We start from the raw sequence: 67,114 nt of genomic DNA, 5'->3' as shown, positions 1-67,114 counted from the left end.
AATGTTACAACAATGCCTGCCATTAGCGCATTTGTCATTCTAACTCACTGTCATGCATCTTACATTGCCGGCAGGGTAACATGATCAGGGCAAACCAACAGTCTTAGCTTCTTATATTTATCCCACTGCAAATGTAAGATGAACTCCTGTGACCATTTTACTCTCTAAAATAGTTGGAGAATAGCCAGGCTGCTGCAACACCCCCACCTTCTCCAGTAATCTTTTGCAGCTCAAAGTTTTGCTTCAGATATGGGTATCACATCTTCAAAAGCTCCCACTGGGCCTGATTTGCTATTGCCCTGCACCTTCTGTCACTTGCACCTGTGCCAAGTGGGTGTTGAATGTTACCAATCTGATTTGGTAACATTTTACACCTGCTTTATTCTAGTGTAAACAACCATGTGCAGGGGAGAGGAGAATCAGGCCTCTTATGTATCGGTTAAGCTTTTAATTCACCTTTCAAGTGTCAGATTGTCTGGCTAGAGTCTTAGCCTCCAAAGGGGTGCAAGTGGAGGGGGGGAGGGACTCTTATAATTATCAGATGATCACATAAAATCAAGAGATTTTTTTTAAGTTGCTCAAAGGGTTATTTTCTGAAGATCTGTGTTGCTACCTAGAATGCAGGCAGATTCTTAATACAATGTGCACCCTTTTATAATACAGCTCCTTCCAATGCTTGATGGCGTTTCTCCTTACAAGTACATTCATGCTTGGAACTAGAGCAAAAATGGCTTATGAATAATCCATAGAGCTCTCTTGCTACCTATTATCTTCCGAGGCTTCCCCCGTTTCCAAGTCTCCCTGTACTATGAAATTTTGGATATACAGCTTCATAATAGTAGGCTCAAAAAAAACACCCCACTCCCCCAGCTGTGTATGCTAAACTCAATTCACAAAAGAGATGGGCGGTGATTTTGTTCCCAAAACACAACAGCAGGTCAGGCTAACAAGCTTTAGTGACCCACTTCCCAGCTTAATTACTCGCCTGTATAAAAACATCACTTGCTGGGAAAATCAAACAGCTATTACATCTGATGGAAACTATGCGTGAGTTCAGTGTGCTACTACATCTGCAATCTTTGAATAAGAAATACTACTACTTCTTCACTATGCTGTGCATAGGATCTTTAATTAATCCAAAACCCTCAGCTCCCTTTACAAACAGGAATTAAATCTTACAACAAACACTCCTGTGAGCTGGGCATTATCTAACTCAGTGTTTCTCAAATGCAGCCACCAGGGGCTTTGCTTGCGACCACAGCCTGGGCGGTGACTGGGAGGAGGGGAAGTAGCACCACCAGCAAGGGTTGGGCCCTGCCCCACTCTGGAGAGACAAATGCTTGAGGATCAGGCAGCTACTGATATCACTTTTCACAGCAGACTTAGTAGCTAGCTGGGAGGCTCTGAAAAGTGATATTAACATACAAGTATCACTTTTCACAGCAGCAGGCTTACTAGCTAGCACATTTAAAAAAAAACAACAAGCAGAAAAGCAAAAGAAACAACAACAAAAAAGACAAGAATGTGCAAAGCATCTTATTTGTGGCTTTATTCTGTTTAGGTCCAGTAAAGAATAGAGACAATTGTACATTATTTTTATTATTGAGTCTGCAAAAAACAAACAAACAAAAAAACCCCTATATAAATAAATTACAATGACTTGGACATGTGTGTGTCAATATTTATTTGTTTTTTTTTCTAAAGTTAATTAAGTATTTTAGGAAAAATTGTCAGAGTGGCCACCAAAAAATTTCTTGTGAGAACCCCTGATCTTGCTCCATTTCATAGAGGGAGAAACCGAGGCAAGATAGAGGTTAAGGGCCTTTCAGTAGCAGAGCTGGGAAAAGAACTTGTGAGTCTGACCTGGATGGCAGCAACTAGATCTTTTTTAAAAGGAGATACACCACACATGGAACCAGTAGGTGAGCACACTGGTCAGTTCTTGCAGTTTGGCGGAAAGGGCTCTAATCTATCTGTATTATCTTGGCATTCCTATTGCACTCATTCCTGTGATGTCTAAGTGTCATAGGAGCTAATGTTTTCTGCTGCTTTGATCTGCTGTCTTCTGTGCTTGCTGGCCCATCTAATAACATCTCCCCTTAAATGTTATTTGCCCTAATAAATACAGCAGGTACCTGTCCAGCCAGCAAAAATCAGAGTAGACTTGTGTTTGGAACCAGCTGGCCCTAGAATCAGCAGAGGCAGAAAGAAGGTTTAGAGCATGAGTTTTGAGTATTTCAGGATTAAGCCCATTATGTATTATTCTATAACCTGTCTCGTTAACATTTGTAAAAAAGCATAGGGATGATAAAGTCTATTATATCATGAGCAGGCTTATGGACATCATGCATTACAATTTTGCCATAATGCTGTGACTATGACACTTACTTTGTAACCATAATGACCCAGGGATACAGCATTTTTGTGAAGCTGAGGACAGATTTTTGGCGCAGGGAAAAATGGCACAATGGCCAGATTACAAAATAGATGCAGACATCCTAAGAATGCTACTGAGTGGTTAATTAGGCTGCTGTACACATTATTCAATAGCTGCTGAACATCTGTATTTATGTACAACTCTAACCCTGTTGTATTTTGCATATGTAGGTTATGCCAATAAATTGCCCAATGTGCGTCATGAAATATTTTGATCCCTTTAGAATGGTTTGACCGTTCTAAATGTGGTTTGATTTAAAAAACAACATTAAAGGTCAAACATTAGACATTAAAGGTCACTACACTGGAATGTTGTCAGTAGCAAAACACCCCCCTCCATTGCACCTCAACAAATTATTTAGTGTCAGTGAAACACCCTAGGACCAAATTCTAGCCAAACGACACTTTTGCAGATAAGATCTGTCATCACATTACAAACCAAGCATGAGCCCTAGTTCATTGTAATAGAGAAACAATATTCAGTCTCAGAGCCAACGGGTCAGTTTTCTTTCATTATTCACAAAAAGTTTTTTAAATGTGCGCATTAAATATTTACCCTTAAAATTCATGCCCGTACTCCCACACCTCCTGAAATAGGAAGCTGTCACGAAGGCAGGCAATTAAGCTCCAAAAGCACTGGTGGGAAAGTTAGACAAAATAGATCAAACCTTCATGTGCAGTTAAATACTATTCCAGCAGATGGCGCTATAGGTCCGCATAGTCAATGTTTAAAACCCCTTAGCGGGAAAAGTTTCAGAGTAGCAGCCGTGTTAGTCTGTATTCGCAAAAAGAAAAGGAGTACTTGTGGCACCTTAGAGACTAACACATTTATCTGAGCATAAGCTTTCGTGAGCTACAGCTCACTTCATCGGATGCATTCCGATGAAGTGAGCTGTAGCTCACGAAAGCTTATGCTCTAATAAATTTGTTAGTCTCTAAGGTGCCACAAGTACTCCTTTTCTTTTAGCGGGAAAAGAAGTGGTGGATGAAAAACAAAGGAGGGGAACGAGGGGCAGAGAATTTGAAATCTGGTTTGGGGATGTAGCAATCACCTTGTTAAAACACTGCTGCCTCCTGCAAAAGCTTGTGCCAGATGTGTCAGAGAAAGGAGAAAAATGATGCAGCCAAAGAACGGTGCAGTCTGGTCCATATAGTCGCTATCTATATGTCTATACAGTAATTGTAGCCTATATAACCCAACTACAGTCATGCAGGGGAACAGGGACTGTGTCACTCTCACACCCTAGGACAGAGCAGGTTTGGACCTTTCTTGGCATGAAAGCTACTTAGTACAAGCACATGGTGTCATGGTGCAGTATACTGAAGGGGTTTATTTGTGTTGATGTATTAACTGAAGATTCAGGGGGTGAGAGATATTGGGTGGGGGATCAGCCCTCAGTCTCCTAGGTATCGTAGTGTTATTCCCAGGCAACACAGCCAGCTCTGGGAAATAGGAGCATTCCCCGTTTTCTGCCAGGTAATATATATGCAGGTGATCCCCATGGCTGTAGCTAGGCCCAGAGCTGCTGCTTGTGCAGGATTCATCCTAGTCAGTCCTCTGTTGGCAAACACCTTGAGGCTGATCTTCCACTTGCAACTTGCAGAGAGTCCTCTAATATTTTCATCCCAGGGTGCACTTCTGCCATCACCTGCTCGTTGGTTGAGTGGGTGACGCCGCTTGTTGAACAGATGCAGACCTCCTTGGTGCATGCATCCGATGAATTGGGCTGTAGCTCACGAAAGCTTACGCTCAAATAAATTTGTTAGTCTCTAAGGTGCCACAAGTACTCCTGTTCTTTTTTGCCAACCTCCGTGGGTATAAAGAAAAGGAGTACTTGTGGCACCTTAGAGACTAACAAATTTATTAGAGCATAAGCTTTCGTGAGCTACAGCTCACTTCATCGGATGCAAACTCCTTGGGTATGTGACACAAAGTATTGCGTGAAGGGAGATTAATCATACACAGAAAATGCTACTGAATAAAAGTTGCACTGATTGCAATAGGCAAATCTGGTGGAGCCTATATAAGCTTTCTGAAAAAGTTCTCAGCATGTGTACTAGTGCTAAACTCTGTATTTCTGTCCTATTGTGAACTGTGTTATCCCTTACAGGTTTGATGATAATTGGTGGATAGTATATTAGTTACTCCTTACATAGCCACCAGTAGCTAAATAATCAATAACGCCTAATGCAAGTGCAGTTGTTTGCTTGGGAGGTGATTTCCGATGTTTTTTTTTTAATTTGAAAAGCGAAGTTTTGTACTTAGCAAAACAACTGTTCACTTTCCAAGCAGCTATTCGTTGGGCTGAAGTTCTCAAACAAAGTCTCGGTCTTTACTTAATTACCCAAATGGGGGAAGGGGTGTCTATATAACAGAATATGTGTACTTTTTATAGGATGCCTTAAATAAGACTGAACAGATGCATGGATACAAACTTACATATTATTGAAAGCTGGATAGATTAAATTATATCATATACATATTCCCCTTAAATTATACTATTTGCAGGAGGAAGACGTCAGCCACTAAAAGTCAAGTAATAAGGTCTATCAATTTAAAAACTGCAAGCCAAAAAACAGTTATTTCAGTGCAAAGCTACATTATGTGTCAAAACTACACAGTCCAAATTCTCCCCTAAAAACAAGATCTAGAATGAAATCGCAACTGATTTGCTTCCTGAGGTCTGACCCAACATTAGCCACAAGACTAGAGATTTAGTGCATGTAACCCTGAAGGAGAAAAAAACCTACAGTGGTCGTTATTATTATTGTTATTTTATTTTATTATATAATGTATAATAATAGGATCAAACTACGAACATGAACTTTCAGGCTGTCAGGAAATACGTTTTGAGCTGGCATAGAGCTATGTTAGACTGCAGGATGTTCTCCCAAAGGACGTGAGGGAAACCCACTTTCTTGCGACATTTCAAGTTTAGACTAGACACTGCGCTCATAGTCCAAAGCGTGCGGCAGGGAACACTTTGCTGTATGTGCATTTAACACTCGTGAAAGGTCGCAGATTGGTAGCTGGGGAAACAGCCCGGCTTTTTAGCCCTCTTTGTGGTGTGGTTACTGCTGCTACGCCAACGTGTGCATCGCTATAGAGACAAAGTGAACGCTGCAGTAAGAAGTGCTCGGTGGCTTAGGGGATTGGCGGTGGCTTAGGATGCGTTGTACCTCTAGGTCGCTGGTTCAAATCTGGCCGACGTGAGGCATCGTTGCTCCGGTGCTCGGGTTTAAATGCAACCCGCGCAAAATGCGGCGATGGCTGGGTAAAGACCTGCGCTCCACTCCGCCTAAACGGGGAGAGAGATAGATGGGATATTCCGCAGCCACGACGGGGCTCTCTGTCTTCCCCTCCCGCCTTTTGCCCAGATGATGGGGCGGGGGGTTGGGTTCTCTGGCTCTACGGCCCGTTGCATGTCGGAAAGCTCGTTCTAGCATGAGGCCTATGGTGCATGGAGTCGTGGAAGTTTGTCTCTGGCTTGGCAACTGCTTATTTGGGAAGAGGGAGACGTGAACGTCTTACCTCTTGGTGAGGAAAGGTGCATCCATAACATGCCACCTTGAAATCCCCCCCCGCCCCCCGCATGGGGGTGATGGATGCATGGGAAGCTTGGTTTGCATGGCTGCAACCACTTCTCTTGGAAGGAGGGGGGGGCTACTTGCAGGGACGTGGAAACGGGGCCACTTTGCTGCAGGCGCTGCTCTTTTCTCCTTGGCGAGGGTTGCAAACGGGAGATAGGGAAAGGTGGGTTCGCCCTCTACACACATGCTCACAGGGAAGGATTTCATTTCCCTTGAAAGTCTGTTCACGGTCGCTTTGCAACGTTTTTCAGAGTCTGGGAGAGGCAAATTGAAGCACAGCAGGGAGAGTTGGTTTGCTGAATTCCAAGGTGCATTGAGGCCTGGACTGCTCCTCGCAGCTTTGTAGCTACTAGTGATGTTGGGGGTCCATTGGAAGGATTTTGAGGTGCATGGGATGCAGTCGCGGGAGGACCCGCGCAGTTTGCACGCGGGAGACCTGAACGTTCGTCTGTGGCTGCTTTCCAGCTGCTGGCTTTTGCTATAGTTATATTGGGGGGAAGGTGTAGGGGAGACGGGGCGGGGGACGCGGTGTAATGCGACCCTCCCTCACACACTGCACACATGAGTCCTGGAATATCTTCCTTGCCTGCCCTGGAGCTGCTGGCGCTTAGGGGAACTGCATGGAAAGAGCGGAGGGGTGCAGCATTGCATTACAACCCACCCCGCCCCTCCCCTCCCCTCCGGCAGGCTGTTTTACATGCATCAGGCCGGAAAGTTTATCCGTGGCTGCTTTGGAGCTGCGGGGGGTTGGCAGCTGGCGGGAGGGGGAGGGTGCGCTGTGCCCCGCGCGGGCAGCGGCGGTTAGACCGTTGGGCCAAGGGGATGGAACGCAGCCAGGGCACATAGAGCGTTGGGCCACGCGGATGGAACGCGGCCCGGGCAAACAGAACGTGGGCCCGGGCGGGTGGAACGCAGGCCCGGGATCGTTGGCGGCTGCCTTCCACTGGCTGCTTTCGCCTGCTGCTAGCCCGTCAGGCGCGGTGGCCAAGTGGTAAGGCGTCGGTCTCGTAAACCGAAGATCGCGGGTTCGAACCCCGTCCGTGCCTGAAAGGAAAACGTAATGCCCGGACTGCTTGGGAGGAAGGGGAGCCTGGCTCCGCCTCGTGCAGCCTCTTTTTATTTTTCAGCCTCTGCTCCGTTTATTGAGAGACACAAAGGGGGGCCCGGGCTGCGGCGCCGAGGGGACCGTGTAACCTCCCCCTGCTCCTCCCCGGGGAGGTGCTACTGCATGCAGCGGGCTCTTCTGGCGCCGCCGCACAACGGAGCGTGCACCGGTCCGCACGCGGGCCCTCCAGCCTGCGGGCCCTGGCCTCGGCTACCGAGACTGTACCGGGAGGACTGCAGGCGGGCAGCGTCTTTTCCGGCATTGCATTGCATTGCATTGCATTACAAAGGGGGGGGGGGAGAATTGCAGCGGAAGAGCCCGTTTTCCAGCGTTGCAAAGGGGGAGGGATTCGGGGGGGAGGGACGACCGTTTTCATGCATTGCTCGCGTGTGGTGTGCTTGAGAGAGTCCGCGAGAAAGAAAAGGGGACTGGCCGCTGGGGAGCCGGTTTTCCTGCATTGCACAGGTCTGTGTGTGACGGGGGTGGAAGGACAGTTGTCTTTGCACTGGGAAAGCAGCTGGGCTCCTTGATTTGTCATGCATTGTGCCGGGTTACAGCTGGGCAGACCCAGTTCCATTGCATTGGGAAATTGCAGACGGCCAGTTTTCTGCTTTGCTTTGGGGGTAGGGTTGCCAGTTTTGGTGGGATGTATTCCTGGAGGTTTCAGCGGATGACGTACTCTTTTAATTAAAAATTAATAATTAATTTCTGGAGAGTCCAGGACAATCCTGGAGGGTTGGCAACCCTAGTTTGGGGGAAGCGGGTTGGTGTTGAAACTGGAGAACCTATTGGCCTGGTCTCGGTCAGGATATTGATTAAGCCCTTAGAACACTTGTCTACTAAACAAATAATAGCTGTATGTATTTAAAACAGCTTCCTGTGCCCAGCCCAGTCTTGTTAGTTCATAATCTTTCTAATTGACCAAAAACATAGTTACATGCATGTGGTAGGATTGCCAGGTGTCCAGTGTTTAACTGGAACACCCAGTTGAAAAGGGATCCTGGCAGGTCCAGTCATCACTGCTGACCGAGCCGTTAAAAGTCCAGTTGGCACGAGGCTGGCAGCCTCTCTACCTGGCTCCACGTGGCTCCCCAGAAGCGATGACATGTCCCTGCGGCCTCTCGGCAGACGGATGGCCAGGGGGGCTCCGCGCACTGCCCCCACCCCAAGTGCCGGCTCTGCAGCTCCCATTGGCCGTGGAGCTGTTGGTGGATGCAGCACGCAGAGCCGCCTGGCCACGCCTCCGCCTGGAAGCTGAGGGACAAGCTGGCTGCTTCTGGAAGCCGCCTGAGGTAAGCGCTGCCCGCACCTCCTCCCCCACCCCAATCCCGTGCCCCAGTCTGGAACCCCCTCCCGCATCCTTGGCCCCAGTCCAGAGCCCCCTCCTGCACACCAAACCCCACATCCCCGGCCCCACCCCAGAGCCTGCATCCCCAGCCAGAGCCCTCATCCCATCCTGCACCCTGCTGCCCTCCCCGACCTGCCTGCTCCAGCCCTGAACCACACCCAAATTCCCTCCTGGAGCCTGCACCCCCTCCTATACCCCAAACCCCATATCCCCAGCTCCACCTCAGAGCCTGCACCCCCAGCCAGAGCCCTCACCTTCTCCTGCACCCCAACCTCCTGCCTGAGCCCCCTCCTGCACCCAAATTCCCTCCTGGAGCTTGCCCCCCCAGCACTCCAAACCCTTTGGCTCCAGCCTAGAGCCCCCTACTGCACCCCAAACCCCTCATGCCCGGTCCCACCCCAGAGCCCACACTCCCAGCCGGAGCCCTCACCTCCCCCCTCACCCCAGCCTAGAGCCCCCTCCTGCACCCTGAACCCCTTGTTTCTGGCCCCACCCTGGAGCCCACACCCCCAGCTGGAGTTCTCACTCCCTCACACCCCAACCCCCTGCTCCAGCCCTTTGAAAATGAGCAATTGGGTGAGGGTGGGGGGAAAGCAAATGACAGAGGGAGTGGGGGAAGGAGTGAGCGGGGGCAGGGCCTCGGGGAAGTGGTGGGGCAGGAGGTGGGGCAAGCGTGTTTAGTTTTGTGCGATTAGAAAGTTGGCAACCCTAGCATGCAGTTATTTAACACGGGGCATGTATAGACAGTCTGGGATTTTCACTGTAGCTTCGGGGAGTTAGGTGTCCAATTCTCAGGCTCCGTTGCTCTCAGCCCAAATTACCACTGAAGATGCAGCAGGAAAACAGTGACTCCTTTCTATTAAAGTGGGCGATCCCTTTGTGCCATCCAGGCCTGAGTGAGTTGCAGCTGGAGAGCCCCACATCACGCCCTTAACCGAGGACACCAATCCAGGATGAATAAAGAGATAAGAGACACTGATAGCACACTCCATATGGCTAATGAACAACTGTGACCCAAAAGCACCTCCCATGTCTTTATGTTAATAACATAAGCTGTAAAAGAACCTATGTAGAATAGAATAGAGCTGGTAGCTCACTCACTGGTGATTTTTCCACAGGATCTATGTGAGTGTGTTTGTCCTAATGTATGCTAGAGATCGGTCTGAATTAAAACTCTGGATCTAAGACACCCCCAATGCTGGAAGTTCAGTTCCTCATCCAAACTAAAGCTCAGGCCCCTCCCTGACACACAGCAATATGTTGTGATGGGCAGAATAGGGAAAGGAAACCTTGACACCACTTATTGCCATGATTTTTGTCTTACTATTTGAGAAGAGGACAGAGGCAGTGTGGTTTTGCTTAATAATTGTGAGTGTAAATATTTCAATAAAAGGAACATTTGGTGCTGCATGAAGGGTGGAGGATTGCTTGGTAAACATGAAGAGCTGAATTCCGCTTGCTTTTACCCATGTGTAAGGGCTTTGGTTTGTTGCAGCGCATAACACCTGTAAATGGTATTGGGAGGCCAACTTGTGGTGTAAATTTGGGGAAGCATAGAGTTCGCTGAGTTGCCCCTGCTTACACCAGTGCTGAATGTGGCCCCTGGACTCTTTGCATCTACATTTATGCAAGGGGAGTTATACCAGATCTGTGTAATGTACATATCTGCGACTCAGAATTCTGAAGTAGGGGGTCTGAGATGGATGAAGTTGAGAGTCACTGCTTTAAGGCATTGTTGCCCAGTGGTTAGAGTAGAGCAGTGTAGTTCAGTCCTCAAAAGTATTTAGGCTCCTAACTTCCATTTAAATCCACGGAAATTATGCAGCCTAAATACCTTTGTGGATCTGGGCCTGGGAGTCTCTGGTCCTGATTCTGCCACTGCCTTACTTGATTGCAAAGTCACAAATGGTTAGATATTTCAGAAGACTGAAGACCTGAGCCACCTCTTTTAAAGAGAAGGCCACTTATTCTGGTGCCTTGGTGAAAGCTGAGCTCTTGGAAAATCTGTCCCTAATTGTTTTGTGCTTCACATTTACTCGCAGGTTAAATGGATATGATGCCGTTTATCTACCCCACATATATGTGGGAAGAGTTCATGTGTTTAAAAAGCACTTTAGAATCTTAGGATAAAAGGTATTACGGAAGGACACCATATTATCAAACCAGAGAGTGTCATTTAGATCGCACTGTAAAAGGCAAAGGATGCAATTCCTGTATATTGGAGTACTTGTGGCACCTTAGAGACTAACAAATTTATTTGAGCATAAGCTTTCGTGAGCTACAGCTCACTTCATCGGCTGCATCGGATGCTGTAGCTCATGAAAGCTTATGCTCAAATAAATTTGTTAGTCTCTAAGATGACACAAGTACTCCTTTTCTTTTTGCGAATACAGACTAACATGGCTGCTACTCTGAAACTGTATATTGGATTAGTCAGCTCTTGCACAAAAGTGTGACGTGACCATAAAACTGAGAGCCAGGCATTTTCAGTACTAATTCCATCTCTGAGGCTGACTTTCTCTGTGGCCTTAACAAGCCAATTACTTGCTGCTTAATTTCACTAGCTGTAAAATGGGGATAATACATTCTAACTCACAGCTGCATAGGCAGGGAAAATATAATGGAATGTTTGCCCAGCATCTGGAAGATGAAAACACTCAGCACATACGCAGGGTTTATGATTATTGCATTAATTTGGTCCAGCTTCATCAGTGTTTGTTCAGATTCAGCTGGCCAGAGCCTGCCTGGCATTTACTGTTTTCTTTGTAGCTCGCCTGTAGGGTGAAAATCTTGGGCTCTGATCCGGCAAACAGACCCATACAGATGGACGCTTGGGCTGTATTCAATGCATTTCTAATATGGGAAGGGTAGAGAGAAATGCAGTCCTGCACCTGGGACTAGATACAATTTAAAACCTACAAATTTGGCTAAGAGATTAGAGAAACATACGTTTCTTCCAAGGATTATGTCACAAGGGCTTCCCTGTTAATGGAGGAGGGATGCTATATTTCTTGAGGGTATGTATTGGAAACTACACCAACTGGAGTCAGGTTTCAGAGTAGCAGCCGTGTTAGTCTGCAAGTTTTTAGCCCCTGTAGAACAAATGATTACTAATAATATTTGTGCTTATCTAGCAGCTAGCACAGTGAGGCTCTGACCTGATTAGTCTCTAAGCTCTACTACAATATGATGCAAATACACAATGCTCTTTGTACCACCTCCCCTGCTCTGATTAACCCCAGGCCAGTCCTCCAGGGTTCTTATCCCAGTCCTATCCCTACAGAACCGAAGTACGTTCCTGGCACCACCCTTTACACAGAGCTCTCTTGCCCCTTTCTTCTATGAAACCTGAACCAAAGCAATTGTGAGCTTCTTAGTGCAGGGACCATTGTGTAGTTATGTGTTTGTACAGCACCTCGCACAGTGGAGTGCTGATCCATGAGGGGGCCCTTTGACACTATTACCATACAAATAATAAACAATACCATTGCTTAGTAAGTCAGAAATCCTAAGCAGGTTTGGTGAAAGACAAACAAATGAGCAGCTGCACTGAATTATGATGCAAGAGACTTTTAAAAATGCCTGTTAAGGGCCTAATTCTGCCATCCTTAGTGCTTATGTATTCACCCATACTGAACACAGTGGGACTGTGCCTGGAAAAGTGCCACTCAGCATGAGTAAGGGGGGGCAGGATCCGGCCCTACGTGTTACACTGTTTTATTCTCCAAGAAAGCCACTCAGAAATGATTGATGGTGAATCTGATTTTTCTCCCCCACTGGGCAGTTAAGACAGACTGTGGAGAGCCTTTGTCCCTGGCATTTGCTACTGTTGGGACTGTCAGGGTATAAACAGGGTAGATGTGTTCATTATGCATTCTGCTGACCTTTGAACAGACAGACTCTGCAAAAGGAAATGCTTGTACTCTTCATAGCATTGGAGCTGCGCCAGGCCTGAGCCCTGGTACCGCACCTCTCGTGTTGGGAGATCAGATGCAATGAAAGAGCCCTGCTGTGTTGCATGTTACTATCAGATGGAATGAAAGTGCCCACCTCCCCGCTAGCTCCGGCATGTGATTTCCAGACCCACTCTATAGGGCAGCACGGTGTTCGTGGGGGTCGAATGTGGGAAGCTTCCTTATCAGCCGCTGTTGCAAACCTAAGGATAGGTGAACAACATGCCTGGTAATACTGGGAGTTTACAGCATGGTAGAATGGACACAAACGTGGTCTGTGTGGTGACTAGGGAGAGCGAGGAAGACTGAAAACCAGCCCTCCCAGTGTCATGCGCTGGGCAAAATGAAACCTCGAGCAAATTCTGAACAAAATCATTTTAATCCTATCAATGGATTAATCCCTGGGGGGCTCTGCTTTAAACATTGTGTAGGCAGGTTTCTGCAGCTGAGCACTCAGACTGAAAATCTGTTGCACCGGAAAGGATTTGATTGACACTATGCTCAAGCTTGTTATTGGGAATGAAGTGTTGTCTAATGGTTAACACAGGGGTTTTGGAATCAGGACTCTTGAAGTGAGATTCTGTGCTGGGCCTCCAAGGAGATGTATCACTGAGAGCCCCACCTGGGGGAAGGTGGAGGCAAAGATGAGTTTAAGATATTTGAACATACCCTTCCATCTGGAGTAGCAGGTGCTCAGCGCCTGGGAATCTGGCCCATACAACGTCACCATTATCCATCTGGGATACTGTGTCACCATTATCCATAGTGAATCTATTAGCAGAATTGTATAAACACGTGTATCCAAAATTATAGAGGTCTAGAGTAACAACAAGAGTTAAAAATCGTGGCCAGGTCCTCAACTGACATAAATTAATATCGTCCCATTTAAGTCAAGTGAGTTACATTGATTTACACCACTTGAGGGCCTGGCTCCACATTTAAAGAAAAAAGTAGTTTCTTTTACTAATAATATTTCAGATAAACATAGCTGAAGGACTTCCTTTTCATGATGGGTGCTGCTTCCTTACATTATACTCTATTATACTCCCTTTGGAGAATGATGCTACATAGATCACTTTCACTTTTGTTTGTAGTCAGTTTCATTTTCTGATTCTGGTGCACTAGCACCTTGTTTTGTGTTTGAATTCACAGCACTGCGGGGATATGTTCACATGCCCTTCTGTCTTCCCCCAATCTCACCTCTCCCACCATCTTTCGCCCTACCCCAAAAATTCATTGAATTGAAAAAAAAATGAAATTTCCATCTGTTAGATTTTAAAGTCTGAATTTTGTTTAGCAAACTAAATCTGAGGAATTAACTAATTTTTAATATCCCTTTAAATAATCAAGAGACTCATGCTTTGATCCTATCAGCTGGAAGGCTAGGGGTGCAAGATTTTCAAAAGTGATGATTTTGGGTGCTTCCTTTTTTGAGTGCCCAACCTGAGTTGCCTGAAAGGGACCTGACGTTCAGAAAGTGCTGAGCACCCTCCAAAAATATGGTCCCTTTATGGTGTCTTGGTTGAGCACCCAAAAATGGAGACACTCATAATCACTGGTCTCTTGAAATCTTGGCCATTTGTTAGTACAATGTTTCTCATCCCACACAGATTGGCGGCTTTTATTCAGAGTCAAAAATTTTCACAACCCCTTTACATTTGTTATAAAAGTAAGCGTAAAAAATGTATTGATGATTAAAAAAACACGTTTGTGTAACTAATTTGTGTAAGTGTCAGGTTTCAGAGTAGCAGCTGTGTTAGTCTGTATCCACAAAAAGAAAAGGAGGAGTTGTGGCACCTTAGAGACTAACAAATTTATTTGAGCATAAGCTTTCGTGAGCTACAGCTCACTTCATCGGATGCATTCAGTGTAAATGTGTTTCAAGAGGGTGGCAGAAAATACTTGACCTTGAAGGGCAAAGGTGTGCAGAGATTTGGGAAGCGAGGTTTCTTTTGCTTAGATTGTAAAAAAAATTCTCAGCGTCGCCATTACCTCTTTCATGACCCCGCCCCCCGGGGTTGCGACCCACCAGTTGAGAAGCACTGTGTTAGCATGGGAGTAGCTATGCCAGTCTGATTATGTAATATTCATGTGGAGTGACTCTACCAGAACCTATGTTAAGCTTTTGTGCCTGGTTAGTGAACATGATGTTTCCAAAAGCCTGATCAGAACTGCTGGTGCAGTTAATAAAAACTCTTTTTCCAGCCATTTTGTCTCCTGCCTACTCCCTGCACCGGTACTTAATTTGTCATGAAAGAGGTGTCAGGGCTTAAGCAATGTTTTTACTTTCATAACTGACCTGGCAAACCCAGAGGTGCCAGGGCTATAAACTGCCAAGCCTAGAGGTGCCGGAGCTCAACGCTGGCAAGCCCTGGCACAAAATTATGCACTGCCCTGCACATAACACCAGCTGTCTTTGTTAGAGAAAATCTTGAACTCATTAATTGAAGAAAAATGTAAATGCATAGGTCTGATCCTGCAAACACTTATGGATGCCAGTACTCCTGGCTTGCGCAGTCCTGCAGGAGCCAATAGGACTGCTCATATGAGTAAGAGCTAATGTGGGAGAAGGGGAGGGACTAAGGAGCATGGGGCTTCTGGGTCCAAACCTACCTTTATAAACAATAAATGGAAGGTCTTGGCTGACGTGACGTGCAGGTAGCACAGTATAAAAAAATTGTGATAATATTTCATGTAGCTTAAGCAATTCCATGAATGATTTATTCTATAAAGTAGAGAGGCTGGTTTATGAGAAAACCAGACCACTGCTGCAGCTCCCCATCCCCTAAAAAGCAGCTGTCCTAAATGAAGCTAGGGAACAGTATTTGCAGTGTTGTTGGAATCATAAATATACAGCCCAGCAAACTAACACAAGAATAAGTAAATGCCAAACTGTGAAGTCATCACATGGTTGCAACAATGTGATTCTCATTTCTTATGATTTAGAATTTAATAGACCAACTGAAGTTTGACCAAGAGGCATTTCTTGTGTCAAAATGAAAAATTACAGATCAAGAGGGTGACTTTGCAGACAAACATATCGATCTACAGCCTGGGTGACACAGACTTCCTGGAAGAGAGCCCAGAACTAAGCATGTCTGTGTTTTAAAGTCAAATGGTTGTAGCCTTTTACCACTGATGAATAAAAAATGTTTTTGTCTGCATGCTGAAGGCCTGGGCAGAAACAAAAATGACATGATTTGTTCTGCTGGAGGCACAAATATGTGTTTGGGAATAATATTCCTTAGAAGTTGGGGGTTTATTTCAAAAAAAAAATGTTTAAAGCTGATTGAAGAAGTCAGAATTCAGGTTAAAGACTTTTTGCCAAAAAAAAATATTCTGGGGGAAAATAGCTGCTTTTTCATTGAATGAATCTAAGAGACAGCCTTAGGAGAAACCCCCGGTGCTGCAGGAAGTAATGATGATAATTCAGCTCTTGGGGGACAATCTTTTTGTCTAGGGTGTATGAAGTACTTAGCAGAATGAGGCCCCAGTTCTTACTGGATTATCATTTTAATAGACATTAATAGATGGCACTCTTGCCTCTCAGTCAGCACTGAGCCAGTGGCCCAGCATTCTGTTAGGCACAGTGTGATGCTGAAGGCAGTTTTAGATAAGATGCAAAAATGAGGTCCCAATCACGTCTGTGAGGGAGGCACTGTGGCCTAACGGATAGAGCACTTCCTGGGGACTCAGGAGACCTGTGTTATGTTCCTGGCCCTGCCACTGCCGTGATGGATGACCTTGGGCAAGTCACTTCACCTTCCCATGTCTCAATTTCCCCTGTAAAATGAGGATGATGATAGTGATCTCCTTTGTAAAGCACTTTGAGAGCTACTAATGAAAAGTGCTAGTTCAGAGGTAGGTATTATCATGATTTTGTGTATTAAGGATCCCATAGTGTTTTTGCCAGCGTGTGGGTGTCTCCTAAACAAATTCCAGTTTCATGGAGTCACAGACTATAGAGACAGAAAAGCACAACTCAGCAATGTCCATACCAATGCAGGATTGTGATTTGGATAATTATGTTTTGCTCACCCAAATTCTCTCTGAAATACCAAAGGAATTCAGTTGGTAACCATCTGTGTAGTGTGGCTGTGTGCTGAGTTCTGGCCCAGAGGTGGCTGCATTTCATTAAATGAGATGATCTCTCCATAGCCAGTCATTTGTAATTTGTTTTGGGATACTTCTGGAGGTAAGGCATGATGTGATTATTAGATGTTGTGTTAATGAAGCACAAACAGAGGTTTGATATGACTGTTCTAATGCAGTATAAAGGTTTCCTATTGTACTAATGCAGTGGTGCACAGTCTGGTCTCTAAATAGAAAGAAGGATTTGGGGGACCTGTGCACAGTAATGCCTGGGGAGAGCCATCCAGCTCAGTGCTAGGCTGGGGCTGGACAATTCCCATCCCTTCTGCTACCTCTTCTCTGCAGTCCTCACCTGAGGTGGTGAATGCTCCTCTCTTCCTTACTCCGAGGCTCTGGACCATCAGCCGGAAATGCAGGTGTGGAACCTTCCAAAGGAGGACTGGGGAGAGCAGTTGGGGGATTCATTTTCTGGCCTTGCAGTCGGGGGGGACAGGGTTTAGGGACAGAGCTGCGGCTGGCAGATCAGAGGAGTGTGTAGGTGATAGACAGAAGGATGCCAGCTCCCTGTAAGAGGAAGGCCTGGTGTGCCGCTGCCACATAGATTGTAGAGCCGGCCCTGAGGACAAGCCAGGAAAACCGAAGAATGTGTTCTCCCTCTCGGCCAATGGCGGTGCAGACAGCTCCTGCAGGAGCTGCGTTGCCCGGAGTAAAGGAGCTATCCCTGCAGGGTAGATCTTATTTCAGCACAAAGTGGGGTTGGCGCCCTGCTCTCTGTACCCCCCCCCCCCGAAGATCTGTTGGCGTCGGTCTACCAAATCCTCAGCCCTCCAGACCCCTCCCACCATTGGGCATGGTTCTAGGATAACCTCTCTGAGGCTCACCTTGCTGAGTTTCCCTTCCTGAGGGTTTTTCTGCAGGAGGGAACTGCTCTGGTTCAGTGACGCAGCTGGAAAGAACGATGAAATGAATAACACTCTGTCTGCTAAGAAGCAGTATTGTTTTCCTGTTACCACAATGGCAACTGCTGGAGAGGCAAAATAAGCCTCCGATTCAGCAAGTAATCTTGCTGGCTTTTGCATCGCACGAGGCCATGGGAGACCCTGGAATTTGACCTCCCCAGCTTTGCATAGGCTTGGACATATTTTTTTTGTGCTGAATGGCAGCAGTTGCTGCGCTGCACTCCAGCGAGATGCCAGTTTAAGTTCCAATTGGTATGAGTGTAACAAAGCTTCAATTATGCCAAATGTTTTAGTTCCCCCTAAGGGGCTACTTATAATCTCATCTCCTCACCAGTACGTCTGACCTCTGCAGCAACAGGCCTGCACATTTTAGGGGCTCCACTCCACTCCGTTACCGAGGGTAGGACTCAATCAGCATTAGAATTACCACAGAGGATGTTACAGCTTCTGACTCCTCTTTGTGGCTATAGAATTAATGGAAAAAACCAGAGGTTCAGGGCCCAGTCCTGTAAACTTTGCACACTGGAGTAATTCTTAATCACAGGAGTAGTCCGGTCAACACCAGCAAGGGAGCACGGATTACTCCAGTGAGTAAGGATTTGCAAGATCAGGACCATAGTTTTTACTTTCATGAGGTGTACATTAGGGTATAACTCCTCAGAAGCCAGTGAAATTGTATGGCTGCAAAGACAATGTAAATGAGATCAGAGTCACGCCTGGGATGACTGACAGCTTCCAAATTATTAGTCCTCATGTCTGAATGGAGAACTATTTCCTTTGCATTCAGGAGAAAACAATACAACTCCCCTGAATCAACATGAAGATTATGAGGACAAAGCCAGGATTCAGAATTCCCCGTGATGCACCACATCAGCCGTATAAAAAGCACATAAACTACAAACTTTCTTGCCTTTCGAGTTTGTATTGATTTCCACCATCTAAAGGATACTGGACCAAATCTATCCCTGTACTAACAGTGATTTCAGTACAGGGACACCAGGAGCGACTTTGGCCCAATAGTACTAATATCTTGGTTGATTTGGGGCAATGGTATTAAATTGCTGCATTGAGTGTGTAGGATATTTCTTTTTAACAGATGGAGAGAAAAGGCTGGGAGGGTCTGAACACACAGTCTGTCTCCTTACTGCCTCTGAAATGTGTGTCATACATCTGCATGAGAAATATGATGGAGTAATATTTCCATTATCATTTAAGTTTAACATTTGCTCATGGCTACACCCAGATTTTTATTATTTTTTCTCACCAGCAATAAAGTTTGATGTGCCTTTGGACCCAATCCTGCAAATTGTTTCTGGTGGGTGAACCCTTCTGTCAGTGCACTGCACCATAGGCTTCAACAGACGCAGGTGTCTGACTGCATGGAATGGCCTGTGGGACTGTGGCCTTATTTGGTACCTAAGGGCTATGGGTCTGATCCAACTCCATTGAAATCACTGGGATTCTCACCACTGATTTCAATGGAAATTGGATCGGGGCCCAAATCTCCATTTTACTGATGAGAAAATTGAGGCAGGATGCACAGGGAATTATTGTCCTGCCAGGTTTAGAACATAGCAGTTTCTGACTCCCAGTGAGATGTTATGAGAATAAATACATGAAAGTTTATGAGGTGCTCAGGTACTATAGTAATAAAGGCCAAATAAGCATTGTACATAGATTGTCCTGTGCGCACCTCTCCCCTCTCAGCACACACTGAAATCTCTTGGAGCCAGTGCAAGATTTCTGCTGTACAAACAGATTCCTACCTGCTACCTTTGAGCCCATTTCTTGTTAGATCCTAGTTGAGCTAAATCCCCTAATTTGTGCCCTTCATCAACCAGGGTTTAACATCATCACACTTCCAGGTTCCCAAAAAGAGAACAATTGCAGCATATTTTGAGATGGAAACTTTAAAAGATTGAGGAAGGATTGCATGGACTGAAGGTCCCCCATGGAGGAAGCAGCAGCGTAAATAACGTTTGTTTAATCGGCAGGGGTTATGGAATGTAGGATTATGGTAGGATAAGGGGATTTCCCCATTGACAGCTGCTCCCACAAACACACCCATTATTTATATATGTAACTTGTTGTTCAGACAGTAAGAATTTAAACTGTCCATGACACCACTGTACCCGTGATTGCTGTTTCCACAGTTGTAACATCTGGTTACATATAGCTGTCTTCCCCAGGAATTGTCTTTAATAGATGCAATTGGAGCAGAGGTTGTTATACTAAGAAGAGGCACAGCTCTATGTTTGAAAAGGAAACCATTATTTCTGAGGTTAATCATTGCTAGTTAATGCTTTGGTTCCCCTTCCCTTCTGGAGTAGTGGGAGTACTCAGTGATTCTGAAAATCAGGCCCAAATCATAGTCTCCAGGGCAGACTTTCGTCTATTCTATAGTGACTTTTAGTAGACTTACTCTGCATTTAGGGCCCATTCCTGCACCATTGAGGTCAATGGGAATAGAATTGAGGCCTTACATGGTGTAATTAAGGTGGGGATCTGGCCCTTTGGAGAAACATCTTTTCATACCACAGAAAGAGAATGGATGTCCTTCGTGAAATGCACCCAGGGCTAGTAACTATGTCTGCATGCTCAGCATTGTTGTCTTAAATTTGCCATAATATACTAGTCTGACAAAAAAGACGTGATTCTGTATCTCTGTTATGGTCTCCTACTTTCATCTAATGACCACCAAGTTCAATCACACTCACGTGAGCACAATATCTTTGCAGCTTGGTCCACTGGTGCCAGAATTTTGTCTCTTTTAGTAACGAATGAATTCAGTTTTACCCACTTATATATATAGGCTGGCATTTGCCAAAGTGGCCCTGGGGAGTAAAACACCCTAAATCCCAACTATCAGCCAGATGAGAAAACCTTGCTTTGTTTCTTTTGGATTATTTCTGCCACCCTAGGACCACACTCTGTGAAGTTCAGCAGAAATCAATGGGTCTACTCACACAGTCAGGTACTACTCAAAAAGAAAAGGAGTACTTGTGGCACCTTAGAGACTAACACATTTATTAGAGCATAAGCTTTCGTGAGCTACAGCTCACTTCATCGGAGGCATCCGATGAAGTGAGCTGTAGCTCACGAAAGCTTATGCTCTAATAAATGTGTTAGTCTCTAAGGTGCCACAAGTACTCCTTTTCTTTTTGCGAATACAGACTAACATGGCTGCTAGTCTGAAACCAGGTACTACTCAGTATAAGTAAGGGTACCAGAATCAAGTCCAAAGATACAAACCCAGATGAGCAACCTGAGAGACAGTGTTGACCAGTAGATAGAGTTCTGTAATGGGACTCAGGAGACTCGGGTTCTATTCTAGTCTCTGCTGGCTAGTTGTGACCAAATCACTTCACCGGTCTGTGCCTCAGTTTCCCCATCTGTAGAATGAGGATAATGGTACTGCCCTCCTTTGTAAAGTGCTTTGAGAGCTAGAGATGAAAGGTGCTTTATTAAAAATTATCTGAAGGGTTGGTACATAGTGTGCCTACAGTCAAAGATACTGGTCCTGATGTCAGTCCTTTTAGACATTAGTGTAACCCGCTCTATTGATTTTGGTGTTATTCCTGATTCACCCAGGGTCTAAGTAAGAGCAGAATGAGTCATTCTGCATGGAAAGGTGAAACATAACAACAGAGCATAGCTCAGTGGTTTGAGCATTGGCCTGGTAAACCCAGGGTTGTGAGTTCAATCTTTGAAGGGGCCATTTAGGGATCTGGGGCAGATATTGGGGATTGGTCCTGCTTTGAGCAGGGGGTTGGACTAGATGATCTCCTGAGGTCCCTTCCACCCCTGATATTCTATGATCATATTCTTCTTCCTAAGAAGAAAGATAGAAAGGAGATACGACGCCAAGGAAAGTTAAAACACTGTTGTCTGGATCCAAACTCAGAGAATTCTCCCATTCAAGCCCATGAGTCACATTCTGACCTCTGGTGTGAATCTGGAGTAATTCAGAATGGTTGACATATCCTCTATGAAATGTAGAGGGAAGTACTAACATCTCTGGAGATACCAAAAAAGGGCTGCCACAGCTGGGTCTTCGATCTTGTAAAAAATTAGGTGTTTTTTTAAAAACTTGACTATTTTCAGTAGTGAGTTAATCCATTGTTCCCTGGTTACTGTTCCGTGCCATTGTGAGTCTAACGTTATTAATATATTAGCCCTTTGGCTGCTAAACTGGTTCTAACAAACTGCTTACATTTATTTTTAGAGTTGTGAAGATGGTGATGTGTTACAACTTGATACAGTTGTGATCACATCGGAACTGAATGCAGAGTTAATCCTTTTCATAACCCCCGTACAGAATGGAGCTGCTGTCCCGCTGTCCCCGTGCACTGGATTCCCTACTCCTTGGAGCACAGCCAGCAGGTATTTGTGTGGAGAAGGCCCACTCTGTGAAGATATGGTAAAGTCCAGAGCTCTGATCTTGTTAGGTGGGGGGTGCCCTCTGCTAGGTGAAGACCTTGGCTTCAGCGTAGCTCATTCTGCTCCCACTGAAGTTTTGCCAGTGCCTTCCATGAGAGCAGGAGCAGGCTATTTGGGAGTTGAGAGTACCTCATGAAGGATCAGGCCCCAGTGCAGGAACTTGTGCTGTGCCAAAATCCTGAAAAAATTTCCAGTCCTGCTCCTATTGAAATTCATAGGAGCTTGACCTCGACTCCATTGGGAGCAAGATCAGGACCTGAATCAACATGCATGGTACTGAAAATAGCAAAGTAAACAGCTGTTTCAGGGATGCTAAGCAATATATGATCATGTTAATTTGGGAGAAGAATCTACCTTCCCTCTTGTGAATATGAGCGGTAGCAAATGTTCTATTCCTGTCTTGTTCTCTCTTCCTGTTTTTACATATTCTTAGCTTTGAGTTTTTAGGGCTTATCACAAGTAAGAAATGCAGCACCCTTTCTGTCTCAGCTGCTGTTAATGGAACTGGCCAAAAGGAGCAAGAAGAATATACTATAGAAAAACCCAGTATGGTAAAATAACGAATGAACAGCATATGCTACCATGTGATCTCTGTAAACACAGTAATGATCTTATCACTTTAAATCAAATGTTACCAGTGTTATTCCTTCATGAAAAGTAATTTCTGTGTCATCACCACATCACTCAGGGAAAGAGCTTTAGTCCCTTGAACAGTGTGTGCAAATCTTCTTTTTACAAGAATTGCATTATTCTGTAGTGATGATGTGATTATCTCTATGTTATCATCACATGTGATCAGCATGTGCACCAGTTTAACATCTACCTTTAATATATGTTATCTCAATACTTTCCATACAGTTTATTCTTTAGTCTTTTAGCCTGTGATCCTTTATTTATTTTGCATACTCCCTGATTCTAAACATTCAGCAACCTTCTAACCAGGAAACATATAACTTTATTCTCCGTAGATGATTATTTGGTTTTCATGTTACTTGGGAGTGGCAGCAGACCAGCAAGAGCATGGGATTAGTAACTGGGAGATCTGGGTTCTTTTCCTCACTCTGCCATTGTTGAGTGACTGTGGTAAATCAATTAACTTCTCTGTGCCTCAGTTTCCCTGTGAATAAAATATTTGCCTCTACAAAGCACTTTGAGGTCCTTGGAGGAAAGATGCTTGAGAAATCCTAAGTGCTGTTTTTATTACATATATTATGGCAAACTGTTTACCTCGCTTTGTGGTTTGGAGATGTTTGGGCAGCTTCCACTCACCACTAAAATTTAACAAATAAATGATCACTCTCTGCATTGCCCTGGGTAGTAGCCTCTATTTAATTTTAAACATATTTCCCAAACTGGCACAAAATGACATTTCACAATAGCTACTTCTCCAGAAGTTCTGTGAAATCTATCTATTTCATCACCATAGTCTCTGATCTCTTCCATGTTCCATTACTACAAGACACATGGACTTTCTAACCAAGAAGACTACAGCATCCAAAGTAACAAGTCACTTATATTCTGACTGGCTAAGTCATTTCTGATGTATATAGATGCACTGCCCTCCTTTCCTTTCACTTCTTCACGTATTTACAGCCTTGTCTGGGGCCCTCATCTCACCCTGTTGAGTATGAGTAACTCCCATTGTAGTCAACAGGATTTATTCATATCTCTATGGGAGAAGGATTGGACCCATGTATTATAAAGACCATTAAAGATGATGACAATCATAGTATCAGATGCAAGAGTGAATTCTAATCAGGCCCAGAGTAATCAGGCCTTAAGTCTTCAAGCTACTGTTTCCCATGAAACCAAAGATACAAACATCCCTTGATATATTTCTCCTAAGGAGATAGTGTGGGAGTAATTGATTCTTCAGCTAAAATGGCACTGGACAGTTGTGTACCCATCTTGTGTATGTCATCTTGCCATGCATAAATGTAAGGCAAGTTACCGTGTGTGTGTGTGTGTGTATTTGTACATGCATGCACACAGAAAAAGTACTCTTCATTTGGAAGATTTTCTTTTTTCTTTCTTTTTGCAGTACAAACATAAGGCCAGATTTTCACAGGTGTTGAGCGCCTACAGCTTCCTTTAAAAACAACAAGGAGTCTGGTGGCACCTTAAAGACTAACAGATTTATTTGAGCATAAGCTTTCGTGGATAAAAACCCCACTTCTTCAGAGGCAGCTCTCTTTGAATTCAAGAGGAGTTTATAGTGCTCAGGATTTCTGTAAAACAGGTCTATTATAACTGGGCATGTGACATATTTTTGAAGTGGGATCTTGGGGCAATTAAATAATTTTCTGTTTACTTAAAATTGTTTTTTTAAATAAAAACTTGGATGTATTTTATATAGGCTTTAAAGCCCCCTGAATGAGTGACTGAGTTGAAAGCACTGATTTGTTTCTCTCTCTCAAGTTTCTTACTGGGGCTTATGCTCTGTCTTATGCTCTGTCTCTAGGCCCATCCAATGCTCTGTCTCTAGGCCCTCTGCACAACCACCATGGTCATTCCCTACACCAATGCAAGCCTGCAGTCACTGAACAAGAAATGTACAGTGAGGTAGCAGTAGATGCAACTAGAGTAGGAGAGGAATGAATCAGCAGTCCCTGGTTTTCAGTGTATGACTGACTGTATTGTCAGACCCAACATCCACTTGTAATTATAACCTCATCATGATTATGAAGCAATATGACTTTATTGCAGAGTCCAGAGATGGAGAAGACCTATTAGGCCATTGGGGATACTCCCCTTTCCTGTATTGCCCTAACCTGAGTGAATAACCCAATAAATAGGAAATGGGAATATACCATGTCTTCCTGAATCTCTCTCACTCACTCACACGTGCACGCGCGTGTGCGCTTCAGGGCGACATGCTGGAGGCCACAACTGAGGTGAGATCTAATCAGTGTTATAGTCCCTGAAAAGCTGAAGTACTGTGAGAATATGAAATTTCACATTATCTTAGCCCCATAAATAGCTGATATTAGCATAAGCTAGATAAAAACCCCTACACAAATATTAATACAGCTACCTAAGAAAGTGCACAGGACTAACAGATATGCAGATTAAAATAGAGAGAGAGAGAGAAAGACAGAAAAATAGATAAGAGAAGTCTTATATGCAAGTATAAAGACAGCCACCTAGAAGTAGAACACATCCAAGCACAAGGTTCAGGTGCCATACACCAATATACAGTAAAATATTAGCCTGCAGAAAGAACATCAGTTCTCAGATTCTGGCCTCACTGAAGTCAGATTGGATTGGACTGGATAAACAACAGGTACACAGCTCCAGTCTGAATGGCTTTATATGGCCCTCATTTTATAGCACCTACACATTACAGCAGACGTGGCCCATGATTTTGAGTCATGACTACTGATTTTTGACTGCCTCACTTTGAGACTTTGGCCTTGATTTTCAGAATGGCTGAGCAACCACCAATCCTATTCATTGCATTCCACCCCACCCCGTCTGAAAATCAGGCGCATGCTCTTGCAACCCAAGCCCCTGAAAAATTGAGATGTCCCTAACATCCGTGGCCTCTTTTGAAAATGTGGCTGACACTCAGGTAATCCCTCTGCCCCTTCACTGCCAGTGCTTCATGAGCTCTAGATCAGTGGCTCTCAACTTCTCCAGATTACTGTACCCCTTGTGATGAACCCGATTTGTCTTGTGAGTACCCCAAGGTTCACCTCACTTAAAAACTACTTGCTTACAAAATTAGACCTAAAAATACAAACGGGTCAGCGGGCAGGAGTACAGGTACTGACAAATTGCTTCCTTTCTCCTTTTTACCAGATCACTATAAAATGGTTGGAATATAAATATTGCACTTGCATTTCAGGGGATAGTTTATAGAGCAGTATCTCCTCTTTGTGTGAAATTTGAGTTTGTCCTGACTCCGCTAGTGCTTTTCCTGTAGCCTGTTGCAGAACCAGGCAAATAGCTAGAGGAGTTGATGTTCCCCCTGGAAGACCCCTGCAGCCCCCTGGAAAGCTCCAGCTCTAGACAGGTTTCAGAGTAGCAGCCGTGTTAGTCTGTATTCGCAAAAAGAAAAGGAGGACTTGTGGCACCTTAGAGACTAACACATTTATTAGAGCATAAGCTTTCGTGAGCTACAGCTCACTTCAAATGCATCCGATGAAGTGAGCTGTAGCTCACGAAAGCTTATGCTCAAATAAATTTGTTAGTCTCTAGGGTGCCACAAGTCCTCCTGTTCTTTCAGCTCTAGACAGTATCAGCTGAGAGATCCACTAGGGGGCCTCTCGGTCCCTTAGTTTAGAGCAAGGAGAATCCGATTTGGATTGCTCAACTGGGAGCGAATGGAGAGAGAGAGGGAAAAAGAGGAACAGAACTGGAAGCAAGAAGGCATAATGATTTAGGGGAAACCCCCTGAAGCAGCGACCGTCCATTTCTTGGCTTGGGCAAATCCTAACTGACCAAACGATTTTTTTTTTTGGGGGGGGGGGGGTGGCAGCAACGGAAAGCCTCCAGCCTCCACATCTGCCAGGCCAATTTGCAGCAAGAGCTGTCTAATTTAGGGGGTGGGGACTAGGGTGCTTCCTTAAACAGCCAGGAGAGAGAGCGCGAGCGAGCGAGCGAGCGCAGGAGGGTGCGTTTCCCCGCTGTCACCCGTGGCCGCGGCGCCCGGGCCGCCGACCCGCAGCCGCTTCGCCCTCGGGCTGCGGCGCGAGCACGTGGGGCTGCGCCGGGCGAACTTTCGAAGGATGTTGGGCTCCGACTTGGACGGAAACGCCGCGGAATCGGAAACGGCGCTTAACGGTGCAAGGATCCAGCCGCCTCTCTCTGGTTTGGTGGGGTGGGTTCCCCCCCCCCTTCTACTTGTCGGGTTGGGATTTCCCCCCCCCCTTCCTCTTCCTTCCCCCCCCCCCGGGCAAATGTAACAGGGGTTTGTTTTTAATGGGAAATGTCCTGTCCCGGTTGCATTTTTTTTTTTAACGAGGGCAAAGAGGAAGGGTGGGGAAAATGTCTCCGCGCGGTCAATACCAGCTTAAATATCCGCCTTCGGGCGAATGGGCTGCGGCGGCGGCGGGGGGGGGACACCCCCACTGCTTCTCTCCACTTACTTGTCAAGGCTTTGCCGCCCGTAATTCGGAGACCGGCTTGTCGGAGGCTCGGGCCGGGCTCGAAGAGCCGCCGCCCCCCGAGAGAAGGTAACCGGATTTTTAACACGCGAGGACGATTTTCCCTTCCTCCCCCTTGTGCAAACTTCTGCTTTCCGTCGGGAGAGCGGAGCCGCTCCGGCTCCCAGCCGCAGACAACGCCCGGTCAGAGCGGGGCGCTTCCCGGGGGCCGGGGCTCGGCGCTGGGACCTGGCTCGCACGTTCGCCCTTTGGGGTTCAATCGCAAAGCGCTGCCCCTCGGTCTGCCTCGAAGCATAAACCCCGGATCCGGATTTCTGCCCCCCCCCCCTGAGCTCGTGGCACTTGCTAGTCGCCGCCGTTTTGGGGAGGATTTAAGTCCCTGGAGCAGAAGCCCCGCTTGACTCCGACCCGCGGGGCGGGGGGGGGGGTGGTTTGAAGGCGAGTGTCCTAAAGTTAGGGGCTCCCGTGCCTGTAGCGTGTGCCGACGGGACAGTGCCAATGGGCGTCCAGCTGATTGTTTCGAAACAATCTCCAGCTGCCAGATCAGGTGCTAAAATCCCTCTTTTAAAAACGACAGTTCAAAGCCCGTGTTTTGCTCTCGGTGTCGGATTGGGCGAGTCTAGGGCTGGGTCTTTGCGGGCGAGATGAGAGGTTTGTGCATTCAACTGGCCTACAAAGTCCCAGTTCTCGGCTCCCAGGACCTGCAGTGCCATAGGGCAGTGAAACAACTGAAGAGTGACAACAGCTGAAAGTTAGAGCCAGGGGGTGGGAGAGAAGATCTTGGTTTTAAAAAACCATCATCAGTCTCAGGGCTATTAACTCTTGCATGCACCCACCCTGGCCTTGTGCTGGTGGGAAAGGGGCTGACCGGCCTTGCTGAGCTGCGCAAATCAGCAACAGGCTGTTGTGTTTTACAGATTTCCAGGTACTAGATGTGTGAGCTTTGAGTTTCTCCTCATCCGAGGGATAGAACTTTAAAAATTCATTTTAGACGATGGTTAAATGTATTTCTTCACCCCCAGGAAACAACAACCAACTCACTCCTTTTATATTCTGAGGGTTCCTAAACCAAGCTCCCAGTACATCCTGGACTGTAAACAAATTCATTATGATTTGTTTCTGTATTCAGATATGAAAGCTCAGAAGAAGATTTTGTTTTTTTAACGGGGTTGTCAGCCCTATGCTGGCAGTGGCTTCTTTCTTGGAGGGAGAGGTCACTAACTTTTTATACTAGCTGGGATGTTGTAAAGCCAAAGGAGAAGAGTCGTGCCGTAAAAAATGTCACTCTGGGAATTTTGAAATGCGTTTCGCTTGAACCTCAAGAGAAAGTCCTACCTTTGCACATGGCATGCAGTTTCTGTTGTAATTAATTTTGACTGTATTGTATCACTTTGAGGTCCCATGATTCTTGACTGCACTGTGGGAACACAATTTACACATAATTCTAGAAAGCCTCTTTTAGGGGAAACAGTGAAAGCTATGTGCACTGTCAGCATTGGGTTTCTTTAAAAAATCGGAATTCTCTGCAGTTAGTATAGAAGTGACCGAACTGTCTGAGTGCTCACAGGACTTGTTTCTTCCAATTTTCACTTTCAGAAAACACGGCTGATCAGATTTTTGTAGAGCTGGTAATTTATTCATATATTAAATAGCTCGGCCCATTGTATCTCTTTGTGTTAATATGCTTGTATCACCAACCCCCCCCCGAAACTTGCCCTAAAATTTGTCCTTAATTTATGATCTGCACCTTACAGCTCTAAATCTTGCCTATTTCTTCCATTCATACCCAGCTTTTAGTGTGTGTCTATGAATAAATATATATATATATATATTTATATTTAAGTGTGTGTGTGTGTGTGTGTGTATATATATATATATATATATATATAATGGGTGTGCAGAAGGGCACAGTCACTAATAGAAAAATAATAATGATCATGCCCTTATGCATTACTATTAAATTTTTTCCTCCTCAAGTTCTTATGTAGGAAATATTTTGAGGGCCAAAGAGTTTTGACTTGTTCTCCTTTTTAAAGGCTAAAATATTGAAATAGAACAAGGAGCAAGGCCAGGTAGTAATTGTGTACAAATTGTATCGAATTTAATTGAGATAGATAACCTTTCTTTGGGATTTTTGAGACGTCCTATAGAATTTAACCGATTTTTGTTTTTAATGGGTAATGTCTCATTTTAATATCTCTGCTCCAGAATTGTATAAGGATGATTATATATAAATATAGAAAGCATACCTTCTATGTTCAGTTTTCTGTGAGATTCTGAAGAACCTTATCAGTTTCATCCCTATCAAATTCTAAAGGACTCATTCATAACAGTAATAATTATTAATATTTACATAATGCTTTTTGGGTGAAGAATTCCAAAATGCTTTGCAAACGTTGTTATATACACACACACTCATTTGCATTGGGACATTGTACATTGCATAATATTTTATGATTCTAAGATTCTATAATCAAATAATAATCTTCCAGAATGTATCAGAGGCATATTAGTCTTAACCCACAAAGAGTTGTTGCCCATGTGTAGACATTTCTGATGTTTTCAGTTCATGACTTGAGCCTGCTGTCCGTGAAGTTAGTGAGTGCTTGATTGGACCTGATATCTTTATAAAACATTGAACTAAGAGCTGATTGGGGAAACTTTCTTTGAAATGACATTTCAAGGGACTTTTTTTTTTATTTTCAAATTTCTCCCCACCCCACCAGTTTTCTACCTAGCTCTGTCTGGTGGGTACATGAAGGAGAAGTATGTGAAAATAAGCAGTAAAGGCAAAAATCTAAAATGGTGGGTTTGCCCCAAGATGATAAATGTTGTCCTTGTCACACTGAATATGGTTATAGAAAGTAAGTTCTGTCTTTGGACTACATGCCACCCCTCCTCCTTAGGGATCATTAGCCTTAAACTACATTAATCTGTAATGAAATCACAGCAATCTAATTCTAATCAGTTGCCCTGAAACATATGGGAGCTACAGCAAGATGAGTGAAGATAGCACATTGTGAAAGTACATTGGGCGTACAGGGCTGTATCCTGCCATCAAGTTTTATGCGGGCTTGTTGATTCCAGTGGGGATTTAGACTTAAAAGCTGATGGTACGGTATAGCCTGTGGAGTGGAGACGTGAGAGAGATGTCTATTGCTGAGTACCTCGCTTCTGAAGCCATATCCGTCGTCTTTCTAACTCTCCATGCAACTTTTTGGACATCACTTTTTCTGTTTCAAGGGAAGTGAAATTTTGAGTCAAGATTATACGTGTTATTTCTCACTATTCAGTCTCTTGGGACTATCCGATGAGACAGCTAAAGTTTTTCTTTCACAAGGAGCGTTTCTTTCTTGTGGTTTGCTTTATAAAATTCCATAAGCTGCCAGGTTTATAACTATCTGAAATCTCTTATTTCCAGCAATATTTTTTTCCTCTCCTTCCTTGGTGCATTTTAGGCCAGAATTGTCAAAAATGACCAGTGACTGTGGGTTTCCAAATTTTGGGTGTCCAGTTTGAAACCTATTAAAAGGGACTAATTTTCAGAGGTTGTGTGCTCAGCTGTTTTGGAAAGGCTCCTTTAAGTGTCTCAATTTGAGCATCCCAAAACACTTGTCACTTCTAAAAAGCTTTTTCTTTAACCATGTCATTCATCAAGGTGAAAGGACAAACTTTTTCAAGTACAATCCATCTGTTTTGAACTAGAGTGGATGCAGTTGTTTATCACTGAGAGAACTCTAGTGAGATGTGCTGATATTAGGAATTATATTTTTCCTCATTCATTTTCATTATTAATATTTGTTTAGATTTCAGTAGCACACACAATATGCTAGGCACTTTCTAAACACAATCCCTTCCCCAAAGAGTCATACAGGCTAATGCAAATAAAATGTTGGCATCATTAAATTGTTCTATTTAACCATTCTGATTGGATTAAAAAATCAAACTTGAATCTAAAATTCCCTCAACTCCTAAGTGATTTTGACAAATTACGAAGTAAAAATAATTAGCTTTTTTTTTTTAATTGGACATGAAGCATATTTAGACTAGGCATCAGGTTTGGCCCAGCCAACACCTTAGAACGGTAAATGTTTCAAACTTCTGCTGCAAGTTGTTGTGCTGATGGCAGTTTTCTTAACTGGTGATTTTACTGTTAATCTGTATTTCATAATGTCCTATGCTTTCTGGGTTGCAGGCTCAGTGAGGTTTTTTCCCTGTTAATAATGGGGCTTTGTTTTATTTTCACTTCTAAACTTTGCACCTCTTTCACTAATCTTTCTCAGTGTACAAATAGACTTTCCTCAGCAGTCAGAGTTGACGGCATGTACCCCCGCAATAACCTAGTTCTGCGCAGAGTTGCTTGTCTCTCTTTTTGTCAGAGCCTTTACTGTGAAGTTTATTACACTGTAGGCTGACATTTTCAGCCTTCTGAAAAAGTTGGTGTATATTTAGCAGGTCCTACTCCTTCGGCACAAAAAGGGCTGTGGTTTTGTCTGTGATAAGGCCTGAAAGAAAACTGAGTAGTAAGGGCTCAGTTTGTTGAGGAGAGGGGTGGGGTTCGAGCTGGATTCTCACTACTTGAACTGTGGAGAGAGAAGCAGAATGTTTGTTTGCAGTGTTTAGGAATCACTGTCGCTCCATGTTTCCAAATAGAGACCTTTGTGATAGGGAACCCCAAAAGCTGAGAGTCTGAAGAATTACAGTGGGGTCTGGAACATAATGAGCCTGGAGAATCTGTTTTACACATGTATGTGACTGAAGGAGTTGTCAATCTGGATAATATTCTATAGCGACTGTCTGCTCTTTGCTCTGCTGTTCAGTACATGAGAGGGCCCAGATTTTCACAAGAGCCTAGCACCCCACTTGTACCCAACATGCTCTGCTCTTTTTGGAATCTGGCGCCCCATGCACCCCCATTGTGGATGCAGAGCATGTGGTGTGCCTGCTGTGTATAACATAAGCTTTTTCTAAAGTGCAGCTCTTAAAGAAACACAGTCACAAACTATAAGAATGTTTGCACTTTCTTTTATACATTTCTGAATGATAAAGGAAAGACAATGCTTCCAAATTGTTAATGCTGATGATAGTTTCCCTCCTCACCTGTATCTGAATAGCAAAAGGTCACTGATTCCAAATGGAAGAGATGGAGTAGATGATGAATGGCTAGAACACATCGTAATTTTCCTGACGTTGCACTCTCTATCTGTCTTGGGGTTTTATTCAACCCTCATCACCGTATTATTTGAGTGGCTTCATGTAAAATCAATAGCAATAGCCAGTCCCTATGGACTTCAGTCTCTGGTGTTTCTCCTGTTTTGGGATAATAGCTCTGCTTGCTGGAGGTTTTTTGTGATTTTTCTTACTTTATTAATTGATGTATTGCTATGGGAACCCAAAAAAGAGTGTTGTCTAATGAACAGGTTAAGGGTTCATGACCTATTTGATCAGTTTTTGGGTAGTCCAAATGGTTACCCTCCCAGGGCCCAAGAGAGATGGCTCAGAGCTCCTGTGGATTCCACAGGATCTGTGTGGATCCTGGAGGATCCAAAGGTTCTGGTAATGGAACCCTGTGTTTTTCCCATGCTGGTGGTGTGGGGGACATCCTGTTCTCTCCAGACCTCCCTGATAATTTGAGGAAACTCCTTAAAAGTGTCCCAGGGTCCTTTACCATGGGACAATCTGTTCCCATTTTCCATTGCATTGTTCATGGTTTGAATATATTCCCCAGTAAGATTAGCTATTGTGCCACCCATTATGAGTCTAGTACCTCTTATACGGACCTGTGGTCTTAGAATCATAAAATATCAGGGTTGGAAGCGACCTCAGGAGGTCATCTAGTCCAACACCCTGCTCAAAGCAGGACAAATCCCCAACTAAATCATCCCATCCAGGGCTTTGTCAAGCCTGACCTTAAAAACTTCTAAGGAAGGAGATTCCACCACTTCCCTAGGTAACACATTCCAGTTTTTCACCACCCTCCTAGTGAAAAAGTTTTTCCTAATATCCAACCTAAACCTCCCCCGCTGCAACTTGAGACCATTACTCCTTGTTCTGTCATCTGCTACCACTGAGAACAGTCTAGATCCATCCTCTTTGGAACCCCCTTTCAGGTAGTTGAAAGCAGCTATCAAATCCCCCCTCATTCTTCTCTTCCGCAGACTAAACAATCCCAGTTCCCTCAGCCTCTCCTCATAAGTCATGTGTTCCAGTCCCCTAATCATTTTTGATGCCCTCCGCTGGACGTTTTCCAATTTTTCCACATCCTTCTTGTAGTGTGGGGCCCAAAACTGGACACAGTACTCCAGATGAGGCCTCACCAATGTCGAATAGAGGGGAACGATCACGTCCCTCGATCTGCTGGCAGTGACCCTACTTATATATACCAAAATGCCATTGGCCTTCTTGGCAACAAGGGCACACTGTTGACTCGTATCCAGCTTCTCGTCCACTGTAACCCCTGGGTCCTTTTCTGCAGAACTGCTGCCGAGCCATTCGGTCCCTAGTCTGTAGCGGTGCATGGGATTCTTCCGTCCTAAGTGCAGGACTCTGCCCTTGTCCTTGTTGAACCTCATCAGATTTCTTTTGGCCCAATCCTCTAATTTGTCTAGGTCCCTCTGTATCCTATCCCTACCCTCCAGTGTATCTACCTCTCTTCCCAGTTTAGTGTCATCTGCAAACTTGCTGAGGGTGTAATCCACATCCTCCTCCAGATCATTAATGAAGATATTGAACAAAACCGTCCCGAGGACCGACCCTTGGGGCACTCCACTTGATACCGGCTGCCAACTAGACATGGAGCCATTGATCACTACCCATTGAGCCCGACAATCTAGCCAACTTTCTATCCACCTTATAGTCTTGGTCACAAATATTTATTTAATTGTAAGGAGTCCCCCCGACCAAGGCTTCTGAGCCCCAAATGGACAATAAAAATGCAATGATAATAATAAATAACAATGAAATGCACACTATTAAAAGACCTAACAAAACACTGATATTATTCTAATAACTTCTGGGGAATGGGACACAGTCAGTCCTCCATAAAATGGGAATATAATACTATCCTTCTTTGTAAAGAGCTGTGAGATCTAGTGAGGAAAAGCACTATATGGGCCTAATCCTACTTTCATTCACTGTAATTGAAAAGTTCCCACTAACTACAGTGGTGCTAAAAGCTAGATATTCTTATTTTGAATCTCTAGACTGCATTGTCAATTTTCTCAAATTTAGGTATGGAATTTCCTAGAACTAAAATGCCAGAATAGCATTTGTTCAGAAACTACACTTTCCTTTATAATTCGATGAAGAACACAGTTTAAAACATTTTTAAATTTAATTTGATATGCTATCTGTCAAAACTATTCAGCAAATAACTAGACAGCAAACTAAAGCAGTTCTTGAACCAAAGGTTTTGTGGATATGGAAAAACCTTTAGTCAGATTTGTGCGGTATTACCAAGGATGTGGCTTTTGAATCCTATGCTATCCAGAGGGTTAAATTCAAATATGTAAGTGCAATAGTTTAAGGAAAAGTTCCAGAAGCTATTTAACTCTCGGCTTCATTACAGAGCTGTGATCAGGTTGAGTTAAGCAGAATTGCTGTATGTTGAAACATCTGGAATAATATCATATTTCCATAAAAAGGAATTTTTTTTAGGAAGAGCAAGGATGGGCTGATATTTGAGAGAACGGAGCTAATAGCAACCTACAAATACTGGAAAACCAATTAAGAATTTATAGCGTGAATCTTAATTTTGACCAAAATATCTTTTTAAAACCTCAGACTTTCCCAACTAGATTGATCAATGGGAAGCCTTAAGGTCTGATGGCAGTGCTCAGCTTATTGGAAATAGACTTCTTAACATATAATGGATTTTATTCCTATTAAACAAGTCCTGGCAAACGTATTTGGAGCTTTCCAGGCTGGGTGGTAGCAAAACATCTTGTTTGGGGAAACAAATCAAAAGATTTTTCATTATGAAACAACAATTTGAATATAGATCAGTTTAAATGAGCTTGATTTTAAGAACACTTTTAAAATTATGTTGATAGTTCCTAGAAGAAATAATGTCCTCTATTCCACTTTTAAATATATCTTTTATAATTAAAGGGATAGCGTTAATGACATTTTAAATCTAGGTTGTGTTTTAAAATTATTATTTTGTAAAAAACCTAGTAAGAATACAAATGTGTAATCTATAAATGTTATTGTTTACTAATTTCAATAAAAACATTTTGGGGAAGGGAAAAAAGGGCTCAAATACAAATGCAACATCATGCACTATGAGAACTAGAAAGATAATCTAAACAAAAGTGAATTGATCAATTTACTTTTATTGTCCAAGGTGAACAAAATACATAAAAGTAAACAAATGTCATAATAGTGAAAAGCGCATTCAGATATTTACAGCTTCTGTCTTTTTAATGTCATTGTGGTGTTTTCAGTAAGACAGTTAATGATTTTTTTCATATTAACAGTACCTGTTTGAAATTCATCCACCCTAAAGACCTGAAAAACAACCTGAAAATATTAAGTGTTAGAAAATAATTTACATTACAAAAAAATAAAACTCTCAAGTACACTGAGTAACTTATCTGGAGTAAATTTCAAATAAATTTCCCCAATCTTAGTTAATAAAGAGTTTTTAGAATTTAACCCAATATAGCTGCCTTCTCTAATAGACTTCACGGAATCATTTTATAATGTTTGTCTGTTGCAGTTATAAGTGGTAAATTGAGATTAGAATTACAGAAAGCCTCAGACTAAATTTAGCTCTGGGATACATATACTGCACTCACTTCATTGGGAGAGTTTGGTTCGCATTTAGCATAACTGAGCTAGTTTAGCATCTCTTTGGGGAATAAATTATAGTCTGAATGAGGACATTCACACATATTTATGACATTAGTGCTATATGCAGTTGGAAGTTCTGCATCTTGAGGCTGTAAAACTAACACTATCTCTTCCCTCCTCCAAGGACTTTCTTTAATTTCTTTATCAAGAGGCACTAAAAGCTACTAGCCACAATGAAATGGAGGCTTTTTTTGACAGTGGTTCTCACTGAGATCTTTGCAAACACAGCAATAATCTTCCTTCTGCAGAATTCTCTATGGAGTGACTTTATCTTGTGGTGATTACAGTGATCAGAGCAGTAGTTTCATACCACCCTATTTTAAAGTGTAAACATTGCAAAGAGTAAGGAAAATGCTTACTAGCCAATATAGGGTGTTTATATAATATAGTTTGTCTAAAGTTTTGACATTTTTTAACACTGGGATATTGTTCGTTTTGTTTTTTTAATCTGTAGCTTTATTTCAAAACATCTGGTGGGAGTTTAATCGTGAAAGATAAATTGGGATTTTATATTTATGCCACATTGTATGTAACCCAGAATGGAGCTGCAACTCTCCAAGGAACTAGTACTGTGGCTGTAAGCAGTTACAGCAGATCCTCAGCTGGTGTAAACTGGCTTCGCGCCACCGAAGTCAATGGAGCTACATTGATTTACCCCAGCTGAGGTGTAATTTTTGTGAAGAGTAATATTTTCTGACAAACATCTGGAGAGTCTTTTCACCTGGATTGTTGGTCTCAATATTCCATGCTAAAGAAATGTTTGTAAATTATGTCGCGCTGTATTATCAATCTGAAACAGTGCTAAAATCAGAGCTCTGAGATATCATTCTGAAGCATTCAGAGTAGCAGCCGTGTTAGTCTGTATCCGCAAAAAGAATAGGAGGACTTGTGGAACCTTAGAGACTAACACATTTATTAGAGCATAAGCTGTCGTGGGCTACAGCTCACTTCATCGGATGCACATTTTCGAAAGACAAATACCTCATAACTAGATACTACTGTTACAATCAGCCGTTTTCAGGCTGTAAACAGATTTCAGTGTTTAAAAATAAAAATTATAAATACGCTTTTGCAAAACCAAATGGGCCAGATCCTCAGCTACTGTAAATGGACATAGATGTTGACTTCAGCAGAGCTATGCCGACTTACACCAGCTGAGGATCTGACCTAGCCATCTGCAAACATAGGTACTTTTTTCCTTGGAGAGTTACAACTCCATTTTGGACTAGAAACAATGTGATGTAAACATCCAAAAATAGCTTTCAAAAGTAAACTCCACCAGACTGACTTGACTTGACTGGAGTGATGCCGATTGACACCATCTGAGGATCTGGCCTGAACAGAGTTGTTTTCATGAAGTTTCTTAAACTTTCAACACTCCCCAGCAGTGCTGCAGACCTGGACAGCATCACTGGGCTATTGTGTGAGACTCAGGAAGGAAAATGGCTTTAAACAAAAGTGAAACCGAGCAGGCTGTTTTCATTGTCTGAGCTTGAGGAAAACACAAAAAGGGATTGGACAGCACAAGCAGGGAGGCCAGAAGTTTTCCAAACTCAGCAGAGTGCTGTCTGCAATAAATATGTATGCTGTTTATTTTATTATTATACAGTGCAGGATTCAGAACAACAGGCATTAGCCAATAAACCTAATCCCAAACCCTGTTAAAGTCCAGAAGACCACCACATTGACTTCAGTGAGAGCACAATCAAGCTCAGACGGGGTACTATGGATCCAATCCTGCCGCCCTGAAGCCAATACTAAAACTCCTATTAACTTGAGTGGAAAGAGGATCAAGCCCCATTTTTGTAAATATAGTTTTATAATTTATAAAATATAAATTTACTTTTTTCAGTCATTTACTGTGCAGTTCTTGGTAAGAGTAGGGAAAAGTAAACCATTAAAAATACATATGCTGATACTGCCTAAAATTTCAAAATCTCCTAAGTCACTTAGAAATCTAAGACTCATTTACAGTAGAACAAAGTTTTGGCCGAAACTTTTTTTTCTCTGGAAAGTGCAGATTCAGGTTGACCAAAACACTTTGTGAATTTATGTCCAATTTACTAAATTGTTTCAGTAAAAAATAAAATCTGAAAAAATTGAAATGTGTTTTGACATTTTCTAAACCAAAAGTTTTGATTTTTCTAATTGAAATGACTTAGTTTGGAATTTTACTTCCATTTTAATTTTTTTAAAGGTTTAAAAAATGAAATTTCCCCCAACTTTTTCAGTTCTCCTAAAAAATCATTTCAACCTGAAACAATTTTTTCCCCAATTTTTTTTGTTTCGTCCAACAAACCACAAATCCAGTTATTCACACAGCTCTCATTGAACGTACTCTTTTGAAAGTGGAGCTTAGACACCTAAGTCAGTTAGGCATTTTTGCAAATGTTATCCTTTGCACGTTTTGTCTGGAGAATATTACATAGATTTGCTTAACTTTTATATACTCCTGGCCCTTTTACACACACACTTTTTTTCTTTTCATATATTTTTAAAATTATGGACATATGAAGTAGATACTGTAACCGATGGCTTTACTGTTTAATTTATTGAGTAAAAGGTGTAGTCAATTGTTTGACCACAGTCATAATTCATTCTTAAAAGTATTCAAGAGACTAAATAACTGAACTTAGCCAAATTTATTGTCTAAAGACAAAACAGTACAAAATGAAAAGGAGACATACATACACTGTTTCCGGGAAGCAATTCTTATCTTATAGCATGTTCACCTGACATAGAAGCTGTGCTTTGGAAATATGCATTTAACCTAGCTAAGTTTATAGTATGGGTTTTACAAGTTACAAAACTTACTATACGTCACTAAAATCCAACCTATCAATTCGTAACAGTTCCTTAACTTGTTGTTTTGTTCTGTATTTTTCTTCTTTCTCTTTTGGATACTATATTCTAAACCAATTGCCTGTGAAAATACCTATGCTAGGACATAGAGAACTTGTCAAATACAAAATATATACGTTCTATGAGCTAGTGCCAAAGCTGATGTCAGCTTTGCCAAGTGTTATGGGATACTTAGCATGAGTGAACATAATCGTGGGAAGGGCATAATACATTCAGTTAACGTAACTTCCAAACACTTATATTAATACTGTGCATATTAATACCCATTAATGTGGTTTATACGATGCGTAATATATATGCATTGGCTAACAAATCATTGGACAGAGATCATATTCAAATACAGACCCTATAGGCAACATTGCATATAGATTGCATACGTATTGGTCAGACTGAACGTTGTGATTTTACTGCTGCCCATAAATGATAACCTTTACTCCTATGAATCGTATGTGTTAGCAACAGAGAAAAGGACGATATTTAAAATATGAACTTTATGTTGCTGACACCATTCTAGCTTATTTAATGGAATTTAATAAATCAGGGGTCTGTTCCTGTGACCTTTACTCACACAAGCAGGTTTTTGAATACAAAATTGACCCCCAAAATATAGCATATGTCCAAATATCACTTACAGTATGTCTAGCAATTGTTTCCTACAGTTAGACATTCTAAACAAGTTACAAGGGTGAGATCAAAGTGGAAAAAGTTCCATTTACAAATTCCCCAGTACATAAAAGCCGTGTAGCAATTGAGTTAAGCAGATATACTGTCTAATAACAGACTTTTTTTGGGGGGGGAGATTTTCTTGTATTTAATAGTAGATTGATGTAAATGCTCAAGAAAACACTGAGACTTTAATCCAAAGGCTGCACAGTTTTAAGGAGAGAGTTTATCCTATTAACAATGTGAAAGGAGAGAGAAAATTTGGGTTCAATGTGAAATCTTTCTGGCAATCTAATATTTTTTTCTTTCTCACTTTCCCTGGTGACTAAAATGTGCTCTTTTTTGATTTTACTGACAATAAACAACAGAACTGGATTGGTTGAAAGTAGTAGCCACAATTTATTAATTACTGTAGCTATTTTCTTTCACAAGGATTGTTTCTATCGGCAGATGCATCCTACAGAAGTGACACAACCTTCTTCTCTAATCCTTATAATCAAAATCATTGCTGTCTTGGTTGGCCATAGAAAATTGATTTGCACATGCCACATGCTAATTGAAATCTCCTGGTCTGTCACTGTTAAAAGAGGTTTTGATCCGGGTGGAGAGTACCCCCCTTTCAAATTGGTCCAGCTGGCACTACTGATAGGTCATGTGGATTCCTTATTGAGAAGCCAGTTTGTTTATTTCATCCAACTTGCCTGAGCATGAGTTTCTGTTGCAAAACCATAAATGGTAGCAGTTATGTTTCAAGAAGTGGAGTTTTGTGTTGACTCCCTTGGTTCAATTTTTTCACCTTCTGGAAATGGAGGATATTTGATTTTCCTGCAGTTCTGAGCTGGGAATAACTCTGTGCTGAGGAGGAGGAAAGATACAACAAGAAAAACACTCAAACATCCTGCAACGTTCTGGCTGATAAAATATGACTTTACACAAATAACCAGGCCTGACCCATATTTATTGACTGCGCCCTGTCATGTGATATAGTAATAACAATATTTCACATTTTCTTTGGAGGATCTCAGATCGTTTCCCAAATACAAGCTAACTAAGGTGCCACAATTACTCCTTTTCTAATCCCCCAACACCCTTATGAAATAACCATTATTATCCCCTTTCTGCAGGGCTTGTAATTGGCACCGCCTATAGAGAACCAATCAGTGCAGATTCCTTAGAACCGATCCTCTGTCTTCAGCACATGGTCCTTTCCTATCATGTTCCAATCCCCCGAGATTGTATAACTATTTGTGTGATATCGATACAGGCTCTAGAGGCAATTTTTTTTAAATGGAAATCAAATTAACCTTTTATTTTAACACGTTGCACAAGGCAGAATATTCAGCATAAGAAAGAGCGCTAGTAGACAATAGGTAAAGGTATATGGTATATTAATGTTACTAATCTTTGGTAATATCCATTCCAGGTAAACTAGGGATGTTAGAAATAATTTTGTAAGAAAAGTGAGCTTTGTGTTAGACTCTATAATCAGACTCATGTTGAGCCTTGTGTATTTTATTAGTGTGTCAATAAAAGGATGTCCAGTAAATTCCCAAATTATGGGGCCTCAAGGAATTGGGGAAGTAGAAATTTTACATAACCCATTGGATCAGATTAATGGCCCTGGTTCAGCAAAGCACTTAACATGCTTAACTTTGAAGCATATGACTAATCGCATCTCTCTTCCACAAATTAATTAAGCATGTGCTTAACTTTAAGCATATAATTACTCCTGGGCTTAAGTGATCTGCCCTATCAGCACCTGGGAATTCTAAAAAGTACTAATGTGTGTGATAAAGGGTGAATCTGAAGGTGCTTTTGGGGTGGGGTTTTCAAAGAAACCTGAGGGAGTTAGGCACCCAAATCACATTAATTGTCGATGGTACAACAGGGCCAGTCCTTAGATTAAAAATCTATATGTTGTAAATGGAATAATATGTTCCTTGATATTATTCATCATTCCTTATTTAATTAAAAGGAAATCATTTTAAAAAGCTAGTTTGCTTGGTACTTTGTTTCCTGATCTTTGCTTACTACTTTTGCCTTGCTCAGCACTTTGGCCAAGGCAAATCACTGACATCCGTTCTTCTGCTGGTGGCGGTTAGCTGCATTGTCAGGTTCTTAGTGCTGCCGTGGTTGAGTCTTTCAGCCCATGTTTAAAGTGAAGCACATGTTTGTGTCTTGTTGACTCAGGGCCTTGCATGCTTTAGGTGACTCTTTATTGGGTTAAAAGCAACTGTTTCCATTACAATTTTAGGTCGACACATCTCTGATGATAGGATCGCACTGTGGCAAGAACAATACATATCCTAGGCAGGTGTTTATGATACTAAATTGGGTGTCTTTAAATCAAATAAATATTAAATAAATGTCTGATGTCTCCTAAATGCAACAGGGACTCTGTGTGCCATATTCTGATTTCAGTTATACCTGTGCATGGCCAGGCTAAAATCATTAATTTTGGTGGAGCTGCTCTGGCCTAATGCATGTGTAGCTGAGATCAGAATCTGGCCTGCCCTGAGGTTTTTTATCAGACTCTAACCTCCCCTGTTATATCTCCTTTGGTACTGTCTTCAGTAGCAAAGGTTCCTTGATCAACCCATTGGGCTGGATCACCCTTCACTTAGTATAATCCAAAGAGGAGAACCCCTTGTGGAGTTTCTCCCCAATTAATTGGTCAGGCATTGCAGGGGCTGATGCAAACCCCTGCAGATCCCATGGGAGCTACATAACCCCAGAATCCTCGCCACAGCGATTCAGTGCCTTTGTGCCTCTGATGGATTCCCAGCACTTCCCCTTCTGTTCTTGTTCCCCAAGCAGTGTAGTACCCCAGCTGTCATGCCCACAGCACTTCTTCCCCCAAAGTCCAAACTTGGTTTAGTGGTTTATCTTTGTCAAGGGTTAAGGGCTTAGCTTAGTTTTGTGATGCTGTTGCTGGCGTATGTCTGGGATCCTTCTATTGAACAGCAAAACCAACACTGATCGTTTTAAAAAGTCTTTTGCAGCCATACACCATTGGCCAGTTTCGTCCCACTCTCGGAGCCGCCAGAAAGGCCTTTCTTTGTTTATTATGGTGACTAAATATTTTATTTAATGGATGTTGAGTCGGGTACTGTAGGTGCCTTGCTCTGTGCTTCTGGTGTATGAGTCCCCGTTTTTTCTAGGTAGACTCCATGGAAAATCTGCATGGTGTGTTTGATTCTCCAAACCTGACAGGTTTCAAAGAGACACTGGCAAGCTTAATAGGCCTCAAATGTAGCCTCCCCTAAAAATAACTTGGGCTTTCCAGCTCTTCTGATACAGGAGGGGGAAAGGGTCTTCCAAATTGAGGACATCAAAGCAAGTAAAATGCAGATGGTTCTAAATGCTCCTAACCAGCCCTGGGGCCTGGGTATTTTTCCAGTCATGCACTGGTACTGCCCCTCCTTCCCTCTGCACGTACTCTCTGCTCTTGGATGTTTTAGTACTCCCATATAAGACATTTGCCCTTTCAAGAGTTGTATCTTTCAAAGGAATCTGTGCATCGGTTAGCACAGTAAACTGGGCTCTCTGCAGTGGAGGTAGATAGGTGTAGCAAGGGGCAGTTGAATCTTCCTGCAGCAGGAGAGAGAGCCTCTGTGCTGCATGAAGTATGTGGCTTTTGATCCTTTTGTAACTTTCATATGTTGTTTTATCTGGACAGTGAACATGATAAGATGTGGTGCCTCAGGGCTCAGTCTTGTAACCCTTACTCCCGTGAGCTGCAGGATCAGACCCTGAGCTTGTTACTGGAAGAATCTGAAGAATAAAGAAAGGGTTTGGGTTGATATTCATGTTGCTCAGATGATCTTGCCAGATACCAGCTGTAGCAGTGAACGGGTGGAGGCTGACCTTCCATTCCTCCCACTGGCTTTGCTCACAAGAATGGTTTGGGCAGAGCGACAGGCCAGCACACACACTCTCCCACCCCCCCCCCCCCAAACCAAAATGGTTGGGTCTAATTTCAGACCTATCATCAACCCTGCCTGGCAGTCTCTTTTTAAATGGTTGCCTTCTGGTGTGGGTAGTAACGTCCATTACTCTCTAAGCTAGTAACCTTTTGATGGCTGTCTGCATTATCTTGCATATCTGGTGCAACTGTACATTGCTTGAATCGCTGCATGAGGCCTGGTTGACGTAGCATGGGCCATGAAGTTATATGCATTTGTTTGTACTCTGAGGTCACTGATTTAATATTTCCTTGGAGATCTATAATATTTTAAGGTGATGCTCAGCCCCAATCATAATTTCAAGAACAAATCGGAGACAAGGCTCTATTCATAAAGATAGTATGTTCTTCCAGGGGCTAAGTACCATAAATAACTGATTTTTGGATGCATGCATTGCCAGCATCTCTCAAAAGACGTTAATAAATTCCAAGGCCACATCTTTGAGCGTCAGCCGTTTTCTTGATGTTCTGTCCATTGGCTCATTTAAATACAATCAGATTCAGCTTTAAGAAACGTAACATGTTTTTAGATTTCTCAGGCTACTAACGTACTTTCAACTGTTCGTGGTCTAGTTTAAAATAGAGAGAGTCCAAGTCTGCTGCCATTTAGATCAGCGGTAAAGCTCTCGTGGACTCCAGCGGGACTTGGATGAGGTGCTGCAGTTTAAAGCTGGTGTGAATTGGTGTTGGTCCATTGGCTCTGCTGATTTGCACCAGCTGAGGAGCTGGGCCTTTTTTTTGGGGTACAGAACATTTTGTTTTCACTGTTTGCATTGGAAAGGAAACTGTCAAAGTAAAAGCCCTGCTTTCAACAAACAAACAACCTTTTGTCTGTTATTAACGACCCCTTCAGATGATTAAAGCTGAAAGAATTTTAAAAATCCAATTTACTTCTCATGCTTGGTAATTTTTTTTTCTTTGCCTTGTCTTATTTTTGCATTTTGCTGAGCTTAGGCCCAGAGCCAACAAAGCACGAAAGCTTACCTTGAAACACGTGACTTGTCCCTCTGATGTCAGTGAGATTTAAGCATGTGCTTAAGTGGTCTTGCTGAATGACAGTGGGATTGCTCACCGGCTTAAAGCTAAGCACATGCTTAAATGCTTTTATTGACTTGGGACTTTGGACAGTGAAACTAAACTGCTAGGTCTTGCTTTCCATTTCTGGGGCACTTTGCATAGTGCAGCTCTGTCTGGACTTGCAATGCCGAAGAGGAATGTTCAATCCAAAACCACTTAACTTGAGAGCTCCAGGGACTGTCCTTCCTGAGTGTTTGGAAGAACCAATCACCTAGCAGATAATGCTCTAAATGAATAATAACCTGGGAGTGAAGTTCTGGCCTCACTGATGTTAGTGACTCCAGGATTTCACTCTGTGATTTCTGCTTCTCTGTTAAACTCTCTTTATTTTATTGTTACCTGTTTGTCCACTTCATCTGCCTATTGTGTCCTGTCTAATGTCTAGATCAACAGCTCTCTATGGCACAGACTGTCTCCTATGTTTCTTGTCTGTACAGCACCTGGCGCAACAAGGACATGATCCTGGACTGGGGCTCTTAGACCCTCCCAGAATAATGAAGAATAATAAAAACATTGCTTATTTTAATCAATAAAGAAAACCCCATTCAAACCTTTGAAAATAATAAGAGCAATTTTCTAATCTGGGTCCAAAAACTACTTGATGTTCATTACAAAAGAATAGATTCCTTAAATGAATGAGCCAGCTGGCCATGCCCCTTCCCAAGTGGGCCTTCTGCTGCTTTGATTTTCACCAGGCCTGGCCTTTGTGCTTCCTTAAGGTCGTCAGGTAGCTATAACTTTTTTTTAACTGCTGTCATAATTTTAAAAAGGTGCAAATAAGTTTTTTGGATCAGAAGCCTGGCTGGTGTTTTATTAGCAAATGCGGACCAAAAACTCCCTTTTATTTGTATATCAGGCCCTGGGAAAAAAATCTCAATAAAATAAAAACAATCTGTATAAATAATAATGAGGGTCTTATGGACCGTTTTGAACTTTCATTGCCTGCAGATACAGAATGTGGTCTCCCACTAGAGGACATGGGAGATATAAATCTAATATTACACCTCCATGGCATCTGCATGAGTGTGTAAAATCTAGTTATTTACACTGCATGCAAAGCAGAATCACTAACCTACCAGCTGTATCCGTGGTGATGACACACTTGGAGCTTCAGCAGCTCCAAACAAGATGCAGTTCTGTACAGAGAAAGCGGCTGAATGTGCCAGCTTAGCTTACTTTATTTTGGAGCTGAATGTTAACACACCTGTTGGAAATTGAATCCAACACAGTGCTGGGCAACTGGGGGCACAGCAAAAGGCTGTTCTGTTTACGATCAGAGGGCTGCTGGCTGTTGCTCTGCGGAGACTAGCTACATTTTAGGGCCGTCGAACCAATTATGTTTTTCCTAGCCTACTACCAAAAAGTGAACAGGGAAAGGTTTGCACCTTTTTTAATACAAGAGGAAGGCTGGGACAGTGGTTATGAAGTTGGCCTGGAACTTAGGCATCCTGAGTTCGATTCCCTACTCTGCCCCAGACTTCCTGTGTGTCCTTGGGCAAGTCACTTAGTCTTTGTGTGTCTCACTTTCCTGTCCTTAAAATGGGGATAATAGCACTTCCCCGCCCCACCGAAGTGTCGTGAGGCTAAATACATTAAAGGCTGTGAGGCATTCAGAAAATGAAGATGTGGGCCAAGTCATGCAAAAAAGCAAAATGAGGTATTTGAGGGATCAGTCAGGACTTCTGATGAGTCCACCTACTAAAGCTTTTAATTACTGGTGAATTTACAAAAAGCCTTGGTCTTCTCACCCAAAACTGTACAGCCTTGAATTTGCTGATTTACGGTGGGAGTTTTCAAAGGCATTAAAAGGCACCTAGCTCCCATAGACTTTCAATCGGAGCAGGGTACCTAAATCCAATAGGCCTCTTTAAAATTTACTTGGCTTGGAAGTTGTTTGCGGAAGGGTCCATTTTTTAGTTCTGTTTGTACATCCCTTAGCACAGTGGGTCCCGGGTCATGACTGGGGCTCCTAGAAAAATCAATAATAAATCTCAACCATCCTGCCTGTATTAATAAATCAGAAGTAACTGATGCTGTTGGGAAGCTGGGTATGGTTTCCTACCACTGACAGTTGATTGTTACGGCTGACCTTCCGTTAGCATACAGCGGTTTATCTTCTGATTACAGCATGAGTGGTATATTAACACATGCGGTACTAATCTGTGGAATGACCTTGTCTATATCAGTCTCTCGGAACTGGAGAAAAGCCCCTTCCCCCAGCCAAAATGCCAGCTCTGATCTGATTGCCTGTTCCTTGTGTGTTCTTAATACAGAATCCTATTTGTTTGATGCCCCAGTTGTTTAGGGTAAAAAAGCTATTGGGCAGGGTTTGCTGGGTGGCATTTTGATTGGCTTAAAGGGGGCTAGTGACAAAACGTCTGTGTGATTGCACTGCAGCCTATAACCACATTGTTACAATATTTAGCTTGAAAGGCAAAGCTTATGATGACTAAGCACCTCCAGCACTGCTGGGCACTCTGAGCTGTTGCTGGGGGAGGATGTGGGGGGAAAGTAGGGCTGGGAAAACTGCCGAAGCCTTCCTGTGTCAGTTTTAACACAGCACAAGCAAGCCAGAGTGAAGCAAGTCTGTCAACTCTCCTAGCTGACAGGGACCTGGAGGGCACTGAGAGGCAGCAAGAAAAATGAGGGACTTTCAGGGGCAGCTGTGTTTTACTAACCCAGTCATAATGCCCCTAAAAATCCTTATTGTTCTTGCAATGTTCAACTAGAACCTCCAGCACTGGGAGGCCTTGACGAGGTAAGTATCAACCCCTGGAATGAAGAAATCTGGGCATGTGGTTGTTTGTGTTCTCATTTTAAAGCATACTGTCAACTAGGTTCCTGTTTGAAATGCAGGAGGAAGGGGTCTTGCAAAAGCAAATCTGGATAGGAAAGTTGTCATGAATTGTCTTACAGAAAGTATATTTTATACTCAGAACCCGAACAACAATAATATTGTGCTTACAGCATAAGAGCAGGGAAGTGAAACTGATGAGAAACTAAATTGAAACTTGCTAATCTATTTTTCCCCTTGACTAAGTGGAGTGAAATGCAAAATACGAGCAAATAGCATAAAGGATTAATAATACAATTGCAATCAGATTTTCAAAAAAACCCTTTATTTTAGTAACCTTGATGTTTATAAACTCGGGCGTGGGGGGGAACCCCCAAACCTGCAAAGACTTACATCCATGTTTAACTTGACACACTGTAAGTCATCCCATTGACCATTCACAGCACATGAAATTATGTATGTGCGTAAGTCTTTGCGTAAGGATCGGTGCCATAAGTACTGGATATTCAACTCGGAGAAATTGGCATATCTGCATTGACTGCAACAGAACTGGGCTGCTTAAAGCTAGCTGAAGATCCGGACCTTAAATGTTTACAGATATTTAAATTCAAATAAACCGTGTGTTTGCAGATTTAAATGCCCAATCCTGCAAATACTTGTGCTTGTGTCCCTTTATGAAATTTCAAATGAATGTGCTCCTCTAACAGATTTCGATTACCAGCCTTTAAAAAAAATGTCCAGAACATACAATATTGCTAACACCCCGCAGAGAAATGTGTCTTCACGAAGGAATGCAGCCTCTGGTTGCTTTTCTCCTGTTTAATAAATTATACACATTTCAGTGATTCCCTTCAAACTTTAACAAACTCAGAGTGACACTTACAAGAAACCAGACTGAACAAATGCTCCCCAGTCATCTGGAAGGATCATGCTCCTCAGCCAAAAGGAATCCGCCACCAAGCCATTCTTCCTATGGGGTGATGTGCCCCAGCCCTTCCTCCCAACCCCTGGATCTGCCGTCCATACTGAAATGAAAGAAGCTGACAGCGCAGCCTGGTCAGGGAAAGTGGGGGAGACGGAAACATTCTTCAAGATGAACTATTAATTGGAAGTAGAAGTCCTAGGTGCAAATTCGTGAAGAAATCTAAATAAAGGCCCCGATTCAGCCAGGAACATAAGCCCGGGCCTAACTTTAAGCACATGACTTGTCCAACTGAAGTCAATGGGACATAATTATGCCCATGCCTAAGAACTTTTGGGGCTGCATTTGAAAATCATTGGGAGTTTTGAGCTAAATTTCAAGGAAGGCAGGATCAGGACCCTGGTGACCTGGGGCCTTAGGGCGAAGTTCTGGCCCCATTGAAGTCAGTGATACAATTCCCTTAATATTTACATTCCCTATATACGCTTGTTGGCAGCCCAACTTTTACCCTGCGCACTTCCAAGTGCTAACCCGGAGTCAGACCTTGCGTAAAGGAAAGATTTCTAGCACGTGCTTTATAATCTGCTCTCCTCTTGCACAGGTCCATGAAATCTAATTTGTTTTATCCCCTTTAATGACCCACAGGGCCCCACTCCTGTGAAGTTCCACTGGAGACTATATAGGACCTTCACTGCTCACCTGGCCTAGGAAGGCTCTTTCCACAAGGCAGTGCTTCCCTTTTGCTGCTTCGAGTGTACCTGAAGTTCAGTTCCAGCATTGAAGACGCAAGCGACAGCGCGTTTGAAATGAGTTGATACGTGTAATAACGTTAATCCTGGACCTTCCAGGTCAGGGCTTGGCCACAATGCCAAGTTTGGGCAGTGGCTCCCTCGCTGTACCCGTCTCTGGACAGACAAGCTCAGTCAAATGTGAATTCAGTTGAGTTCCACAAGGAGGCAGTTAATCACATATTCATGAGGAAGGGTCATTCAAGTCCAGAATCTTGTCTCTGTACCATACAGTTCAGAGGAAGGTGGAAGAAACCTCCTAATGGACAAGTATGGAATTACCTGCTTATAAAGGATATTTCTTGCTAATCCCCATGCTGCCCCTGTTGGTCTACACCTTGAGACAAGAATCTATCTCTTATATTTTTACCTTAACTGTGAATGTTTTCATTATGCACATAATTCACTATACTTTTCTGAATGCTGCTAAACTCTTGGCCTCAATAGCATCTTGTGGCAATGAGTTCTACTAGCTAATTACCTCTGGCAGGGACGACCAAACTTACTGACCTTCTGAGCTGCATATGACAATCTTCAGAAGTTCAAGAGCTGGGGCACATCTGCCGGGGCTCAGGGCTTCAGCCCCACTTCAGCAGGTGTGCCCTGAGGGGCTGAAGCCCCAAGACCCCCCCCCTTCCCCACTGGGCAGAAGCCCCTACCCTACCACTCCACTGCAAGACAGAGGTCCTCAGCTCCCCCAATCCCAGTCAGGTAGGTGGAGAATGGGGAAGACATGAGAAGTCACACTTTAATGTGACTTCTTTAATGTGACACTTTAGTGAGCCACACTTTAATGGTAAAAGAGATGTGAGCTGTGGCTTGGCCACCCCGATCTATGGTATATAAAAATGTATTTCCTTTTCTCAGTTTTAAATGCGTTGCCTTTTGAATTCATTGAACAGGCCTTTGTTCTTTTATTATGAGAGTGGATAAACAGTGGCATCTGATTTCCCTTCTCGATACCATTCATTGTTTTGTATACCTCCCTCATGTCCTCTCTTATTCATCTCCTCTTTAAATCAAACTGCCCCAATCTTTACAGTCTCTTCAGACAGAAATCTTTCCAGGCCTCTGCTCATTTTCGTCCCCCTTCTCTGAACTACTCTGTTCCTGCTGCATCCTTTTTGAAATCAGAAGAGAAGGCAATATTTGCAGGTGAGGATTTCTCATTGATTTATAAAATAGCATTATAATATTCTCTGTATTATTCTCCATTCAATTTCTTATACATTCTAATGCTTTACTTGCATTTTTGACCACTTCTGTGCATTGAATAAAGGTTTTCATTGAGTTCTACAGTGATTGCCTCTTGCCATTTAAGCTTTTTGAAAGTCCATATAATTTATGTCAGTTAGTTCTTCTTTAGCCACTAGAAGCCTATGCCATGCTCTAGTAGATTAGAGATGCATGGTTTTCCTCAGCATTAACCATGCAGGTTTGCCCCTATTATATCATGTTCAACAATGTGTTTTATAATTCTGTTTTTACATATCATTTAAATCCGTTTACCTGGTTTTGTGGTAAGACTTACCACTCCGTTATTCTAAGGATCACCCTGAGCACCTTTCTTAAAAATAAGGACATTGCTACCTTCTAGCTGATTTTAATGAGGCTGAATATTTTTCATAACAATTCAGCTCCATCATTTCATTCTTTCATTCCTTCTGAATTATTATTTGTACTACAGTGGTGCCTAGAAACCCCAACTGATATCAGGGCCCCATTATGCTTGTAAATACACATAAGGGCTTGTCTACATAGGGAAGTTATTTCGGAATAAGACAGGGTGTGTATTGAAAGTGTGATAGCTATTATGGAATAAGATGTCTACCTGGGGAGCTATTCCGGAACAGCAATAGTAGAATAGGTATGGGTAAATTTCCCTGTATAGAAAAGCCCTAGAAGACAATCCCTTCCCCCAAAAGAGTTCTCACTCTAAATAGAATAGACAGACCAAGGGAAGGAGAAAGAAAGGCTAATTATCCCCATTTTTCAGACTAGGGACTGATGTATAAAGAGATGTAATTTTTCCAGGGTCACCCAAGAAGTCTGTGGTGGAACTAAGAATTCATCCCAGAGCTATGGAGTCCCAGTAGAGTGCCTTAACCACAAAATCATCCTTCCTCTCTACTGCCTGTGCTGGGGACTTGTTGCTCTTGTAGTTAGCAATTTGATTCAGCGCTTCCTGTTTTGACACCTCCAATATCTGACAATACCTCATCCTAAGAATCCCTAGGCACAGAACTCTCTTGATTTACAAGCATTTCCTCCTCTAACAACTGCAAATGTCTTCCCCTGGTACCGAGGTAAGAAGGAAGGGGCTGCCTGTTTTCCTTGGCAAGGCCTGTGGTTGTGATTAGCTTTATCTTTCTGCTTTGATTCTTATGTGTAGCACAGAGAGCATTAGCACACTAGTAAATAGGCTGAAGACTAAAAAGCTACTCCAGCAGGATATTGTTAGTGCTGAAAACAGGAAAGGCCGGTCATGGTTAGAAACATGGACCTTTTTTATTGATTGTTTTGAGTTACTGTTTTTATGTTTTGAAGCATTTTAACACTAAAGGAGAATGTTTATATTTTAAAATAAATCTTTTTTGTAATATTTGAAGGACTCTCCCCAGCCTCCCCCTTCACACTGCAAAGAGAAAACATTCCTGGAACTTAAGGCCAGGGACCATTCTGATCATCTAATCCGACCTTCTTCATCCACACAAGCCACACAGTGCACACACCGGCTATGTCTGCACTTCAGTGAAAAACCCATGGGTGGCCCGTGCCAACTGACTTGGGCTCGCAGGGCTTGGGCCGTGGGGCTGCTTCACTGGAGAGTAGACTTCCAGGCTCGGAGCTTGGGCTCTAGGACCTTGTGAGGTGGGAGGGTCGCTGAGCCCGGAAGTCTACACTGCAGTGAAACAATTACACAACCCGAGTCCCGCAAGCTGGCACGGGCCAGCTGCAGGTGTCTGGCTGCACCATAGATACACCCAGTGATCGTTGCCTTTGGCCATGCAACGTGGGCTTGAACTAGATTGTGCCTTTCAGGAAGACCTCCAGTCTTGGTACAAAGACGGTGGCAATCTGTTCCAATGGTTAATCATTCTCTGTTAAAAATGTGCATCTTATTTCTTATCTTACTGCAGACTTCAACTTCCAGCCATTGGCTTTTGTAATATCTTTGTCTGCTGCATGAAAATTTCCCTTATATCAAATAGTTTCTCCCGATGGAGGTAATTCTAGTCCAATCAAGTCACCCCACAGGTAATAGATACTGAGGAAGCTGAATAAAGCCTCTACAGGGCCCCCCTCCCCCAAAACCTTTCTCGGGCATGGTCAGTTGTGCTGCACATACCAGCTAGACGAATTATGTGGCTCTCACTCCTGCCTCTGCAACGCCTTCCTCCAGAGCAGCAGGTGAGGCCATGCTAGGTTCATAGTGGATCTTCCTTCTTGTGTTATGGGCTGGCAGCAATTATAGTGTTCCTCACTCCCTGCTGCTCTGAGCCATGCTGCTGTGGTATTTGGGCCTCCTGTGTGTGGAGGACCCAGATCCCTATAAGCCCCCATGGCCTAAATTGTCAAGTGACTAGAGATTTTGGGTGCCTCGGTTTCTCAGTGCCCAACTTAAGATGCCTTGAAAGGGTTTGATCTTCTCAGTCATGCTTGGCATTTTTCTGAAATCCAGGCTCCTTTAAGATATTTCAAGCTGGACACACACAAAATGGAGGCACCTAAAATAGCTGGTCACTTTTGAAAATGCAAGTCAATGTTTGGGTGGGAAACAGCTGTCTGAGGGGGGCCGGTCTGAACCTGTGGAATGAACCCCCCCAGGAGCTAAGGACCATCGGCAACCTCCCCACCTTCTGCTCCAAACATGAGGCACACGTCTTCGACCTGCCAAGCAGCATGGACGTTAACAAACAAACCAACACCCATAAAAACCCCACGAAAACAAAACCATGCATTGCACACACAATTCTCCCCTCCTCCACCCCCCAACAGGAGAGAATGAGAGAGACCAAACCAGGCCTGACAAAGGGTCGTTGTTTCACTTCATACCCCACTGGAAGGGGCTCAGATAGGATGGTGCTGTGTGGCATAAGAACCTATGGATTGTGGAACAGACTTGACTCATGAGCAAAGGTTTCAGGATGAGACTCCAACCAGAGAAGAATTAGCATGATGTGTTTCAAGCACAGCTTGAAACCTAGCTTGCAGGGTTACCAGCTGAACTGTTCTGTAATAGTATCAATTGCCACCAGTTCACAGCTCTCTTTTGTGGTGCATCCAATCAGATAGGAATTGTACATGAGCCACATGATGTGAATTAAACCAGTGGCTGCAGGAAATACCCGAATTTCACAGCCAAAGCTTCTGATTCTGTCAATGGAACTCTTTGGTTAGCTGCGGGAATGCTTAATAAATAGCTGTTCAGAGGAGGAAATATGGTTATTAAGGAGAACTTAATTTTATTAGTAGTTTAAACACGTTTTTCTGGGGGAGATGGATGAAATCCCAGTTGTCCAAGACTCCCTTTAGCAGATGATGGTTGAGATTTTTTTCTTCTTTCTACATAAGATCAGAGCTGGTAGCGTTAAAACAGAGACTGTTTACAATGTGAGGGAGTTTGGAATAGGAGCTAGAAGGGGAGCAGCAACCTATGAGTAGGAGGACAGTGAAGATTAGGCCAAGATTTTCAAGAAAGCTTTAGTGATTTGGGATGGTTCCGTTATTGGGTGCCCGACTTGAGTCACCTTGCAGGGCAGATGTTCAGCACTTTTTTTAAAAAATCAGGCCCCTTTAAGGCTCTCAAGTTAGGCACCGCAAATCACTGGTGGCTTTATAGGTGCTGGAACTGGGGGTGCTGTCATACCTCCCGGCTTGAAGTGGTTTCCAACATATACAGTGTTTACAGTTTGGTTCAATGTCTCTCAGTACCCCCACTATACAAATTGAGTAGCTTTAGAAAAGTGTGGCCCTTACTATTCTAATTATACTTGGTCGTGCTTCAGCACAGGGGGCTGGACTAGGTAATTGTGCGAGGTCCCTTCTAGCCCTACATTTCTATGATTCTGTGATGATCACTTTCCTCTGAATCCTTGAGCTTGAAGAAATTCCATTCCAGTTTCACTGTGGCTGGTTACATCTCCCCAATATGAATGCCAAGCAGGGATAAATTCCCAGGTAAGACCGATGTCCCAGAGTTTGATGGCTGCATTATAAGCTACTTTAAGAAAAAAAAAATCAATCAATATGCCATGTCTCCTGAATATTAAGGCTAAAAGTGGAAGGGATATGGCATCCCAAGGTAACTAGGGCAGTCGGTGGTAGTGGATTAAAGGCTGGATTCTGCGGCTTGTAAATTCACCTGTGAATGTTTGTCAGTGAGACCCTCTGCGTATGAGTTATGGAGGCTCCAGGCAGCTTTCAGGAGGAGCCTGAGCCTTTCAACGGGTCTCCCCCTAATAACTGCCTCTCGTCTCTGCCCAGACTCCCCTGTAGATAGGCATGAGTGGCATCTTTGCTTAACCACGGTGTGTTACTGTATAAAGAGTGGAAGGATGGAGATTCAAGGCAGCAGCATTCCTGGTTATAAATAAGGGTGCAAGAATTTCTAAGGAATGGGTGAAGGAGGCTTTTATTTGCCTGTAGTGGAGGGGAAGCCAGTGGCGTTTCATCTGCTTTCACCCATTTCAAGCCCCTACTCTATATTGCTGTAGAAGGAGAATCTGAAATTAGTGAACTTTTTTGCAGAAGCTGGATCAATGATGTGTTAGTCTGGGTAGGAGATTCTCTCTCTCTCTCTCACACACACACACACACACACACACACACACACACACACACACACACACACACACACACACACACACACAACACCTATTACTTGAGTCCAGCCTCTTTAAGTGCAAATGAAAGACAGAGTCATCAGTGATTCTGTTCTCTATGGACTGCGTTCTATAAATGTCCTTTTAGAATATGCTTAATTTCTCGTCTTCCATGGCTCTATGTGCTTCATGCTGCTAGTGCCCCTGCAATAGCAGCACAAGAACATAAAAAGGCCATACTGGGTCAGCCCAACGGTCCATCAGGCCCAGTATCCTGTCCTTCAACAGTGGCCAATGGCAGGTGCTCCAGAGGGAATGAACAGACAGGTTATCATCAAGTGATCCATCCTGTCACCCAATCCCAGCTTCTGGCAAACAGAGGCTAGGGACACCATCCCTGCCCATCCTGGCTAATAGCCATTGATGGACCTATCTTCCATGAATCTATCTAGCTCCCTTTTGAGCCCCGTTATAGTATTGGTCTTCACAACACCCTCTGGCACGGAGTTCCAGAGGTTGACAGTACGTTGCGTGACAAATGCACGAAGGAAGGATCTCAAGGAGCTTTACAAACATTAATAGATTAAACTTCATCTCTGGGGTAGCTCCTTTTGAAGTCACTGAAGTTCTACCACAGGGGATTTGGAACCCAACCCTACCCTACATAGCCTGCGATCCACATCCTCTCTGCATATATTTATTTGCATGAGACCTGTGGATCCTGTGTCACTATGTGGGCTCTGACTGTCATCATGAGTGGCTTATGGCGTTGTATCTACTCTAGGTTTTCTGGGCTGGGGAATGTTGTTCATGCTACTTACAGTTTTCATGGACTTCAGGAATAAGAACTTGTAATTCAAGCCGCAAGGGGATGCGTGGCATATTTGACCTTCAACATAAAGGAAAAATTAATAAATCATTTCTCGCTAGCGCCTTTCAAAGGTGATTTCTATCGTAAACTTCACAACTAAGCCAAACTGTGTTTCATGGTCTCTTTAGTAATGGCCAAATCCTCTGAGGCGCTGAGTTCCCTCAACTCCCAGGATCTTGTCATTGAGGTCCTCAGCTATTTTAATCACCCCTGCAATACACATACACAGAGTTCCCATTACTGTCAATGGCATTTGCCTTCCACCCACATGGTTTCCCTTGGGTGAAATGGAAAGATATTGTTTCCCAATGAATATCACTCTGTTAATTGGAAGTGCAGACACTTGATCTCCATAGGCTTGCCTCACAACTGTCATGGGGCATAATCTTTGCACAGCAAGAATGATACTATCCTTGCTGCCAAGCAAAAGATCAGTACAGAGGGCAACAGGCTATTATGACATGACTATTTAAGTCCTCTCATTTCCATAGGCTGATGGCCAAAAGCTGTCCTGTGCGATGTAGATTTGGAGCGCTTGAGCTAATGCACTAAGAGCAGCAGTGTGATGGTAGCAGCAGCTTGGAATATTCATCAACTATACACCCTGGGCTGGAGGTTGGGAGAGTTTGTATTGAGGAGGCGAGTCAGAGCCTGAGCCACCACAGCCACTCTGCTATGTTTAGCATGCTAGCTTAAGCAGAGTGAACATGGTTCTGGGAAGCCTGTAGACATAGGCTGCAATGTTGCTATAAGCTGAGCGGATGCATGGTGTAGTGCTTAAAGCACAAGGCTCGGCATCAGGAGAGCTGAGTTCTAATCCCTGTTCTGCCACTGGCTTGCTGTGTGACAGCAGTAAATCACTTAACCGCTCGGAGCCTCGCTTTCCCGTTTGTAAGATGGGGACAGTACTGCTCGTCTGTCTCACAGGATGGGTGTGATGTTCAATTCATTAGTGTTTCTAAAGTGCTTTGAAATCCCTGACTGTCAGGTGCTAAAGAAGGGCAATGGATTAAAGAAGGGCAGAAAATTTCAGCTGAAACAAAGCCTGGATGGAAAAGTGATTGGAAGCTGGCAAACATGTTTGTAAAAACATTCCCCATTTTCCAACCAGCTCGCCAAAGCATAAAGTCTTATGGAAAGAGCAATGTGCTTTCAAGCCACCCTTGTTACCGAGAATTTGCACTGCATGATCATGCAGTATTTTTTTTTTTTTTTTTTTTTTTGCTGTGCTGTAGAGCGGGGTTGCCATCCGATAAGCAGAGTGACATGGATGAAAGAGCAAACCTTATTCCCAGTACTGTGCTAAGTCCACCTGTGTGACCATTAAAGATGCCCATTGCGGCAATAAAGCAATGTTCGTTTCATGTTTCGTAGGTAGCCAATGAGAGGGGAAAAAGAAAAGGACACAGCTGGTAGGGAATGTTTAGGTTTCTGAGGGTTTACCCACATGGGTAGTAGGGTAAAAACTACTCTATGAATAACCTCGGTAGGCGCTATTTAAAAAATCAGCATTTGTCAACAGGTACCAGAGTTATAGTCCATTCCAAATACAGTGTGAAAACTGTGGTTTCTCATATCCTATTGTGTAGTAACTTTTGGAAAATAGTGAGTCAACACTGTTGCTGTGGGCTGTTAAACTAGCTGCTGTGTTTCACCCCCAGGGATGGTTGCATTTCAATAATGAACTGCAATTTAGCAATGACTTTGTTACCAATATAAACTGATACAAACATGATTTCGGATTATCTAGTATGAAAAGCACTGGAGAAAAGCCATGTAAAGGACAAACAAAAATTGACCTCAATGAGCTAAGGAATGGGATGGATTTCAGTGTTAAGAGGCCCAAACTAATAACACCTAGCAGTTCTAGCTCATCTGAAATTGAAGATATAGGAATAATGCATGAAAGGTCCAAAATAGTTACAAACTGCAAGACTGGCAGAGAGAAATGTTTATATTTGTTTTACATTTACATTTAAATTCTTCCAAATTCTGTTGGAGCATTTTCTGCTCTTCCAGATGTTTCCTTTTCTTTTAAATACTGAGCCATCGATGGACCACTAGGATTTAGTTTGGACACCTGGGAAAAGTAAGGTAGCAACCGGCTGTGTCCCTCTCAGGAGCGGTTGCTACATTATGCAGCTGACGGCCTGGCGCAGGCTGTAGATTAATGCCTTGTTTTCTTTACTTAACACTGTTATGGTTTTGTCTCTGCTTTGGAGGCATTTTATTTTTATCTTGGTCGGAAAAGGAATGTGTGTGCCTCTGTGAGAGACAGAGCGAGAGAGAGCAAGGGGCCGTTCACTTCATTGCTGTGCAAATAATGTCTTGGCACGAAACCTGCAGTCATTTAAGTTCTGTAGTTAAAGGCTGGCTATTGAAACATTTTTAACTTTGGATTCTTTAAATAAGCAACTCCAAAACAAGGAAGCAGTCTGACAAAATTAGCAGCTCTGAAGTGCTAGAGCAATCCTCTAAGGGTCACTTGTTTATCGAAGGGAAGTTTAAAGGACATGTTTTTTAAAAAAAAAAAAAAAATTATTAGTAGTTGTATATGTCAACAACTCAATGCATTAGGAGTCCGGATTAGCCGAAGTTTTAGGTGTTGGCAGACGTGCTACAATAGAAGGGAAATACCAATGGAATAACTTTAAATATGATCCAATCCCGGATGATTCATTGGATGTGTTAAAGTTTCCTTTCAGACCATGTAAGTAATGCATGACTGGAGTGCAGAATGCCTGTGACTCAGCTCTGCAAGGCGAAGGGAGGATGTCAGAATTACTCACTGGGACAGCTGGAATCTCATCTATTCAGAGGCAAGGCAACTGCAGAGCTGAGCTGATCTTGTCTCTTTAAGGAGTTGAGTGTGCTTGTTCTCAGCAGTAAGCGTATGACCTTATTTTAGCAATCGAACTGGAAGTCGCAATACAGACATCTCTTTCTTTATTTCCATTTACAACTATTACTGAGAGATTAAACTTGCATCCAGCTCTTCCGCCCCATTTCAGACAGATGGTGAGGTCTTTGAAATGCCCACCGAAACCACCTAAATACCTTGGAGGATGTGGGCCTGAGTGCTCTCAACACCCACTCAAGCCAAAAGGAGCTCAGGGTGGTCAGTGGCCTTCAGGGGGTGCTCCTCAGCTTGCAGAATAAAACCCTTAAAGGAGCCTGAGTCTAGAGTGCATAAGAACTTCAAGGCACTTACCCTATTTTTTTTATAAGTATTTTTCTTCTATTGCTATTGTGTCCTAGTGGTCAAGCTGGTTTGTGCTGTAGCAGGATACTAATGAAATAGACCACCATTGTTTGACCTGTAGGGGCTCCAGCACAGGCCTCTCCCACTTTAGCTAAAGCTCTAATTCTGGTGACTAGTAGCAGTAGTGGGCTGTTATCCACTTTGTGGATAGGCTATGAGAGGTGAAACACCATACACTTAGCTAGCTTGTTACACTACCAAAACTCTGCCTGTTGAGTGTCAATGGTAGGAGGCATAGAAAAGTTGCCCTTGAACTGGAAGTTTGAATGTTGGGAGCTATTGGGAAAAGAATGGATAATAGAAGGCTGGAATACAGAGCTTCATAGCACCTTTTGCAGCTTGGATGCATGGATGATATTGTCATGGTAAAGGCTCCCTGAGAGCTGGTGAATGTGGCTGTTTTGCAGTGTCAGGACAGAAGTGTCTGCAGCTCTCGGCCTCAGCCTTGTATCCAAAGAGCTTGGGGGCGAAGGGTGGCAGAGGTTTCCTGTGAAGGGAAATGAGATTTTAGTTTTTAATGGAAAAGCTAGAGATCAACCCCATTATAAGTGCATTTTAGAGGGGCCATCTATCAAACACACCTGGCACTGTTACTGGATGAGTTACTCAGAGCTCCCGCTACCCTCAGCTTCATAATAGGACTCTGAGTGAGAGACCTGCTAATTTGCCAGCAGCAACGCATGTGCCTCCACCTCTGGAACGACACGACAATTACACCACCACCTGGAGCCATTCATTTTAACTCACCCCAAGTGACCAACGTGGCTGATAACGTCTTCACTGGTAGGTCTGTGGTTATAGACCAGGTGTGGTCAATAGGTGGACAACGGGCCAAATCTGGACTGCCAGATGCTTTTGAATAGACCCCAAAATCTTTTTATTTACTTATTATTATTATTTATTTATTTATTATTATCAATATTATTATTTTTGTATTTTTTTTTCTTTGGAGTCTGGACCTTACCTATAACTTGACCGAAAAATGTGGACCTTGACAAAAAGTAATTGACTCCCTGTTATAGACCATGCTTGAGGCTCATGTGTCATCCGGTCCTGCTGGACTGAGCATGTTCGGTTAAAAGCTTCTTTTCATTAACAGAGCATCCTTTCGAGATGGACATAATTGCCGCACAAGTCTGTGATTTAGAGATGGTAAAAGAACCCCAAACTCCTCTCTTCCTACGTGTATGGCCCCTACCACCATCATATCTGAGCATGGCCATTAACGAGCGGGGCGAAGTGCTGGTATTCTCACTTGACAGACAACTGAGGCACAAAGAAATTAAGAGCCAGATTTTTTTAAAGGTCTTTAGATGCTTAAATATGCAGCTTGGCACTGAGTAGGACTTTCAAGAGCGCCTAGGTGCCTAACTCCTCCTCTGTTTCTTTTGTTCTCGCGCTGGAAAAAAGCCACATTTGTCTGCTCAGGGGCACTCATCATGTCAATATCACCTGTGCCACTGCTGCTCTTGGGCTCAGGGAGCAGGAGGTGCTGTAAGGCTCTGTGTTCCCATCCTTCCCTACCAGTGCCCCATATTCAAACTAGGGGCTTTTGAAACCCTCACTATGCACCTATCTGGATCTTCCAGTTCCTAAATAAATACCTTTAAAAATCTGGCCCTAAGTCACACAGGGAGTCGGTGGCAGAGCTGTCGGTGGCACCTTAAAGACTAACAGATTTATTGGGGCATAAGCTTTCGTGGGTAAAACCCCCCACTTCTTCATTTATTCACAAAAGCTTATGCCCCAATAAATCTGTTAGTCTTTCAGGTGCCACCGGACTCCTTGTTGTTTTTGTGGATACAGATTAACAAGGCTATTTCTCAGACGAACCCCAATGTTTTAAGTCCCCAGCCAGCAGTGAAACGTAAGACCACTGTGCTCTGCCAGGCAAGTGCTGTGTGACCTGGGGCATGTTACTTTTCCTCTCTGGGCTTCTGCTTTCCCATCTGCAAAATGAAGAGAGCAGCACTGCCCTACCTCACAGGGTTGTTGTGAGGATAAATACACACTAACAGACTGTGAGACGCTCAAATACTGTGGCAATGGGGGGGTCAGATACGTACCCTGGATAAATAATCTACCATTTGTAATAGCAAAGTTTCTGCAGGTGAATGGGCTAAAGTCTAAAAGCAAGTTGTAGAAAGCACTGTGCTGGAATAGAAGAGCAAGCTCCCCTTCTCCTCCCCTCCAAAATACTTTGAAATCTTGAAATAGTTGGGTGTGTAAGTGACATGTGCCCTCAGGCATCTTGGACTTGCCTGGCCAGCGCTGGGCCGAGCACCTATTGACCTTGGCAGCTTTTCAGGAATTAGATTTTTGTTGTGAAAGAGCAAATGCTTCTTGAACAGCCCCATCGCTGCAGGAAGCGCAAAGCAGACTTGTCTCCCTGGTGTCCGGGCCTTCTCTTCATGCCTGGTGATTGCTTCAATAACGCTTGGTTTTGGCATTGCAAGAAAAACACAACTCTGCATTAAAGGGACAGTGTCCAGTTAACAAAAATTACAAGCGGAATCCGCCCCTTGCAATGAAAGGCAATAGAGGAGACAAAAAAAAAAAAAAAAACAAAAAATGCCTGCAAAAGCTGGTTTCTGCTGGGCCTCACTCTGCTCTTACTTACTTGTGTAAAAGGGGAGCAACGCCAATGACTTCATCACAGGCATTCCTAGTTAGCGAGGCTAGAACCTAGACCAGAATCAGGCCCACAGAGGCTTGGTTAGTTTGTGTATTGAATAAAGAAAGCAGGTCAGGCGAACATTTCCTTTCAATAGCCCTGGGCCCATTTCTCCAGGGGCCTGCATAGTCAATAGCTGGCATTTTCAATGGAGGCACCCATAGCCTATTAAATTCTAACTCCCACAGGTGCCTCCTGCAGCTCCTTTAACGTTTTTGCCCATCGTTCCCCTTAGGCTCTGGGCAAGAATGTGCTGTTGGCTGTTGTTTTGCATTCAGTTCACTGACGGACTCCATTGCCCTAGAGAAACTGGACGTTGTTAATGGCTCTCCTGCAGCAGATTTGATTAATCCGGAGGACTGAGAGACACCATCCCCGCCTCGTGTGTTAACAGACTTGGGCCCAATTTTGCTCACAGGATCCCTGTTGATTTCAGTTATGCTGGTGTGAGTGAGCACAGAGCTCAGCAGCAATTTAGGCCTTGGCATGCCTAGAGGTAGTACGGTGAGTAAAGGCCTGCGACACCAAACAGTGGTACTGTGCTCGCTGTCGGAGCAGGCTTTTTTGTGCATTAAGTGTCAAATCAATCTGCAGTGCTGGGGGCAGTGGGGTCTGGGGCCTTCCTTTGCGCTGAGTTTACACTTGCAGAACTCGAATTGAAATCCGGCCATCAGACTACTTTATCCAAGAGAAAAAGAAACCCAACAGCATCTACACATTTCCTATACATTTTTAATGCCTGCACTGTCCAAAAGGCTCTGCCCTTGTGGTCTGCCCTCTGTGGCAGGGATCCATTGGAGAAAGCTGTTTTGGAAGCTATTTGTGCAGAATTTTTCATTCGCCATGTTATGCAGAACATCCAGGGGGCTTTAATATACAGAGTCCAGAGCCTTAAATGTGGAAGCACGAATCACTGAATGCAAGACAAGAGTAAAGCCAGATGGATTGTGCATCTAACCCTGTCTGCTTCCATGGAAGTCAATGGGATTTTGGCCATGCAGTCTGATTCATGTCCCACTTGCACCACTTTTACATGTCTGTAACTCCATTGATTTTCAGTGGCATTATCCCCTGACTTACACCAGAGTAACTAGAGCAGAATCAGATCCATGGATATTAGCAGGAGCAGGATTGGGCCCTAAGAAATAGAAGTAGCAATTCTTAGACACCGATACAAATCGAAAACCTAAGGAAGGGCTGTGTCTGTCTTGTGTACATAGCATATTAGGTGAATATTAATGATGCAAAAGTCAAAATAAGGTAGGTGCCTCTGGATTCTTGGCTGATTTTGGCAAGTCACCCCTGGAAGGTGAGAAGGATAAAACAATATTTTCAGTGCAAAGCGCTTTCCACCAGTAATAAGATGTTCCCCGGTGGAAGCTGATAAATTATTGGTGATTGTGTTGGGGAACTGTTGGGGGTTAGGGATTTATACTGCTAAACTATATAAACAAAACGACATCAGCCAGAATCCAGTATCTACAAGTGCTGAATGCAAAGAGAATCATAGAGGCACCTGAGAGATGATTACTTCATGAATCTAGGAAGAAGAAACTTTCTGTAAATTTCATAATTTTTTTCTGTGCATATAAAATACCAAACAATAAAAATTAGAAAAACAGCTGCATTGTACCAGCAACAGACAAATTGAGATTTTGGTCCCCTCTGTTCAGAAACTCACAGCTGCCTTGCAATACCAACAATGATTATTTATAGCCTACTATGTGCAGAAATTAATTAAGAAAAGTGAATGATTATAATGAATGAATAAAATACAGTCACCACTAGGGGGAAGGCTGGAGCAGACCGCGAACTTCACCTTGCAATATAAGGTTTGGTATATTGTGTGTCATAACAGAACTAAGATAGGTATGTGTGTATTGCAGCTTGAGGAGCTAGGCACTGTACAAACGCATGGTATGAGACAGCCCCTACCCTGGGAAGTAAAATAGAGGCACAGAAAGCTGAAGTAATGGGCCCAAGATCATAGAACAGCTCATTGGCAGAAATAGAACCCAGGTCTGCTGACACCCAGTCTTGTGCCCTAGCTACTAGCCCCCCATCTCTTTTCTGCACTATTCTGAAGTGTGGACATCATGTGTCTTCAACAGAAAGCCCAAGAAATTCCTTGATTAATGAACACTTTCTGGTAACTGTGCAAACAAATGCTTTCCTGTGATTACTCCTTGTCTCCTTTGCCAGAGACATGAATCCTGGCCTGGACTGGCTTCTATTAAATCTCAGAAATGAAAGTGTTTTGCCTCTCACATTCCACCTCACAATTGTCTATTTAATGTTATGCTGGTTTGAGGGTGCAGCCATAACATAACTCATAACACTTCCCATCATTGTGTGCTATGAATGTTTAGAGACCCCCCCCCCATCCTTGAGGTGGATACCAGTCTTAAGCCATACCAGGCATTCTATGCTATCGATATTTGGCACTGAAATATGATTCCACAATTAATTTATACACAAAAAAGTACTTTAGTCATTGCAATGATAATGAAATGGAGAGCAGTCCATTAGCAAAAATTGGTTGTCTAGAAACAGACAAATTTTCTTTTCAAGTTATCCGTATTAAGGGATATTAATCATCCCTTTTTAATTCCCCCCTCCCCCCACTTTTGGTGTGTTTTAAGGCATGAGTAGTGGGGCCAATTCTGCTCTCTCTTACGCCAGGGTAACATCACTGACATAGTTTCAGAGTAGCAGCCGTGTTAGTCTGTATTCGCAAAAAGAAAAGGAGTACTTGTGGCACCTTAGAGACTAACAAATTTATTAGAGCATAAGCTTTCGTGAGCTACAGCTCACTTCATCAGAAATGCATCCGATGAAGTGAGCTGTAGCTCACTAAAGCTTATGCTCTAATAAATTTGTTAGTCTCTAAGGTGCCACAAGTACTCCTTTTCTTATCACTGACATAATTAGAGTTGATTGGATTTTCACCAGCACTATGGAACGCAGAATTAGTACTAGGGTGCTTATAAAGTCCTTTTAGCTTCAGACTGTAAGGGCCTAGCTTTAGCAAAAAGAAAAATCAAGGTTAAATCCAGTTTATTTTGAATCAGTTAAAATCCTAACAACAGTTGAAAGTAAAGCAGAATTTATAAATGCAACTTTCATCCTTATCAAATTTACAGCTGTATGCAGTTATGTTCGTTAATAACAATGTCCTTTAAACCACATTGTGAAAATCCATTAGCAATAAATGCTTTAAAATGTACGCGAGGCTGTGACAGGTGATTTATTGAGGGCTCATACTGTTAAAACAATATACACAGCTTGAGCATATTTAGCGCAATTGAGCATGATAGAGAGCGCGCTAAGATTAAACACAAACTATGCATATATTCATAAATGTACCACTTATACAGTGCTTTCTTCTTGGCTCTGATCACCTAGATTAGCTAGTTGTAACCCAAGCTACGGTACTCGGTCCCAACCTTTTTCCATAATAGCTCCGGTCCTGATCCACCTGCTGTGGGCATAGGAGGCTGATGGTCATTTCTAAACACTGAGTCCTAGGAGGTATGTTAAACCCCAAGAAACGGGGCAGCTGTATTCTTTTTTTTTTTTTTTTTTTTTAAAAAGATGTCTTTATTGTTAATGAAAGGCAAAGCATGAGTCATGGATTAACTGGGGCAGTGGGAGTGTGTGAGAGTCAGTTACAGCTGGTGAATGAATGATGCAGCAATTCTGGGCTGTCTGAGGCGTTATGTTCTGCGTGGCAAATTAGAAGCAACTCTGCAGTGTACTAAGAATGGATCATAAGTTCCTCCTTCAGTGACTGATCAGCCCTCCTCTCATATCTGCTCATTCCCCAAACCTATACAAACGCACAGACAGGCTGCTGCATGGATGCATAAGGCAGGGGGGTTACAGTTTGGAAGCTACTACATTAAAATGTAGCCCAATTATCTCCTGAGGGAAAATTCCTTAGTACCTTTGAGGTATACATTTAATACACCATAGCAGAATAGAGAGACAAGATGGGTGAGGTAATATCTTTTATTGGCCCAGATTCTGTTCGTGAGAGACAAGCTTTTGAGCATACACAGAGCTCTTCTGCAGGTAGCTTGAAAGCTTGTCTCTCACCAACAGAAGTTGGACCAATAAAAGATAGCACCTCACTCACCTTTTCTCTCCAATATCCAGGGACCAACATGGCTACACCAACACAGCAAACACAGAGCTGTACTGTAGCATGGCCAGCTCTCAGTGGTCCTTTGTTCCTACAGTGTGCTCAACTTATGTGAAGGAAAAGGTGGCAGAACCAATGCAGCAGACTGCCTCTTCTGTAACTCATAGGACTGATTATTTTCTGTCCCAGATGAGACTGCATCTCTATAATTACTTAATTATATGGACCATAGCACGGCTAGCTGGCAGCTTCAGATGCTTACAGCTTAACAAGTAAAAAACGGGGTGCATGTTTACATCCTGTGACATCTTTGCTGAAACACTTATAATTTGCAGGCTTGTGCAGAATAAAATGCCTCCATCACTCGGGAGCAATGATCGATTACATGAGATGAAGACTAGTGAATTTCTTGTCAGTGCTTGAGATGGTTGGTTCAACTTGTCTATCCAGATGAAAACAGTGCAGACTAATGCTGTCAGGACAATATCTGGCATTTCTCAGGAACCATCATTCTTGGATGTAATGTAATGTTCCTCCCCCCACTTCATTTTCTCTCTTTCTCAGTTACTGCTGTGGAGGAAATGGGTTACATATGGAGGTCCAGGGAAGAGGACTGGGGCTGGACCATGAGAAAGGCAAGAGAGGCCTATAGGAAAATAAAAGAGTTAAGATAGCCCTGGCATAGGTGGAGAGAAAGGGGAATGAAGGTGAGATTGGGGCCCTAAAATTTAATCTCTTTGGGAGGATGGGGGGGGAGAGAGACACTTAAAAATGCTTTTACAAGGGGACACCTACAAGACAAAACAAAGGGTAAAGAAATGAAAATAAATCTATGCAGAGAGAAATGTGAAGGAAAAGGGCTAACCTGTAAGGGAGAAAATGAGCATGAGGAGGAGAAATAAGGAACAAGGGAGAGCATGGAGAACAACAGAGAACATCTATGAGGAGATTGCAGGTTTCAGAGTAGCAGCCGTGTTAGTCTGTATTCGCAAAAAGAAAAGGAGTACTTGTGGCACCTTAGAGACTAACAAATTTATTAGAGCATAAGCTTTCGTGAGCTACAGCTCACTTCATCGGATGCATCCGATGAAGTGAGCTGTAGCTCACGAAAGCTTATGCTCTAATAAATTTGTTAGTCTCTAAGGTGCCACAAGTACTCCTTTTCTTTCTATGAGGAGAGGCATAGAAGGTGGAGAATGTTGGGGGGAGGGGAATACAAGGAGAGGGAAGGGAAATTAGGCAGAATATCATGGGAAAATATAAGGAAAGGGAGCCAACAAAAAATGGACACATGCCAGGGCCAGATCCCCAATAGGTGTAAATGGGCATAGCTTCGTTGAAGTCAGTAGGTGTAAAAGGGTGTGACTCCACTTATGTTAATTG

At 43.2% G+C, this 67,114-nt stretch overlaps 1 long non-coding RNA gene and 1 other non-coding gene across 2 annotated transcripts; both read left to right on the top strand.

Annotated features, from left to right (window-relative positions):
• Positions 1-7,001: 7,001 nt before the first annotated feature.
• Positions 7,002-7,073, top strand: TRNAT-CGU. The gene has a single exon. It is a non-coding gene; the product is annotated as a tRNA-Thr (tRNA).
• Positions 7,074-7,509: 436 nt separating this feature from the next.
• LOC122456703 lies at positions 7,510-48,942 on the top strand. Its single transcript, XR_006275708.1, has 3 exons — positions 7,510-7,597; positions 21,803-21,867; positions 48,813-48,942. It is a non-coding gene; the product is annotated as an uncharacterized LOC122456703 (long non-coding RNA).
• Positions 48,943-67,114: the final 18,172 nt, after the last annotated feature.

The sequence above is a fragment of the Dermochelys coriacea genome, chromosome 14, assembly GCF_009764565.3.
Source record: "Dermochelys coriacea isolate rDerCor1 chromosome 14, rDerCor1.pri.v4, whole genome shotgun sequence".
Taxonomy (NCBI): Eukaryota; Metazoa; Chordata; order Testudines; family Dermochelyidae; genus Dermochelys; species Dermochelys coriacea.
This window is presented reverse-complemented; position numbering and strand designations above follow the sequence as displayed.